The sequence below is a fragment of the Ammospiza caudacuta genome, chromosome 15 (assembly GCF_027887145.1).
Source record: "Ammospiza caudacuta isolate bAmmCau1 chromosome 15, bAmmCau1.pri, whole genome shotgun sequence".
NCBI classification, from domain to species: Eukaryota; Metazoa; Chordata; class Aves; order Passeriformes; family Passerellidae; genus Ammospiza; species Ammospiza caudacuta.
In genome coordinates, this window is record NC_080607.1 from 1815145 (window position 1) to 1884665 (window position 69521).

A 69521-nucleotide genomic window follows, 5' to 3' on the forward strand; every position below is an offset into this window, starting at 1 on the left:
GTTCTGGACGTTGTACGGAGGTCTGCCAAGTGTTTGAAAGAAACAAAGAAAAGTTGTCCAAAACAGCTTCCAATCGAATATTCTGTGATTGGAAACGTCAGGAAAGTGTAAGATACTGTTTTCTATCAGTTGGCAAGCTGCGCACACAATCCCAGTGTTGTACAGCTTCCTTCTTCACCTTTCCGATGCTGCCGCTCTCTCCGGCTCCCGTAGCCGAAGAAGCGGCTTCTTCGCGCAAAGACGATTGTACCGCTCACAGTGCTCTCTTAGCGCCGCTTCTGCCGAAAGAAGCCCGGGAGCGGTCCTTAGCTCCGGAGAGCCTCGTACCTTCGTCTTTAGCGTCTTTTGTGGTCTACATCCTAGCAGAAAGCTTTTCCACTCAGTCTGGCAAGGAAAACCTGCGCCAGCGCAGAAAACATCTCCCATCGTGTTCTGGACGTTGCACGGAGGTCTGCCAAGTGTTTGCATAAAGAAATGAAAAGTTGTCCAAAACAGCTTCCAATCGAATATTCCTGTGATTGGAAAAGTCAGGAAAGTGGTAAGGTACTGTTTTCTATCAGTTGGCAAGCTGCGCACACAATCCCAGTGTTGTACAGCTTCCTTCTTCACCTTTGCGATGCTGCCGCTCTCTCCGGCTCCCGGAGCCGAAGAAGCGGCTTCTTCGCGCAAAGACGATTGTACCGCTCACAGTGCTCTCTTAGCGCAGCTTCTGCCGAAAGAAGCCCGGGAGCGGCGCTTAACTCCGGAGAGCATCGTACCTTCTTCTTTAGCGTCTTTTGTGGTCTACATCCTAGCAGAAAGCTTTTCCACTCAGTCTGGCAAGGAAAACCTGCGCCAGCACAGAAAACATCTCCCATCGTGTTCTGGACGTTGCACGGAGGTCTGCCAAGTGTTTGAAAGAAACAAAGAAAAGTTGTCCAAAACAGCTTCCAATCGAATGTTCATGTGATTGGAAAAGTCAGGAAAGTGGTAAGGTACTGTTTTCTATCAGTTGGCAAGCTGCGCACACAATCCCAGTGTTGTACAGCTTCCTTCTTCACCTTTCCGATGCTGCCGCTCTCTCCGGCTCCCGGAGCCGAAGAAGCGGCTTCTTCGCGCAAAGACGATTGTACCGCTCACAGTGCTCTCTTAGCGCCGCTTCTGCCGAATGAAGCCCGGGAGCGGCGCTTAACTCCGGAGAGCCTCGTACCATCTTCTTTAGCGTCTTTTGTGGTCTACATCCTAGCAGAAAGCTTTTCCACTCTGTCTGGCAAGGAAAACCTGCGCCAGCGCAGAAAACATCTCCCATCGTGTTCTGGACGTTGCACGGAGGTCTGCCAAGTGTTTGCATAAAGAAATGAAAAGTTGTCCAAAATAACTTCCTATCGAATGTTCATGTGATTGGAAAGGTCAGGAAAGTGTAAGGTACTGTTTTCTATCAGTTGGCAAGCTGCGCACACAATCCCAGTGTTGTACAGCTTCCTTCTTCACCTTTCCGATGCTGCCGCTCTCTCCGGCTCCCGGAGCCGAAGAAGCGGCTTCTTCGCGCAAAGACGATTGTACCGCTCACAGTGCTCTCTTAGCGCCGCTTCTGCCGAAAGAAGCCCGGGAGCGGCGCTTAGCTCCGGAGAGCATCGTCCCTTCGTCTTTAGCGTCTTTTGTGGTCTACATCCTAGCAGAAAGCTTTTCCACTCTGTCTGGCAAGGAAAACCTGCGCCAGCACAGAAAACATCTCCCTTCGTGTTCTGGACGTTGTACGGAGGTCTGCCAAGTGTTTGAAAGAAACAAAGAAAAGTTGTCCAAAACAGCTTCCAATCGAATATTCTGTGATTGGAAACGTCAGGAAAGTGTAAGATACTGTTTTCTATCAGTTGGCAAGCTGCGCACACAATCCCAGTGTTGTACAGCTTCCTTCTTCACCTTTCCGATGCTGCCGCTCTCTCCGGCTCCCGTAGCCGAAGAAGCGGCTTCTTCGCGCAAAGACGATTGTACCGCTCACAGTGCTCTCTTAGCGCCGCTTCTGCCGAAAGAAGCCCGGGAGCGGTCCTTAGCTCCGGAGAGCCTCGTACCTTCGTCTTTAGCGTCTTTTGTGGTCTACATCCTAGCAGAAAGCTTTTCCACTCAGTCTGGCAAGGAAAACCTGCGCCAGTGCAGAAAACATCTCCCATCGTGTTCTGGACGTTGCACGGAGGTCTGCCAAGTGTTTGCATAAAGAAATGAAAAGTTGTCCAAAACAGCTTCCAATCGAATATTCCTGTGATTGGAAAAGTCAGGAAAGTGGTAAGGTACTGTTTTCTATCAGTTGGCAAGCTGCGCACACAATCCCAGTGTTGTACAGCTTCCTTCTTCACCTTTGCGATGCTGCCGCTCTCTCCGGCTCCCGGAGCCGAAGAAGCGGCTTCTTCGCGCAAAGACGATTGTACCGCTCACAGTGCTCTCTTAGCGCAGCTTCTGCCGAAAGAAGCCCGGGAGCGGCGCTTAACTCCGGAGAGCATCGTACCTTCTTCTTTAGCGTCTTTTGTGGTCTACATCCTAGCAGAAAGCTTTTCCACTCAGTCTGGCAAGGAAAACCTGCGCCAGCACAGAAAACATCTCCCATCGTGTTCTGGACGTTGCACGGAGGTCTGCCAAGTGTTTGAAAGAAACAAAGAAAAGTTGTCCAAAACAGCTTCCAATCGAATGTTCATGTGATTGGAAAAGTCAGGAAAGTGGTAAGGTACTGTTTTCTATCAGTTGGCAAGCTGCGCACACAATCCCAGTGTTGTACAGCTTCCTTCTTCACCTTTCCGATGCTGCCGCTCTCTCCGGCTCCCGGAGCCGAAGAAGCGGCTTCTTCGCGCAAAGACGATTGTACCGCTCACAGTGCTCTCTTAGCGCCGCTTCTGCCGAATGAAGCCCGGGAGCGGCGCTTAACTCCGGAGAGCCTCGTACCATCTTCTTTAGCGTCTTTTGTGGTCTACATCCTAGCAGAAAGCTTTTCCACTCTGTCTGGCAAGGAAAACCTGCGCCAGCGCAGAAAACATCTCCCATCGTGTTCTGGACGTTGCACGGAGGTCTGCCAAGTGTTTGCATAAAGAAATGAAAAGTTGTCCAAAATAACTTCCTATCGAATGTTCATGTGATTGGAAAGGTCAGGAAAGTGTAAGGTACTGTTTTCTATCAGTTGGCAAGCTGCGCACACAATCCCAGTGTTGTACAGCTTCCTTCTTCACCTTTCCGATGCTGCCGCTCTCTCCGGCTCCCGGAGCCGAAGAAGCGGCTTCTTCGCGCAAAGACGATTGTACCGCTCACAGTGCTCTCTTAGCGCCGCTTCTGCCGAAAGAAGCCCGGGAGCGGCGCTTAGCTCCGGAGAGCATCGTCCCTTCGTCTTTAGCGTCTTTTGTGGTCTACATCCTAGCAGAAAGCTTTTCCACTCTGTCTGGCAAGGAAAACCTGCGCCAGCACAGAAAACATCTCCCTTCGTGTTCTGGACGTTGTACGGAGGTCTGCCAAGTGTTTGAAAGAAACAAAGAAAAGTTGTCCAAAACAGCTTCCAATCGAATATTCTGTGATTGGAAACGTCAGGAAAGTGTAAGATACTGTTTTCTATCAGTTGGCAAGCTGCGCACACAATCCCAGTGTTGTACAGCTTCCTTCTTCACCTTTCCGATGCTGCCGCTCTCTCCGGCTCCCGGAGCCGAAGAAGCGGCTTCTTCACGCAAAGACGATTGTACCGCTCACAGTGCTCTCTTAGCGCCGCTTCTGCCGAAAGAAGCCCGGGAGCGGTCCTTAGCTCCGGAGAGCCTCGTACCTTCGTCTTTAGCGTCTTTTGTGGTCTACATCCTAGCAGAAAGCTTTTCCACTCAGTCTGGCAAGGAAAACCTGCGCCAGCGCAGAAAACATCTCCCATCGTGTTCTGGACGTTGCACGGAGGTCTGCCAAGTGTTTGCATAAAGAAATGAAAAGTTGTCCAAAACAGCTTCCAATCGAATATTCCTGTGATTGGAAAAGTCAGGAAAGTGGTAAGGTACTGTTTTCTATCAGTTGGCAAGCTGCGTACACAAGCCCAGTGTTGTACAGCTTCCTTCTTCACCTTTGCGATGCTGCCGCTCTCTCCGGCTCCCGGAGCCGAAGAAGCGGCTTCTTCGCGCAAAGACGATTGTACCGCTCACAGTGCTCTCTTAGCGCGGCTTCTGCCGAAAGAAGCCCGGGAGCGGCGCTTAGCTCCGGAGAGCATCGTACCTTCGTCTTTAGCGTCTTTTGTGGTCTACATCCTAGCAGAAAGCTTTTCCACTCTGTCTGGCAAGGAAAACATGCGCCAGCGCAGAAAACATCTCCCATCGTGTTCTGGACGTTGCACGGAGGTCTGCCAAGTGTTTGACAAGAAGAGAAGAAAAGTTGTCCAAAACAGCTTCCAATCGAATATTCATGTGATTGGAAAAGTCAGGAGAGTGGTAAGGTACTGTTTTCTATCAGTTGGCAAGCTGCGCACACAATGCCAGTGTTGTACAGCTTCCTTCTTCACCTTTGCGATGCTGCCGCTCTCTCCGGCTCCCGGAGCCGAAGAAGCGGCTTCTTCGCGCAAAGACGATTGTACCGCTCACAGTGCTCTCTTAGCGCCGCTTCTGCCGAAAGAAGCCCGGGAGCGGCGCTTAGCTCCGGAGAGCATCGTACCTTCGTCTTTAGCGTCTTTTGTGGTCTACATCCTAGCAGAAAGCTTTTCCACTCTGTCTGGCAAGGAAAACCTGCGCAAGCACAGAAAACATCTCCCATCGTGTTCTGGACGTTGCACGGATGTCTGCCTAGTGTTTGCATAAAGAAATGAAAAGTTGTCCAAAACAGCTTCCAATCGAATATTCCTGTGATTGGAAAAGTCAGGAAAGTGGTAAGGTACTGTTTTCTATCAGTTGGCAAGCTGCGCACACAAGCCCAGTGTTGTACAGCTTCCTTCTTCACCTTTCCGATGCTGCCGCTCTCTCCGGCTCCCGGAGCCGAAGAAGCGGCTTCTTCGCGCAAAGACGATTGTACCGCTCACAGTGCTCTCTTAGCGCCGCTTCTGCCGAAAGAAGCCCGGGAGCGGCGCTTAGCTCCGGAGAGCATCGTACCTTCGTCTTTAGCGTCTTTTGTGGTCTACATCCTAGCAGAAAGCTTTTCCACTCTGTCTGGCAAGGAAAACATGCGCCAGCACAGAAAACATCTCCCATCGTGTTCTGGACGTTGCACGGAGGTCTGCCAAGTGTTTGACAAGAAGAGAGGAAAAGTTGTCCAAAACAGCTTCCAATCGAATATTCATGTGATTGGAAACGTCAGGAAAGTGGTAAGGTACTGTTTTCTATCAGTTGGCAAGCTGGCGCACACAATCCCAGTGTTGTACAGCTTCCTTCTTCACCTTTCCGATGCTGCCGCTCTCTCCGGCTCCCGGAGCCGAAGAAGCGGCTTCTTCGCGCAAAGACGATTGTACCGCTCACAGTGCTCTCTTAACGCCGCTTCTGCCGAATGAAGCCCGGGAGCGGCGCTTAACTCCGGAGAGCCTCGTACCATCTTCTTTAGCGTCTTTTGTGGTCTACATCCTAGCAGAAAGCTTTTCCACTCTGTCTGGCAAGGAAAACCTGCGCCAGCACAGAAAACATCTCCCTTCGTTTTCTGGACGTTGTACGGAGGTCTGCCAAGTGTTTGAAAGAAACAAAGAAAAGTTGTCCAAAACAGCTTCCAATCGAAGATTCTGTGATTGGAAACGTCAGGAAAGTTTAAGGTACTGTTTTCTATCAGTTGGCAAGCTGCGCACACAATCCCAGTGTTGTACAGCTTCCTTCTTCACCTTTCCGATGCTGCCGCTCTCTCCGGCTCCCGGAGCCGAAGAAGCGGCTTCTTCGCGCAAAGACGATTGTACCGCTCACAGTGCTCTCTTAGCGCGGCTTCTGCCGAAAGAAGCCCGGGAGCGGTGCTTAGCTCCGGAGAGCATCGTACCTTCGTCTTTAGCGTCTTTTGTGGTCTACATCCTAGCAGAAAGCTTTTCCACTCAGTCTGGCAAGGAAAACCTGCGCCAGCGCAGAAAACATCTCCCATCGTGTTCTGGACGTTGCACGGAGGTCTGCCAAGTGTTTGCATAAAGAAATGAAAAGTTGTCCAAAACAGCTTCCAATCGAATATTCATGTGATTGGAAAAGTCAGGAGAGTGGTAAGGTACTGTTTTCTATCAGTTGGCAAGCTGCGCACACAAGCCCAGTGTTGTACAGCTTCCTTCTTCACCTTTCCGATGCTGCCGCTCTCTCCGGCTCCCGGAGCCGAAGAAGCGGCTTCTTCGCGCAAAGACGATTGTACCGCTCACAGTGCTCTCTTAGCGCGGCTTCTGCCGAAAGAAGCCCGGGAGCGGCGCTTAGCTCCGGAGAGCATCGTACCTTCGTCTTTAGCGTCTTTTGTGGTCTACATCCTAGCAGAAAGCTTTTCCACTCTGTCTGGCAAGGAAAACCTGCGCCAGCACAGAAAACATCTCCCTTCGTGTTCTGGACGTTGTACGGAGGTCTGCCAAGTGTTTGAAAGAAACAAAGAAAAGTTGTCCAAAACAGCTTCCAATCGAATATTCTGTGATTGGAAACGTCAGGAAAGTGTAAGGTACTGTTTTCTATCAGTTGGCAAGCTGCGCACACAATCCCAGTGTTGTACAGCTTCCTTCTTCACCTTTCCGATGCTGCCGCTCTCTCCGGCTCCCGGAGCCGAAGAAGCGGCTTCTTCGCGCAAAGACGATTGTACCGCTCACAGTGCTCTCTTAGCGCCGCTTCTGCCGAAAGAAGCCCGGGAGCGGTGCTTAGCTCCGGAGAGCATCGTACCTTCGTCTTTAGCGTCTTTTGTGGTCTACATCCTAGCAGAAAGCTTTTCCACTCAGTCTGGCAAGGAAAACCTGCGCCAGCGCAGAAAACATCTCCCATCGTGTTCTGGACGTTGCACGGAGGTCTGCCAAGTGTTTGACAAGAAGAGAAGCAAAGTTGTCCAAAACAGCTTCCAATCGAATATTCATGTGATTGGAAAAGTCAGGAGAGTGGTAAGGTACTGTTTTCTATCAGTTGGCAAGCTGCGCACACAATCCCAGTGTTGTACAGCTTCCTTCTTCACCTTTCCGATGCTGCCGCTCTCTCCGGCTCCCGGAGCCGAAGAAGCGGCTTCTTCGCGCAAAGGCGATTGTACCGCTCACAGTGCTCTCTTAGCGCGGCTTCTGCCGAAAGAAGCCCGGGAGCGGTGCTTACCTCCGGAGAGCATCGTACCTTCGTCTTTAGCGTCTTTGGTGGTCTACATCCTAGCAGAAAGCTTTTCCACTCTGTCTGGCAAGGATAACCTGCGCCAGCACAGAAAACATCTCCCATCGTGTTCTGGACGTTGTACGGAGGTCTGCCAAGTGTTTGCATAAAGAAATGAAAAGTTGTCCAAAATAACTTCCTATCGAATGTTCATGTGATTGGAAAAGTCAGGAAAGTGGTAAGGTACTGTTTTCTATCAGTTGGCAAGCTGCGCACACAATCCCAGTGTTGTACAGCTTCCTTCTTCACCTTTCCGATGCTGCCGCTCTCTCCGGCTCCCGGAGCCGAAGAAGCGGCTTCTTCGCGCAAAGACGATTGTACCGCTCACAGTGCTCTCTTAGCGCCGCTTCTGCCGAAAGAAGCCCGGGAGCGGCGCTTAGCTCCGGAGAGCCTCGTACCTTCGTCTTTAGCGTCTTTTGTGGTCTACATCCTAGCAGAAAGCTTTTCCACTCTGTCTGGCAAGGAAAACCTGCGCCAGCGCAGAAAACATCTCCCATCGTGTTCTGGACGTTGCACGGAGGTCTGCCAAGTTTTTGAAAGAAACAAAGAAAAGTTGTCCAAAACAGCTTCCAATCGAATGTTCATGTGATTGGAAAAGTCAGGAAAGTGGTAAGGTACTGTTTTCTATCAGTTGGCAAGCTGCGCACACAATCCCAGTGTTGTACAGCTTCCTTCTTCACCTTTCCGATGCTGCCGCTCTCTCCGGCTCCCGGAGCCGAAGAAGCGGCTTCTTCGCGCAAAGACGATTGTACCGCTCACAGTGCTCTCTTAGCGCCGCTTCTGCCGAAAGAAGCCCGGGAGCGGCGCTTAGCACCGGAGAGCATCGTACCTTCGTCTTTAGCGTCTTTTGTGGTCTACATCCTAGCAGAAAGCTTTTCCACTCTGTCTGGCAAGGAAAACCTGCGCCAGCACAGAAAACATCTCCCATCGTGTTCTGGACGTTGCACGGAGGTCTGCCAAGTGTTTGCATAAAGAAATGAAAAGTTGTCCAAAATAACTTCCTATCGAATGTTCATGTGATTGGAAAAGTCAGGAAAGTGGTAAGGTACTGTTTTCTATCAGTTGGCAAGCTGCGCACACAATCCCAGTGTTGTACAGCTTCCTTCTTCACCTTTGCGATGCTGCCGCTCTCTCCGGCTCCCGGAGCCGAAGAAGCGGCTTCTTCGCGCAAAGGCGATTGTACCGCTCACAGTGCTCTCTTAGCGCCGCTTCTGCCGAAAGAAGCCCGGGAGCGGTGCTTAGCTCCGGAGAGCCTCGTACCTTCGTCTTTAGCGTCTTTTGTGGTCTACATCCTAGCAGAAAGCTTTTCCACTCTGTCTGGCAAGGAAAACATGCGGAACACAGAAAACATCTCCCATCGTGTTCTGGACGTTGCACGGAGGTCTGCCAAGTGTTTGCATAAAGAAATGAAAAGTTGTCCAAAATAACTTCCTATCGAATATTCATGTGATTGGAAAAGTCAGGAAAGTGGTAAGGTACTGTTTTCTATCAGTTGGCAAGCTGCGCACACAATCCCAGTGTTGTACAGCTTCCTTCTTCACCTTTCCGATGCTGCCGCTCTCTCCGGCTCCCGGAGCCGAAGAAGCGGCTTCTTCGCGCAAAGACGATTGTACCGCTCACAGTGCTCTCTTAGCGCCGCTTCTGCCGAATGAAGCCCGGGAGCGGCGCTTAACTCCGGAGAGCCTCGTACCATCTTCTTTAGCGTCTTTTGTGGTCTACATCCTAGCAGAAAGCTTTTCCACTCTGTCTGGCAAGGAAAACCTGCGCCAGCGCAGAAAACATCTCCCATCGTGTTCTGGACGTTGCACGGAGGTCTGCCAAGTGTTTGCATAAAGAAATGAAAAGTTGTCCAAAATAACTTCCTATCGAATGTTCATGTGATTGGAAAGGTCAGGAAAGTGTAAGGTACTGTTTTCTATCAGTTGGCAAGCTGCGCACACAATCCCAGTGTTGTACAGCTTCCTTCTTCACCTTTGCGATGCTGCCGCTCTCTCCGGCTCCCGGAGCCGAAGAAGCGGCTTCTTCGCGCAAAGACGATTGTACCGCTCACAGTGCTCTCTTAGCGCCGCTTCTGCCGAAAGAAGCCCGGGAGCGGCGCTTAACTCCGGAGAGCATCGTACCTTCGTCTTTAGCGTCTTTTGTGGTCTACATCCTAGCAGAAAGCTTTTCCACTCTGTCTTGCAAGGAAAACCTGCGCCAGCACAGAAAACATCTCCCTTCGTGTTCTGGACGTTGTACGGAGGTCTGCCAAGTGTTTGAAAGAAACAAAGAAAAGTTGTCCAAAACAGCTTCCAATCGAATATTCTGTGATTGGAAACGTCAGGAAAGTGTAAGGTACTGTTTTCTATCAGTTGGCAAGCTGCGCACACAATCCCAGTGTTGTACAGCTTCCTTCTTCACCTTTCCGATGCTGCCGCTCTCTCCGGCTCCCGGAGCCGAAGAAGCGGCTTCTTCGCGCAAAGACGATTGTACCGCTCACAGTGCTCTCTTAGCGCCGCTTCTGCCGAAAGAAGCCCGGGAGCGGTGCTTAGCTCCGGAGAGCCTCGTACCTTCCTCTTTAGCGTCTTTTGTGGTCTACATCCTAGCAGAAAGCTTTTCCACTCAGTCTGGCAAGGAAAACCTGCGCCAGCGCAGAAAACATCTCCCATCGTGTTCTGGACGTTGCACGGAGGTCTGCCAAGTGTTTGCATAAAGAAATGAAAAGTTGTCCAAAATAACTTCCTATCGAATGTTCATGTGATTGGAAAAGTCAGGAAAGTGGTAAGGTACTGTTTTCTATCAGTTGGCAAGCTGCGCACACAATCCCAGTGTTGTACAGCTTCCTTCTTCACCTTTCCGATGCTGCCGCTCTCTCCGGCTCCCGGAGCCGAAGAAGCGGCTTCTTCGCGCAAAGACGATTGTACCGCTCACAGTGCTCTCTTAGCGCGGCTTCTGCCGAAAGAAGCCCGGGAGCGGTGCTTAGCTCCGGAGAGCCTCGTACCTTCGTCTTTAGCGTCTTTTGTGGTCTACATCCTAGCAGAAAGCTTTTCCACTCTGTCTGGCAAGGAAAACATGCGGAACACAGAAAACATCTCCCATCGTGTTCTGGACGTTGCACGGAGGTCTGCCAAGTGTTTGACAAGAAGAGAAGGAAAGTTGTCCAAAACAGCTTCCAATCGAATATTCATGTGATTGGAAAAGTCAGGAAAGTGGTAAGGTACTGTTTTCTATCAGTTGGCAAGCTGCGCACACAATCCCAGTGTTGTACAGCTTCCTTCTTCACCTTTCCGATGCTGCCGCTCTCTCCGGCTCCCGGAGCCGAAGAAGCGGCTTCTTCGCGCAAAGGCGATTGTACCGCTCACAGTGCTCTCTTAGCGCCGCTTCTGCCGAAAGAAGCCCGGGAGCGGCGCTTAGCTCCGGAGAGCATCGTACCTTCATCTTTAGCGTCTTTTGTGGTCTACATCCTAGCAGAAAGCTTTTCCACTCTGTCTGGCAAGGAAAACCTGCGCCAGCACAGAAAACATCTCCCATCGTGTTCTGGACGTTGCACGGAGGTCTGCCAAGTGTTTGCATAAAGAAATGAAAAGTTGTCCAAAATAACTTCCTATCGAATGTTCATGTGATTGGAAAAGTCAGGAAAGTGGTAAGGTACTGTTTTCTATCAGTTGGCAAGCTGCGCACACAATCCCAGTGTTGTACAGCTTCCTTCTTCACCTTTCCGATGCTGCCGCTCTCTCCGGCTCCCGGAGCCGAAGAAGCGGCTTCTTCGCGCAAAGGCGATTGTACCGCTCACAGTGCTCTCTTAGCGCCGCTTCTGCCGAAAGAAGCCCGGGAGCGGTGCTTAGCTCCGGAGAGCCTCGTACCTTCGTCTTTAGCGTCTTTTGTGGTCTACATCCTAGCAGAAAGCTTTTCCACTCTGTCTGGCAAGGAAAACATGCGGAACACAGAAAACATCTCCCATCGTGTTCTGGACGTTGCACGGAGGTCTGCCAAGTGTTTGCATAAAGAAATGAAAAGTTGTCCAAAATAACTTCCTATCGAATATTCATGTGATTGGAAAAGTCAGGAAAGTGGTAAGGTACTGTTTTCTATCAGTTGGCAAGCTGCGCACACAATCCCAGTGTTGTACAGCTTCCTTCTTCACCTTTCCGATGCTGCCGCTCTCTCCGGCTCCCGGAGCCGAAGAAGCGGCTTCTTCGCGCAAAGACGATTGTACCGCTCACAGTGCTCTCTTAGCGCCGCTTCTGCCGAATGAAGCCCGGGAGCGGCGCTTAACTCCGGAGAGCCTCGTATCATCTTCTTTAGCGTCTTTTGTGGTCTACATCCTAGCAGAAAGCTTTTCCACTCTGTCTGGCAAGGAAAACCTGCGCCAGCGCAGAAAACATCTCCCATCGTGTTCTGGACGTTGCACGGAGGTCTGCCAAGTGTTTGCATAAAGAAATGAAAAGTTGTCCAAATAACTTCCTATCGAATGTTCATGTGATTGGAAAGGTCAGGAAAGTGTAAGGTACTGTTTTCTATCAGTTGGCAAGCTGCGCACACAATCCCAGTGTTGTACAGCTTCCTTCTTCACCTTTCCGATGCTGCCGCTCTCTCCGGCTCCCGGAGCCGAAGAAGCGGCTTCTTCGCGCAAAGACGATTGTACCGCTCACAGTGCTCTCTTAGCGCCGCTTCTGCCGAAAGAAGCCCGGGAGCGGCGCTTAACTCCGGAGAGCATCGTCCCTTCGTCTTTAGCGTCTTTTGTGGTCTACATCCTAGCAGAAAGCTTTTCCACTCTGTCTGGCAAGGAAAACCTGCGCCAGCACAGAAAACATCTCCCTTTGTGTTCTGGACGTTGTACGGAGGTCTGCCAAGTGTTTGAAAGAAACAAAGAAAAGTTGTCCAAAACAGCTTCCAATCGAATATTCTGTGATTGGAAACGACAGGAAAGTGTAAGGTACTGTTTTCTATCAGTTGGTAAGCTGCGCACACAATCCCAGTGTTGTACAGCTTCCTTCTTCACCTTTCCGATGCTGCCGCTCTCTCCGGCTCCCGGAGCCGAAGAAGCGGCTTCTTCGCGCAAAGACGATTGTACCGCTCACAGTGCTCTCTTAGCGCCGCTTCTGCCGAAAGAAGCCCGGGAGCGGTGCTTAGCTCCGGAGAGCCTCGTACCTTCGTCTTTAGCGTCTTTTGTGGTCTACATCCTAGCAGAAAGCTTTTCCACTCAGTCTGGCAAGGAAAACCTGCGCCAGCGCAGAAAACATCTCCCATCGTGTTCTGGACGTTGCACGGAGGTCTGCCAAGTGTTTGCATAAAGAAATGAAAAGTTGTCCAAAATAACTTCCTATCGAATGTTCCTGTGATTGGAAACGTCAGGAAAGTTTAAGGTACTGTTTTCTATCAGTTGGCAAGCTGCGCACACAATCCCAGTGTTGTACAGCTTCCTTCTTCACCTTTCCGATGCTGCCGCTCTCTCCGGCTCCCGGAGCCGAAGAAGCGGCTTCTTCGCGCAAAGACGATTGTACCGCTCACAGTGCTCTCTTAGCGCGGCTTCTGCCGAAAGAAGCCCGGGAGCGGTGCTTAGCTCCGGAGAGCATCGTACCTTCGTCTTTAGCGTCTTTTGTGGTCTACATCCTAGCAGAAAGCTTTTCCACTCAGTCTGGCAAGGAAAACCTGCGCCAGCGCAGAAAACATCTCCCATCGTGTTCTGGACGTTGCACGGAGGTCTGCCAAGTGTTTGCATAAAGAAATGAAAAGTTGTCCAAAACAGCTTCCAATCGAATATTCATGTGATTGGAAAAGTCAGGAGAGTGGTAAGGTACTGTTTTCTATCAGTTGGCAAGCTGCGCACACAAGCCCAGTGTTGTACAGCTTCCTTCTTCACCTTTCCGATGCTGCCGCTCTCTCCGGCTCCCGGAGCCGAAGAAGCGGCTTCTTCGCGCAAAGACGATTGTACCGCTCACAGTGCTCTCTTAGCGCCGCTTCTGCCGAAAGAAGCCCGGGAGCGGCGCTTAGCTCCGGAGAGCATCGTACCTTCGTCTTTAGCGTCTTTTGTGGTCTACATCCTAGCAGAAAGCTTTTCCACTCTGTCTGGCAAGGAAAACCTGCGCCAGCACAGAAAACATCTCCCTTCGTGTTCTGGACGTTGTACGGAGGTCTGCCAAGTGTTTGAAAGAAACAAAGAAAAGTTGTCCAAAACAGCTTCCAATCGAATATTCTGTGATTGGAAACGTCAGGAAAGTGTAAGGTACTGTTTTCTATCAGTTGGCAAGCTGCGCACACAATCCCAGTGTTGTACAGCTTCCTTCTTCACCTTTCCGATGCTGCCGCTCTCTCCGGCTCCCGGAGCCGAAGAAGCGGCTTCTTCGCGCAAAGACGATTGTACCGCTCACAGTGCTCTCTTAGCGCCGCTTCTGCCGAAAGAAGCCCGGGAGCGGTGCTTAGCTCCGGAGAGCATCGTACCTTCGTCTTTAGCGTCTTTTGTGGTCTACATCCTAGCAGAAAGCTTTTCCACTCAGTCTGGCAAGGAATACCTGCGCCAGCGCAGAAAACATCTCCCATCGTGTTCTGGACGTTGCACGGAGGTCTGCCAAGTGTTTGACAAGAAGAGAAGCAAAGTTGTCCAAAACAGCTTCCAATCGAATATTCATGTGATTGGAAAAGTCAGGAGAGTGGTAAGGTACTGTTTTCTATCAGTTGGCAAGCTGCGCACACAATCCCAGTGTTGTACAGCTTCCTTCTTCACCTTTCCGATGCTGCCGCTCTCTCCGGCTCCCGGAGCCGAAGAAGCGGCTTCTTCGCGCAAAGGCGATTGTACCGCTCACAGTGCTCTCTTAGCGCGGCTTCTGCCGAAAGAAGCCCGGGAGCGGTGCTTACCTCCGGAGAGCATCGTACCTTCGTCTTTAGCGTCTTTGGTGGTCTACATCCTAGCAGAAAGCTTTTCCACTCTGTCTGGCAAGGATAACCTGCGCCAGCACAGAAAACATCTCCCATCGTGTTCTGGACGTTTTACGGAGGTCTGCCAAGTGTTTGCATAAAGAAATGAAAAGTTGTCCAAAATAACTTCCTATCGAATGTTCATGTGATTGGAAAAGTCAGGAAAGTGGTAAGGTACTGTTTTCTATCAGTTGGCAAGCTGCGCACACAATCCCAGTGTTGTACAGCTTCCTTCTTCACCTTTCCGATGCTGCCGCTCTCTCCGGCTCCCGGAGCCGAAGAAGCGGCTTCTTCGCGCAAAGACGATTGTACCGCTCACAGTGCTCTCTTAGCGCCGCTTCTGCCGAATGAAGCCCGGGAGCGGCGCTTAACTCCGGAGAGCCTCGTACCATCTTCTTTAGCGTCTTTTGTGGTCTACATCCTAGCAGAAAGCTTTTCCACTCTGTCTGGCAAGGAAAACCTGCGCAAGCACAGAAAACATCTCCCATCGTGTTCTGGACGTTGCACGGATGTCTGCCAAGTGTTTGAAAGAAACAAAGAAAAGTTGTCCAAAACAGCTTCCAATCGAATATTCATGTGATTGGAAAAGTCAGGAAAGTGGTAAGGTACTGTTTTCTATCAGTTGGCAAGCTGCGCACACAATCCCAGTGTTGTACAGCTTCCTTCTTCACCTTTCCGATGCTGCCGCTCTCTCCGGCTCCCGGAGCCGAAGAAGCGGCTTCTTCGCGCAAAGACGATTGTACCGCTCACAGTGCTCTCTTAGCACCGCTTCTGCCGAAAGAAGCCCGGGAGCGGTGCTTAGCTCCGGAGAGCCTCGTACCTTCGTCTTTAGCGTCTTTTGTGGTCTACATCCTAGCAGAAAGCTTTTCCACTCTGTCTGGCAAGGAAAACCTGCGCCAGCGCAGAAAACATCTCCCATCGTGTTCTGGACGTTGCACGGAGGTCTGCCAAGTGTTTGAAAGAAACAAAGAAAAGTTGTCCAAAACAGCTTCCAATCGAATGTTCATGTGATTGGAAAAGTCAGGAAAGTGGTAAGGTACTGTTTTCTATCAGTTGGCAAGCTGCGCACACAAGCCCAGTGTTGTACAGCTTCCTTCTTCACCTTTCCGATGCTGCCGCTCTCTCCGGCTCCCGGAGCCGAAGAAGCGGCTTCTTCGCGCAAAGACGATTGTACCGCTCACAGTGCTCTCTTAGCGCCGCTTCTGCCGAAAGAAGCCCGGGAGCGGCGCTTAGCACCGGAGAGCATCGTACCTTCGTCTTTAGCGTCTTTTGTGGTCTACATCCTAGCAGAAAGCTTTTCCACTCTGTCTGGCAAGGAAAACCTGCGCCAGCACAGAAAACATCTCCCATCGTGTTCTGGACGTTGCACGGAGGTCTGCCAAGTGTTTGCATAAAGAAATGAAAAGTTGTCCAAAATAACTTCCTATCGAATGTTCATGTGATTGGAAAAGTCAGGAAAGTGGTAAGGTACTGTTTTCTATCAGTTGGCAAGCTGCGCACACAATCCCAGTGTTGTACAGCTTCCTTCTTCACCTTTGCGATGCTGCCGCTCTCTCCGGCTCCCGGAGCCGAAGAAGCGGCTTCTTCGCGCAAAGGCGATTGTACCGCTCACAGTGCTCTCTTAGCGCCGCTTCTGCCGAAAGAAGCCCGGGAGCGGTGCTTAGCTCCGGAGAGCCTCGTACCTTCGTCTTTAGCGTCTTTTGTGGTCTACATCCTAGCAGAAAGCTTTTCCACTCTGTCTGGCAAGGAAAACATGCGGAACACAGAAAACATCTCCCATCGTGTTCTGGACGTTGCACGGAGGTCTGCCAAGTGTTTGCATAAAGAAATGAAAAGTTGTCCAAAATAACTTCCTATCGAATATTCATGTGATTGGAAAAGTCAGGAAAGTGGTAAGGTACTGTTTTCTATCAGTTGGCAAGCTGCGCACACAATCCCAGTGTTGTACAGCTTCCTTCTTCACCTTTCCGATGCTGCCGCTCTCTCCGGCTCCCGGAGCCGAAGAAGCGGCTTCTTCGCGCAAAGACGATTGTACCGCTCACAGTGCTCTCTTAGCGCCGCTTCTGCCGAATGAAGCCCGGGAGCGGCGCTTAACTCCGGAGAGCCTCGTACCATCTTCTTTAGCGTCTTTTGTGGTCTACATCCTAGCAGAAAGCTTTTCCACTCTGTCTGGCAAGGAAAACCTGCGCCAGCGCAGAAAACATCTCCCATCGTGTTCTGGACGTTGCACGGAGGTCTGCCAAGTGTTTGCATAAAGAAATGAAAAGTTGTCCAAAATAACTTCCTATCGAATGTTCATGTGATTGGAAAGGTCAGGAAAGTGTAAGGTACTGTTTTCTATCAGTTGGCAAGCTGCGCACACAATCCCAGTGTTGTACAGCTTCCTTCTTCACCTTTCCGATGCTGCCGCTCTCTCCGGCTCCCGGAGCCGAAGAAGCGGCTTCTTCGCGCAAAGACGATTGTACCGCTCACAGTGCTCTCTTAGCGCCGCTTCTGCCGAAAGAAGCCCGGGAGCGGCGCTTAACTCCGGAGAGCATCGTCCCTTCGTCTTTAGCGTCTTTTGTGGTCTACATCCTAGCAGAAAGCTTTTCCACTCTGTCTTGCAAGGAAAACCTGCGCCAGCACAGAAAACATCTCCCTTCGTGTTCTGGACGTTGTACGGAGGTCTGCCAAGTGTTTGAAAGAAACAAAGAAAAGTTGTCCAAAACAGCTTCCAATCGAATATTCTGTGATTGGAAACGTCAGGAAAGTGTAAGGTACTGTTTTCTATCAGTTGGCAAGCTGCGCACACAATCCCAGTGTTGTACAGCTTCCTTCTTCACCTTTCCGATGCTGCCGCTCTCTCCGGCTCCCGGAGCCGAAGAAGCGGCTTCTTCGCGCAAAGACGATTGTACCGCTCACAGTGCTCTCTTAGCGCCGCTTCTGCCGAAAGAAGCCCGGGAGCGGTGCTTAGCTCCGGAGAGCCTCGTACCTTCCTCTTTAGCGTCTTTTGTGGTCTACATCCTAGCAGAAAGCTTTTCCACTCAGTCTGGCAAGGAAAACCTGCGCCAGCGCAGAAAACATCTCCCATCGTGTTCTGGACGTTGCACGGAGGTCTGCCAAGTGTTTGCATAAAGAAATGAAAAGTTGTCCAAAATAACTTCCTATCGAATGTTCATGTGATTGGAAAAGTCAGGAAAGTGGTAAGGTACTGTTTTCTATCAGTTGGCAAGCTGCGCACACAATCCCAGTGTTGTACAGCTTCCTTCTTCACCTTTCCGATGCTGCCGCTCTCTCCGGCTCCCGGAGCCGAAGAAGCGGCTTCTTCGCGCAAAGACGATTGTACCGCTCACAGTGCTCTCTTAGCGCGGCTTCTGCCGAAAGAAGCCCGGGAGCGGTGCTTAGCTCCGGAGAGCCTCGTACCTTCGTCTTTAGCGTCTTTTGTGGTCTACATCCTAGCAGAAAGCTTTTCCACTCTGTCTGGCAAGGAAAACATGCGGAACACAGAAAACATCTCCCATCGTGTTCTGGACGTTGCACGGAGGTCTGCCAAGTGTTTGACAAGAAGAGAAGGAAAGTTGTCCAAAACAGCTTCCAATCGAATATTCATGTGATTGGAAAAGTCAGGAAAGTGGTAAGGTACTGTTTTCTATCAGTTGGCAAGCTGCGCACACAATCCCAGTGTTGTACAGCTTCCTTCTTCACCTTTCCGATGCTGCCGCTCTCTCCGGCTCCCGGAGCCGAAGAAGCGGCTTCTTCGCGCAAAGGCGATTGTACCGCTCACAGTGCTCTCTTAGCGCCGCTTCTGCCGAAAGAAGCCCGGGAGCGGCGCTTAGCTCCGGAGAGCATCGTACCTTCGTCTTTAGCGTCTTTTGTGGTCTACATCCTAGCAGAAAGCTTTTCCACTCTGTCTGGCAAGGAAAACCTGCGCCAGCACAGAAAACATCTCCCATCGTGTTCTGGACGTTGCACGGAGGTCTGCCAAGTGTTTGCATAAAGAAATGAAAAGTTGTCCAAAATAACTTCCTATCGAATGTTCATGTGATTGGAAAAGTCAGGAAAGTGGTAAGGTACTGTTTTCTATCAGTTGGCAAGCTGCGCACACAATCCCAGTGTTGTACAGCTTCCTTCTTCACCTTTGCGATGCTGCCGCTCTCTCCGGCTCCCGGAGCCGAAGAAGCGGCTTCTTCGCGCAAAGGCGATTGTACCGCTCACAGTGCTCTCTTAGCGCCGCTTCTGCCGAAAGAAGCCCGGGAGCGGTGCTTAGCTCCGGAGAGCCTCGTACCTTCGTCTTTAGCGTCTTTTGTGGTCTACATCCTAGCAGAAAGCTTTTCCACTCTGTCTGGCAAGGAAAACATGCGGAACACAGAAAACATCTCCCATCGTGTTCTGGACGTTGCACGGAGGTCTGCCAAGTGTTTGCATAAAGAAATGAAAAGTTGTCCAAAATAACTTCCTATCGAATATTCATGTGATTGGAAAAGTCAGGAAAGTGGTAAGGTACTGTTTTCTATCAGTTGGCAAGCTGCGCACACAATCCCAGTGTTGTACAGCTTCCTTCTTCACCTTTCCGATGCTGCCGCTCTCTCCGGCTCCCGGAGCCGAAGAAGCGGCTTCTTCGCGCAAAGACGATTGTACCGCTCACAGTGCTCTCTTAGCGCCGCTTCTGCCGAATGAAGCCCGGGAGCGGCGCTTAACTCCGGAGAGCCTCGTACCATCTTCTTTAGCGTCTTTTGTGGTCTACATCCTAGCAGAAAGCTTTTCCACTCTGTCTGGCAAGGAAAACCTGCGCCAGCGCAGAAAACATCTCCCATCGTGTTCTGGACGTTGCACGGAGGTCTGCCAAGTGTTTGCATAAAGAAATGAAAAGTTGTCCAAAATAACTTCCTATCGAATGTTCATGTGATTGGAAAGGTCAGGAAAGTGTAAGGTACTGTTTTCTATCAGTTGGCAAGCTGCGCACACAATCCCAGTGTTGTACAGCTTCCTTCTTCACCTTTCCGATGCTGCCGCTCTCTCCGGCTCCCGGAGCCGAAGAAGCGGCTTCTTCGCGCAAAGACGATTGTACCGCTCACAGTGCTCTCTTAGCGCCGCTTCTGCCGAAAGAAGCCCGGGAGCGGCGCTTAACTCCGGAGAGCATCGTCCCTTCGTCTTTAGCGTCTTTTGTGGTCTACATCCTAGCAGAAAGCTTTTCCACTCTGTCTGGCAAGGAAAACCTGCGCCAGCACAGAAAACATCTCCCTTCGTGTTCTGGACGTTGTACGGAGGTCTGCCAAGTGTTTGAAAGAAACAAAGAAAAGTTGTCCAAAACAGCTTCCAATCGAATATTCTGTGATTGGAAACGACAGGAAAGTGTAAGGTACTGTTTTCTATCAGTTGGTAAGCTGCGCACACAATCCCAGTGTTGTACAGCTTCCTTCTTCACCTTTCCGATGCTGCCGCTCTCTCCGGCTCCCGGAGCCGAAGAAGCGGCTTCTTCGCGCAAAGACGATTGTACCGCTCACAGTGCTCTCTTAGCGCCGCTTCTGCCGAAAGAAGCCCGGGAGCGGTGCTTAGCTCCGGAGAGCCTCGTACCTTCGTCTTTAGCGTCTTTTGTGGTCTACATCCTAGCAGAAAGCTTTTCCACTCAGTCTGGCAAGGAAAACCTGCGCCAGCGCAGAAAACATCTCCCATCGTGTTCTGGACGTTGCACGGAGGTCTGCCAAGTGTTTGACAAGAAGAGAGGAAAAGTTGTCCAAAACAGATTCCAATCGAATATTCATGTGATTGGAAACGTCAGGAAAGTGGTAAGGTACTGTTTTCTATCAGTTGGCAAGCTGGCGCACACAATCCCAGTGTTGTACAGCTTCCTTCTTCACCTTTCCGATGCTGCCGCTCTCTCCGGCTCCCGGAGCCGAAGAAGCGGCTTCTTCGCGCAAAGACGATTGTACCGCTCACAGTGCTCTCTTAACGCCGCTTCTGCCGAATGAAGCCCGGGAGCGGCGCTTAACTCCGGAGAGCCTCGTACCATCTTCTTTAGCGTCTTTTGTGGTCTACATCCTAGCAGAAAGCTTTTCCACTCAGTCTGGCAAGGAAAACCCGCGCCAGCACAGAAAACATCTCCCATCGTGTTCTGGACGTTGCACGGAGGTCTGCCAAGTGTTTGAAAGAAACAAAGAAAAGTTGTCCAAAACAGCTTCCAATCGAATGTTCATGTGATTGGAAAAGTCAGGAAAGTGGTAAGGTACTGTTTTCTATCAGTTGGCAAGCTGCGCACACAATCCCAGTGTTGTACAGCTTCCTTCTTCACCTTTCCGATGCTGCCGCTCTCTCCGGCTCCCGGAGCCGAAGAAGCGGCTTCTTCGCGCAAAGACGATTGTACCGCTCACAGTGCTCTCTTAGCGCCGCTTCTGCCGAAAGAAGCCCGGGAGCGGCGCTTAACTCCGGAGAGCATCGTCCCTTCGTCTTTAGCGTCTTTTGTGGTCTACATCCTAGCAGAAAGCTTTTCCACTCTGTCTGGCAAGGAAAACCTGCGCCAGCACAGAAAACATCTCCCTTCGTGTTCTGGACGTTGTACGGAGGTCTGCCAAGTGTTTGAAAGAAACAAAGAAAAGTTGTCCAAAACAGCTTCCAATCGAAGATTCTGTGATTGGAAACGTCAGGAAAGTTTAAGGTACTGTTTTCTATCAGTTGGCAAGCTGCGCACACAATCCCAGTGTTGTACAGCTTCCTTCTTCACCTTTCCGATGCTGCCGCTCTCTCCGGCTCCCGGAGCCGAAGAAGCGGCTTCTTCGCGCAAAGACGATTGTACCGCTCACAGTGCTCTCTTAGCGCGGCTTCTGCCGAAAGAAGCCCGGGAGCGGCGCTTAACTCCGGAGAGCATCGTCCCTTCGTCTTTAGCGTCTTTTGTGGTCTACATCCTAGCAGAAAGCTTTTCCACTCTGTCTGGCAAGGAAAACCTGCGCCAGCACAGAAAACATCTCCCTTCGTGTTCTGGACGTTGTACGGAGGTCTGCCAAGTGTTTGCATAAAGAAATGAAAAGTTGTCCAAAATAACTTCCTATCGAATGTTCATGTGATTGGAAAAGTCAGGAAAGTGGTAAGGTACTGTTTTCTATCAGTTGGCAAGCTGCGCACACAAGCCCAGTGTTGTACAGCTTCCTTCTTCACCTTTGCGATGCTGCCGCTCTCTCCGGCTCCCGGAGCCGAAGAAGCGGCTTCTTCGCGCAAAGACGATTGTACCGCTCACAGTGCTCTCTTAGCGCGGCTTCTGCCGAAAGAAGCCCGGGAGCGGCGCTTAGCTCCGGAGAGCATCGTACCTTCGTCTTTAGCGTCTTTTGTGGTCTACATCCTAGCAGAAAGCTTTTCCACTCTGTCTGGCAAGGAAAACCTGCGCCAGCACAGAAAACATCTCCCTTCGTGTTCTGGACGTTGTACGGAGGTCTGCCAAGTGTTTGAAAGAAACAAAGAAAAGTTGTCCAAAACAGCTTCCAATCGAATATTCTGTGATTGGAAACGTCAGGAAAGTGTAAGGTACTGTTTTCTATCAGTTGGCAAGCTGCGCACACAATCCCAGTGTTGTACAGCTTCCTTCTTCACCTTTCCGATGCTGCCGCTCTCTCCGGCTCCCGGAGCCGAAGAAGCGGCTTCTTCGCGCAAAGACGATTGTACCGCTCACAGTGCTCTCTTAGCGCCGCTTCTGCCGAAAGAAGCCCGGGAGCGGTGCTTAGCTCCGGAGAGCATCGTACCTTCGTCTTTAGCGTCTTTTGTGGTCTACATCCTAGCAGAAAGCTTTTCCACTCAGTCTGGCAAGGAAAACCTGCGCCAGCGCAGAAAACATCTCCCATCGTGTTCTGGACGTTGCACGGAGGTCTGCCAAGTGTTTGACAAGAAGAGAAGCAAAGTTGTCCAAAACAGCTTCCAATCGAATATTCATGTGATTGGAAAAGTCAGGAGAGTGGTAAGGTACTGTTTTCTATCAGTTGGCAAGCTGCGCACACAATCCCAGTGTTGTACAGCTTCCTTCTTCACCTTTCCGATGCTGCCGCTCTCTCCGGCTCCCGGAGCCGAAGAAGCGGCTTCTTCGCGCAAAGGCGATTGTACCGCTCACAGTGCTCTCTTAGCGCCGCTTCTGCCGAAAGAAGCCCGGGAGCGGTGCTTAGCTCCGGAGAGGCTCGTACCTTCGTCTTTAGCGTCTTTTGTGGTCTACATCCTAGCAGAAAGCTTTTCCACTCTGTCTGGCAAGGAAAACCTGCGCCAGCACAGAAAACATCTCCCATCGTGTTCTGGACGTTGTACGGAGGTCTGCCAAGTGTTTGCATAAAGAAATGGAAAGTTGTCCAAAATAACTTCCTGTCGAATGTTCATGTGATTGGAAAAGTCAGGAAAGTGGTAAGGTACTGTTTTCTATCAGTTGGCAAGCTGCGCACACAATCCCAGTGTTGTACAGCTTCCTTCTTCACCTTTCCGATGCTGCCGCTCTCTCCGGCTCCCGGAGCCGAAGAAGCGGCTTCTTCGCGCAAAGACGATTGTACCGCTCACAGTGCTCTCTTAGCGCCGCTTCTGCCGAAAGAAGCCCGGGAGCGGCGCTTAGCTCCGGAGAGCATCGTACCTTCGTCTTTAGCGTCTTTTGTGGTCTACATCCTAGCAGAAAGCTTTTCCACTCTGTCTGGCAAGGAAAACCTGTGCCAGCGCAGAAAACATCTCCCATCGTGTTCTGGACGTTGCACGGAGGTCTGCCAAGTGTTTGAAAGAAACAAAGAAAAGTTGTCCAAAACAGCTTCCAATCGAATGTTCATGTGATTGGAAAAGTCAGGAAAGTGGTAAGGTACTGTTTTCTATCAGTTGGCAAGCTGCGCACACAATCCCAGTGTTGTACAGCTTCCTTCTTCACCTTTCCGATGCTGCCGCTCTCTCCGGCTCCCGGAGCCGAAGAAGCGGCTTCTTCGCGCAAAGACGATTGTACCGCTCACAGTGCTCTCTTAGCGCGGCTTCTGCCGAAAGAAGCCCGGGAGCGGTGCTTAGCTCCGGAGAGCCTCGTACCTTCGTCTTTAGCGTCTTTTGTGGTCTACATCCTAGCAGAAAGCTTTTCCACTCTGTCTGGCAAGGAAAACATGCGGAACACAGAAAACATCTCCCATCGTGTTCTGGACGTTGCACGGAGGTCTGCCAAGTGTTTGACAAGAAGAGAAGAAAAGTTGTCCAAAACAGCTTCCAATCGAATATTCATGTGATTGGAAAAGTCAGGAAAGTGGTAAGGTACTGTTTTCTATCAGTTGGCAAGCTGCGCACACAATCCCAGTGTTGTACAGCTTCCTTCTTCACCTTTGCGATGCTGCCGCTCTCTCCGGCTCCCGGAGCCGAAGAAGCGGCTTCTTCGCGCAAAGACGATTGTACCGCTCACAGTGCTCTCTTAGCGCCGCTTCTGCCGAAAGAAGCCCGGGAGCGGCGCTTAGCACCGGAGAGCATCGTACCTTCGTCTTTAGCGTCTTTTGTGGTCTACATCCTAGCAGAAAGCTTTTCCACTCTGTCTGGCAAGGAAAACCTGCGCCAGCACAGAAAACATCTCCCATCGTGTTCTGGACGTTGCACGGAGGTCTGCCAAGTGTTTGCATAAAGAAATGAAAAGTTGTCCAAAATAACTTCCTATCGAATGTTCATGTGATTGGAAAAGTCAGGAAAGTGGTAAGGTACTGTTTTCTATCAGTTGGCAAGCTGCGCACACAATCCCAGTGTTGTACAGCTTCCTTCTTCACCTTTGCGATGCTGCCGCTCTCTCCGGCTCCCGGAGCCGAAGAAGCGGCTTCTTCGCGCAAAGACGATTGTACCGCTCACAGTGCTCTCTTAGCGCCGCTTCTGCCGAAAGAAGCCCGGGAGCGGTGCTTAGCTCCGGAGAGCCTCGTACCTTCGTCTTTAGCGTCTTTTGTGGTCTACATCCTAGCAGAAAGCTTTTCCACTCTGTCTGGCAAGGAAAACCTGCGCCAGCACAGAAAACATCTCCCTTCGTGTTCTGGACGTTGTACGGAGGTCTGCCAAGTGTTTGAAAGAAACAAAGAAAAGTTGTCCAAAACAGCTTCCAATCGAATATTCTGTGATTGGAAACGACAGGAAAGTGTAAGGTACTGTTTTCTATCAGTTGGTAAGCTGCGCACACAATCCCAGTGTTGTACAGCTTCCTTCTTCACCTTTCCGATGCTGCCGCTCTCTCCGGCTCCCGGAGCCGAAGAAGCGGCTTCTTCGCGCAAAGACGATTGTACCGCTCACAGTGCTCTCTTAGCGCCGCTTCTGCCGAAAGAAGCCCGGGAGCGGTGCTTAGCTCCGGAGAGCCTCGTACCTTCGTCTTTAGCGTCTTTTGTGGTCTACATCCTAGCAGAAAGCTTTTCCACTCAGTCTGGCAAGGAAAACCTGCGCCAGCGCAGAAAACATCTCCCATCGTGTTCTGGACGTTGCACGGAGGTCTGCCAAGTGTTTGACAAGAAGAGAGGAAAAGTTGTCCAAAACAGATTCCAATCGAATATTCATGTGATTGGAAACGTCAGGAAAGTGGTAAGGTACTGTTTTCTATCAGTTGGCAAGCTGGCGCACACAATCCCAGTGTTGTACAGCTTCCTTCTTCACCTTTCCGATGCTGCCGCTCTCTCCGGCTCCCGGAGCCGAAGAAGCGGCTTCTTCGCGCAAAGACGATTGTACCGCTCACAGTGCTCTCTTAACGCCGCTTCTGCCGAATGAAGCCCGGGAGCGGCGCTTAACTCCGGAGAGCCTCGTACCATCTTCTTTAGCGTCTTTTGTGGTCTACATCCTAGCAGAAAGCTTTTCCACTCAGTCTGGCAAGGAAAACCCGCGCCAGCACAGAAAACATCTCCCATCGTGTTCTGGACGTTGCACGGAGGTCTGCCAAGTGTTTGAAAGAAACAAAGAAAAGTTGTCCAAAACAGCTTCCAATCGAATGTTCATGTGATTGGAAAAGTCAGGAAAGTGGTAAGGTACTGTTTTCTATCAGTTGGCAAGCTGCGCACACAATCCCAGTGTTGTACAGCTTCCTTCTTCACCTTTCCGATGCTGCCGCTCTCTCCGGCTCCCGGAGCCGAAGAAGCGGCTTCTTCGCGCAAAGACGATTGTACCGCTCACAGTGCTCTCTTAGCGCCGCTTCTGCCGAAAGAAGCCCGGGAGCGGCGCTTAACTCCGGAGAGCATCGTCCCTTCGTCTTTAGCGTCTTTTGTGGTCTACATCCTAGCAGAAAGCTTTTCCACTCTGTCTGGCAAGGAAAACCTGCGCCAGCACAGAAAACATCTCCCTTCGTGTTCTGGACGTTGTACGGAGGTCTGCCAAGTGTTTGAAAGAAACAAAGAAAAGTTGTCCAAAACAGCTTCCAATCGAAGATTCTGTGATTGGAAACGTCAGGAAAGTTTAAGGTACTGTTTTCTATCAGTTGGCAAGCTGCGCACACAATCCCAGTGTTGTACAGCTTCCTTCTTCACCTTTCCGATGCTGCCGCTCTCTCCGGCTCCCGGAGCCGAAGAAGCGGCTTCTTCGCGCAAAGACGATTGTACCGCTCACAGTGCTCTCTTAGCGCGGCTTCTGCCGAAAGAAGCCCGGGAGCGGCGCTTAACTCCGGAGAGCATCGTCCCTTCGTCTTTAGCGTCTTTTGTGGTCTACATCCTAGCAGAAAGCTTTTCCACTCTGTCTGGCAAGGAAAACCTGCGCCAGCACAGAAAACATCTCCCTTCGTGTTCTGGACGTTGTACGGAGGTCTGCCAAGTGTTTGCATAAAGAAATGAAAAGTTGTCCAAAATAACTTCCTATCGAATGTTCATGTGATTGGAAAAGTCAGGAAAGTGGTAAGGTACTGTTTTCTATCAGTTGGCAAGCTGCGCACACAAGCCCAGTGTTGTACAGCTTCCTTCTTCACCTTTGCGATGCTGCCGCTCTCTCCGGCTCCCGGAGCCGAAGAAGCGGCTTCTTCGCGCAAAGACGATTGTACCGCTCACAGTGCTCTCTTAGCGCGGCTTCTGCCGAAAGAAGCCCGGGAGCGGCGCTTAGCTCCGGAGAGCATCGTACCTTCGTCTTTAGCGTCTTTTGTGGTCTACATCCTAGCAGAAAGCTTTTCCACTCTGTCTGGCAAGGAAAACCTGCGCCAGCACAGAAAACATCTCCCTTCGTGTTCTGGACGTTGTACGGAGGTCTGCCAAGTGTTTGAAAGAAACAAAGAAAAGTTGTCCAAAACAGCTTCCAATCGAATATTCTGTGATTGGAAACGTCAGGAAAGTGTAAGGTACTGTTTTCTATCAGTTGGCAAGCTGCGCACACAATCCCAGTGTTGTACAGCTTCCTTCTTCACCTTTCCGATGCTGCCGCTCTCTCCGGCTCCCGGAGCCGAAGAAGCGGCTTCTTCGCGCAAAGACGATTGTACCGCTCACAGTGCTCTCTTAGCGCCGCTTCTGCCGAAAGAAGCCCGGGAGCGGTGCTTAGCTCCGGAGAGCATCGTACCTTCGTCTTTAGCGTCTTTTGTGGTCTACATCCTAGCAGAAAGCTTTTCCACTCAGTCTGGCAAGGAAAACCTGCGCCAGCGCAGAAAACATCTCCCATCGTGTTCTGGACGTTGCACGGAGGTCTGCCAAGTGTTTGACAAGAAGAGAAGCAAAGTTGTCCAAAACAGCTTCCAATCGAATATTCATGTGATTGGAAAAGTCAGGAGAGTGGTAAGGTACTGTTTTCTATCAGTTGGCAAGCTGCGCACACAATCCCAGTGTTGTACAGCTTCCTTCTTCACCTTTCCGATGCTGCCGCTCTCTCCGGCTCCCGGAGCCGAAGAAGCGGCTTCTTCGCGCAAAGGCGATTGTACCGCTCACAGTGCTCTCTTAGCGCCGCTTCTGCCGAAAGAAGCCCGGGAGCGGTGCTTAGCTCCGGAGAGGCTCGTACCTTCGTCTTTAGCGTCTTTTGTGGTCTACATCCTAGCAGAAAGCTTTTCCACTCTGTCTGGCAAGGAAAACCTGCGCCAGCACAGAAAACATCTCCCATCGTGTTCTGGACGTTGTACGGAGGTCTGCCAAGTGTTTGCATAAAGAAATGGAAAGTTGTCCAAAATAACTTCCTGTCGAATGTTCATGTGATTGGAAAAGTCAGGAAAGTGGTAAGGTACTGTTTTCTATCAGTTGGCAAGCTGCGCACACAATCCCAGTGTTGTACAGCTTCCTTCTTCACCTTTCCGATGCTGCCGCTCTCTCCGGCTCCCGGAGCCGAAGAAGCGGCTTCTTCGCGCAAAGACGATTGTACCGCTCACAGTGCTCTCTTAGCGCCGCTTCTGCCGAAAGAAGCCCGGGAGCGGCGCTTAGCTCCGGAGAGCATCGTACCTTCGTCTTTAGCGTCTTTTGTGGTCTACATCCTAGCAGAAAGCTTTTCCACTCTGTCTGGCAAGGAAAACCTGTGCCAGCGCAGAAAACATCTCCCATCGTGTTCTGGACGTTGCACGGAGGTCTGCCAAGTGTTTGAAAGAAACAAAGAAAAGTTGTCCAAAACAGCTTCCAATCGAATGTTCATGTGATTGGAAAAGTCAGGAAAGTGGTAAGGTACTGTTTTCTATCAGTTGGCAAGCTGCGCACACAATCCCAGTGTTGTACAGCTTCCTTCTTCACCTTTCCGATGCTGCCGCTCTCTCCGGCTCCCGGAGCCGAAGAAGCGGCTTCTTCGCGCAAAGACGATTGTACCGCTCACAGTGCTCTCTTAGCGCGGCTTCTGCCGAAAGAAGCCCGGGAGCGGTGCTTAGCTCCGGAGAGCCTCGTACCTTCGTCTTTAGCGTCTTTTGTGGTCTACATCCTAGCAGAAAGCTTTTCCACTCTGTCTGGCAAGGAAAACATGCGGAACACAGAAAACATCTCCCATCGTGTTCTGGACGTTGCACGGAGGTCTGCCAAGTGTTTGACAAGAAGAGAAGAAAAGTTGTCCAAAACAGCTTCCAATCGAATATTCATGTGATTGGAAAAGTCAGGAAAGTGGTAAGGTACTGTTTTCTATCAGTTGGCAAGCTGCGCACACAATCCCAGTGTTGTACAGCTTCCTTCTTCACCTTTGCGATGCTGCCGCTCTCTCCGGCTCCCGGAGCCGAAGAAGCGGCTTCTTCGCGCAAAGACGATTGTACCGCTCACAGTGCTCTCTTAGCGCCGCTTCTGCCGAAAGAAGCCCGGGAGCGGCGCTTAGCACCGGAGAGCATCGTACCTTCGTCTTTAGCGTCTTTTGTGGTCTACATCCTAGCAGAAAGCTTTTCCACTCTGTCTGGCAAGGAAAACCTGCGCCAGCACAGAAAACATCTCCCATCGTGTTCTGGACGTTGCACGGAGGTCTGCCAAGTGTTTGCATAAAGAAATGAAAAGTTGTCCAAAATAACTTCCTATCGAATGTTCATGTGATTGGAAAAGTCAGGAAAGTGGTAAGGTACTGTTTTCTATCAGTTGGCAAGCTGCGCACACAATCCCAGTGTTGTACAGCTTCCTTCTTCACCTTTGCGATGCTGCCGCTCTCTCCGGCTCCCGGAGCCGAAGAAGCGGCTTCTTCGCGCAAAGACGATTGTACCGCTCACAGTGCTCTCTTAGCGCGGTTTCTGCCGAAAGAAGCCCGGGAGCGGTGCTTAGCTCCGGAGAGCCTCGTACCTTCGTCTTTAGCGTCTTTTGTGGTCTACATCCTAGCAGAAAGCTTTTCCACTCTGTCTGGCAAGGAAAACATGCGGAACACAGAAAACATCTCCCATCGTGTTCTGGACGTTGCACGGAGGTCTGCCAAGTGTTTGCATAAAGAAATGAAAAGTTCTCCAAAATAACTTCCTATCGAATATTCATGTGATTGGAAAAGTCAGGAAAGTGGTAAGGTACTGTTTTCTATCAGTTGGCAAGCTGCGCACACAATCCCAGTGTTGTACAGCTTCCTTCTTCACCTTTCCGATGCTGCCGCTCTCTCCGGCTCCCGGAGCCGAAGAAGCGGCTTCTTCGCGCAAAGACGATTGTACCGCTCACAGTGCTCTCTTAGCGCCGCTTCTGCCGAATGAAGCCCGGGAGCGGCGCTTAACTCCGGAGAGCCTCGTACCATCTTCTTTAGCGTCTTTTGTGGTCTACATCCTAGCAGAAAGCTTTTCCACTCTGTCTGGCAAGGAAAACCTGCGCCAGCGCAGAAAACATCTCCCATCGTGTTCTGGACGTTGCACGGAGGTCTGCCAAGTGTTTGCATAAAGAAATGAAAAGTTGTCCAAAATAACTTCCTATCGAATGTTCATGTGATTGGAAAGGTCAGGAAAGTGTAAGGTACTGTTTTCTATCAGTTGGCAAGCTGCGCACACAATCCCAGTGTTGTACAGCTTCCTTCTTCACCTTTCCGATGCTGCCGCTCTCTCCGGCTCCCGGAGCCGAAGAAGCGGCTTCTTCGCGCAAAGACGATTGTACCGCTCACAGTGCTCTCTTAGCGCCGCTTCTGCCGAAAGAAGCCCGGGAGCGGCGCTTAACTCCGGAGAGCATCGTCCCTTCGTCTTTAGCGTCTTTTGTGGTCTACATCCTAGCAGAAAGCTTTTCCACTCTGTCTGGCAAGGAAAACCTGCGCCAGCACAGAAAACATCTCCCTTCGTGTTCTGGACGTTGTACGGAGGTCTGCCAAGTGTTTGAAAGAAACAAAGAAAAGTTGTCCAAAACAGCTTCCAATCGAATATTCTGTGATTGGAAACGTCAGGAAAGTGTAAGGTACTGTTTTCTATCAGTTGGTAAGCTGCGCACACAATCCCAGTGTTGTACAGCTTCCTTCTTCACCTTTCCGATGCTGCCGCTCTCTCCGGCTCCCGGAGCCGAAGAAGCGGCTTCTTCGCGCAAAGACGATTGTACCGCTCACAGTGCTCTCTTAGCGCCGCTTCTGCCGAAAGAAGCCCGGGAGCGGTGCTTAGCTCCGGAGAGCCTCGTACCTTCGTCTTTAGCGTCTTTTGTGGTCTACATCCTAGCAGAAAGCTTTTCCACTCAGTCTGGCAAGGAAAACCTGCGCCAGCGCAGAAAACATCTCCCATCGTGTTCTGGACGTTGCACGGAGGTCTGCCAAGTGTTTGCATAAAGAAATGAAAAGTTGTCCAAAATAACTTCCTATCGAATGTTCATGTGATTGGAAAAGTCAGGAAAGTGGTAAGGTACTGTTTTCTATCAGTTGGCAAGCTGCGCACACAATCCCAGTGTTGTACAGCTTCCTTCTTCACCTTTCCGATGCTGCCGCTCTCTCCGGCTCCCGGAGCCGAAGAAGCGGCTTCTTCGCGCAAAGACGATTGTACCGCTCACTGTGCTCTCTTAGCGCTGCTTCTGCCGAAAGAAGCCCGGGAGCGGTGCTTAGCTCCGGAGAGCATCGTACCTTCGTCTTTAGCGTCTTTTGTGGTCTACATCCTAGCAGAAAGCTTTTCCACTCTGTCTGGCAAGGAAAACCTGCGCAAGCACAGAAAACATCTCCCATCGTGTTCTGGACGTTGCACGGATGTCTGCCAAGTGTTTGAAAGAAACAAAGAAAAGTTGTCCAAAACAGCTTCCAATCGAATATTCATGTTATTGGAAAAGTCAGGAGAGTGGTAAGGTACTGTTTTCTATCAGTTGGCAAGCTGCGCACACAAGCCCAGTGTTGTACAGCTTCCTTCTTCACCTTTCCGATGCTGCCGCTCTCTCCGGCTCCCGGAGCCGAAGAAGCGGCTTCTTCGCGCAAAGGCGATTGTACCGCTCACAGTGCTCTCTTAGCGCCACTTCTGCCGAAAGAAGCCCGGGAGCGGTGCTTAGCTCCGGAGAGCCTCGTACCTTCGTCTTTAGCGTCTTTTGTGGTCTACATCCTAGCAGAAAGCTTTTCCACTCTGTCTGGCAAGGAAAACCTGCGCCAGCGCAGAAAACATCTCCCATCGTGTTCTGGACGTTGCACGGAGGTCTGCCAAGTGTTTGCATAAAGAAATGAAAAGTTGTCCAAAATAACTTCCTATCGATTGTTCATGTGATTGGAAAAGTCAGGAAAGTGGTAAGGTACTGTTTTCTATCAGTTGGCAAGCTGCGCACACAATCCCAGTGTTGTACAGCTTCCTTCTTCACCTTTGCGATGCTGCCGCTCTCTCCGGCTCCCGGAGCCGAAGAAGCGGCTTCTTCGCGCAAAGGCGATTGTACCGCTCACAGTGCTCTCTTAGCGCCGCTTCTGCCGAAAGAAGCCCGGGAGCGGTGCTTAGCTTCGGAGAGCCTCGTACCTTCGTCTTTAGCGTCTTTTGTGGTCTACATCCTAGCAGAAAGCTTTTCCACTCTTTCTGGCAAGGAAAACATGCGGAACACAGAAAACATCTCCCATCGTGTTCTGGACGTTGCACGGAGGTCTGCCAAGTGTTTGCATAAAGAAATGAAAAGTTGTCCAAAATAACTTCCTATCGAATGTTCATGTGATTGGAAAAGTCAGGAAAGTGGTAAGGTACTGTTTTCTATCAGGTGGCAAGCTGCGCACACAAGCCCAGTGTTGTACAGCTTCCTTCTTCACCTTTCCGATGCTGCCGCTCTCTCCGGCTCCCGGAGCCGAAGAAGCGGCTTCTTCGCGCAAAGACGATTGTACCGCTCACAGTGCTCTCTTAGCGCGGCTTCTGCCGAAAGAAGCCCGGGAGCGGCGCTTAGCTCCGGAGAGCATCGTACCTTCGTCTTTAGCGTCTTTTGTGGTCTACATCCTAGCAGAAAGCTTTTCCACTCTGTCTGGCAAGGAAAACATGCGCCAGCGCAGAAAACATCTCCCATCGTGTTCTGGACGTTGCACGGAGGTCTGCCAAGTGTTTGACAAGAAGAGAAGAAAAGTTGTCCAAAACAGCTTCCAATCGAATATTCATGTGATTGGAAAAGTCAGGAGAGTGGTAAGGTACTGTTTTCTATCAGTTGGCAAGCTGCGCACACAATCCCAGTGTTGTACAGCTTCCTTCTTCACCTTTCCGATGCTGCCGCTCTCTCCGGCTCCCGGAGCCGAAGAAGCGGCTTCTTCGCGCAAAGACGATTGTACCGCTCACAGTGCTCTCTTAGCGCCGCTTCTGCCGAAAGAAGCCCGGGAGCGGCGCTTAGCTCCGGAGAGCATCGTACCTTCGTCTTTAGCGTCTTTTGTGGTCTACATCCTAGCAGAAAGCTTTTCCACTCTGTCTGGCAAGGAAAACCTGCGCAAGCACAGAAAACATCTCCCATCGTGTTCTGGACGTTGCACGGATGTCTGCCTAGTGTTTGCATAAAGAAATGAAAAGTTGTCCAAAACAGCTTCCAATCGAATATTCCTGTGATTGGAAAAGTCAGGAAAGTGGTAAGGTACTGTTTTCTATCAGTTGGCAAGCTGCGCACACAAGCCCAGTGTTGTACAGCTTCCTTCTTCACCTTTCCGATGCTGCCGCTCTCTCCGGCTCCCGGAGCCGAAGAAGCGGCTTCTTCGCGCAATGACGATTGTACCGCTCACAGTGCTCTCTTAGCGCCGCTTATGCCGAAAGAAGCCCGGGAGCGGCGCTTAGCTCCGGAGAGCATCGTACCTTCGTCTTTAGCGTCTTTTGTGGTCTACATCCTAGCAGAAAGCTTTTCCACTCTGTCTGGCAAGGAAAACATGCGCCAGCACAGAAAACATCTCCCATCGTGTTCTGGACGTTGCACGGAGGTCTGCCAAGTGTTTGACAAGAAGAGAGGAAAAGTTGTCCAAAACAGCTTCCAATCGAATATTCATGTGATTGGAAACGTCAGGAAAGTGGTAAGGTACTGTTTTCTATCAGTTGGCAAGCTGGCGCACACAATCCCAGTGTTGTACAGCTTCCTTCTTCACCTTTCCGATGCTGCCGCTCTCTCCGGCTCCCGGAGCCGAAGAAGCGGCTTCTTCGCGCAAAGACTATTGTACCGCTCACAGTGCTCTCTTAACGCCGCTTCTGCCGAATGAAGCCCGGGAGCGGCGCTTAACTCCGGAGAGCCTCGTACCATCTTCTTTAGCGTCTTTTGTGGTCTACATCCTAGCAGAAAGCTTTTCCACTCAGTCTGGCAAGGAAAACCTGCGCCAGCACAGAAAACATCTCCCATCGTGTTCTGGACGTTGCACGGAGGTCTGCCAAGTGTTTGAAAGAAACAAAGAAAAGTTGTCCAAAACAGCTTCCAATCGAATGTTCATGTGATTGGAAAAGTCAGGAAAGTGGTAAGGTACTGTTTTCTATCAGTTGGCAAGCTGCGCACACAATCCCAGTGTTGTACAGCTTCCTTCTTCACCTTTCCGATGCTGCCGCTCTCTCCGGCTCCCGGAGCCGAAGAAGCGGCTTCTTCGCGCAAAGACGATTGTACCGCTCACAGTGCTCTCTTAGCGCCGCTTCTGCCGAAAGAAGCCCGGGAGCGGCGCTTAACTCCGGAGAGCATCGTCCCTTCGTCTTTAGCGTCTTTTGTGGTCTACATCCTAGCAGAAAGCTTTTCCACTCAGTCTGGCAAGGAAAACCTGCGCCAGCGCAGAAAACATCTCCCATCGTGTTCTGGACGTTGCACGGAGGTCTGCCAAGTGTTTGCATAAAGAAATGAAAAGTTGTCCAAAACAGCTTCCAATCGAATATTCCTGTGATTGGAAAAGTCAGGAAAGTGGTAAGGTACTGTTTTCTATCAGTTGGCAAGCTGCGCACACAAGCCCAGTGTTGTACAGCTTCCTTCTTCACCTTTCCGATGCTGCCGCTCTCTCCGGCTCCCGGAGCCGAAGAAGCGGCTTCTTCGCGCAAAGACGATTGTACCGCTCACAGTGCTCTCTTAGCGCCGCTTCTGCCGAAAGAAGCCCGGGAGCGGCGCTTAGCTCCGGAGAGCATCGTACCTTCGTCTTTAGCGTCTTTTGTGGTCTACATCCTAGCAGAAAGCTTTTCCACTCTGTCTGGCAAGGAAAACCTGCGCCAGCACAGAAAACATCTCCCATCGTGTTCTGGACGTTGCACGGAGGTCTGCCAAGTGTTTGACAAGAAGAGAGGAAAAGTTGTCCAAAACAGCTTCCAATCGAATATTCATGTGATTGGAAACGTCAGGAAAGTGGTAAGGTACTGTTTTCTATCAGTTGGCAAGCTGGCGCACACAATCCCAGTGTTGTACAGCTTCCTTCTTCACCTTTCCGATGCTGCCGCTCTCTCCGGCTCCCGGAGCCGAAGAAGCGGCTTCTTCGCGCAAAGACGATTGTACCGCTCACAGTGCTCTCTTAGCGCCGCTTCTGCCGAAAGAAGCCCGGGAGCGGCGCTTAACTCCGGAGAGCATCGTCCCTTCGTCTTTAGCGTCTTTTGTGGTCTACATCCTAGCAGAAAGCTTTTCCACTCTGTCTGGCAAGGAAAACCTGCGCCAGCACAGAAAACATCTCCCTTCGTGTTCTGGACGTTGTACGGAGGTCTGCCAAGTGTTTGAAAGAAACAAAGAAAAGTTGTCCAAAACAGCTTCCAATCGAAGATTCTGTGATTGGAAACGTCAGGAAAGTGTAAGGTACTGTTTTCTATCAGTTGGCAAGCTGCGCACACAATCCCAGTGTTGTACAGCTTCCTTCTTCACCTTTCCGATGCTGCCGCTCTCTCCGGCTCCCGGAGCCGAAGAAGCGGCTTCTTCGCGCAAAGACGATTGTACCGCTCACAGTGCTCTCTTAGCGCGGCTTCTGCCGAAAGAAGCCCGGGAGCGGTGCTTAGCTCCGGAGAGCATCGTACCTTCGTCTTTAGCGTCTTTTGTGGTCTACATCCTAGCAGAAAGCTTTTCCACTCAGTCTGGCAAGGAAAACCTGCGCCAGCGCAGAAAACATCTCCCATCGTGTTCTGGACGTTGCACGGAGGTCTGCCAAGTGTTTGCATAAAGAAATGAAAAGTTGTCCAAAACAGCTTCCAATCGAATATTCCTGTGATTGGAAAAGTCAGGAAAGTGGTAAGGTACTGTTTTCTATCAGTTGGCAAGCTGCGCACACAAGCCCAGTGTTGTACAGCTTCCTTCTTCACCTTTCCGATGCTGCCGCTCTCTCCGGCTCCCGGAGCCGAAGAAGCGGCTTCTTCGCGCAAAGACGATTGTACCGCTCACAGTGCTCTCTTAGCGCGGCTTCTGCCGAAAGAAGCCCGGGAGCGGCGCTTAGCTCCGGAGAGCATCGTACCTTCGTCTTTAGCGTCTTTTGTGGTCTACATCCTAGCAGAAAGCTTTTCCACTCTGTCTGGCAAGGAAAACCTGCGCCAGCACAGAAAACATCTCCCTTCGTGTTCTGGACGTTGCACGGAGGTCTGCCAAGTGTTTGAAAGAAACAAAGAAAAGTTGTCCAAAACAGCTTCCAATCGAATGTTCATGTGATTGGAAAAGTCAGGAAAGTGGTAAGGTACTGTTTTCTATCAGTTGGCAAGCTGCGCACACAATCCCAGTGTTGTACAGCTTCCTTCTTCACCTTTCCGATGCTGCCGCTCTCTCCGGCTCCCGGAGCCGAAGAAGCGGCTTCTTCGCGCAAAGACGATTGTACCGCTCACAGTGCTCTCTTAGCGCCGCTTCTGCCGAAAGAAGCCCGGGAGCGGCGCTTAGCTCCGGAGAGCATCGTACCTTCGTCTTTAGCGTCTTTTGTGGTCTACATCCTAGCAGAAAGCTTTTCCACTCTGTCTGGCAAGGAAAACCTGCGCCAGCACAGAAAACATCTCCCATCGTGTTCTGGACGTTGCACGGAGGTCTGCCAAGTGTTTGCATAAAGAAATGAAAAGTTGTCCAAAATAACTTCCTATCGAATGTTCATGTGATTGGAAAAGTCAGGAAAGTGGTAAGGTACTGTTTTCTATCAGTTGGCAAGCTGCGCACACAATCCCAGTGTTGTACAGCTTCCTTCTTCACCTTTGCGATGCTGCCGCTCTCTCCGGCTCCCGGAGCCGAAGAAGCGGCTTCTTCGCGCAAAGGCGATTGTACCGCTCACAGTGCTCTCTTAGCGCCGCTTCTGCCGAAAGAAGCCCGGGAGCGGCGCTTAGCTCCGGAGAGCCTCGTACCTTCGTCTTTAGCGTCTTTTGGGGTCTACATCCTAGCAGAAAGCTTTTCCACTCTGTCTGGCAAGGAAAACATGCGGAACACAGAAAACATCTCCCATCGTGTTCTGGACGTTGCACGGAGGTCTGCCAAGTGTTTGCATAAAGAAATGAAAAGTTGTCCAAAATAACTTCCTATCGAATATTCATGTGATTGGAAAAGTCAGGAAAGTGGTAAGGTACTCTTTTCTATCAGTTGGCAAGCTGCGCACACAATCCCAGTGTTGTACAGCTTCCTTCTTCACCTTTCCGATGCTGCCGCTCTCTCCGGCTCCCGGAGCCGAAGAAGCGGCTTCTTCGCGCAAAGACGATTGTACCGCTCACAGTGCTCTCTTAGCGCCGCTTCTGCCGAATGAAGCCCGGGAGCGGTGCTTAGCTCCGGAGAGCCTCGTACCTTCGTCTTTAGCGTCTTTTGTGTTCTACATCCTAGCAGAAAGCTTTTCCACTCAGTCTGGCAAGGAAAACCTGCGCCAGCACAGAAAACATCTCCCATCGTGTTCTGGACGTTGCACGGAGGTCTGCCAAGTGTTTGCATAAAGAAATGAAAAGTTGTCCAAAATAAATTCCTATCGAATGTTCATGTGATTGGAAAAGTCAGGAAAGTGGTAAGGTACTGTTTTCTATCAGTTGGCAAGCTGCGCACACAATCCCAGTGTTGTACAGCTTCCTTCTTCACCTTTCCGATGCTGCCGCTCTCTCCGGCTCCCGGAGCCGAAGAAGCGGCTTCTTCGCGCAAAGACGATTGTACCGCTCACAGTGCTCTCTTACCGCCGCTTCTGCCGAAAGAAGCCCGGGAGCGGTGCTTAGCTCCGGAGAGCATCGTACCTTCGTCTTTAGCGTCTTTTGTGGTCTACATCCTAGCAGAAAGCTTTTCCACTCTGTCTGGCAAGGAAAACCTGCGCAAGCACAGAAAACATCTCCCATCGTGTTCTGGACGTTGCACGGATGTCTGCCAAGTGTTTGAAAGAAACAAAGAAAAGTTGTCCAAAACAGCTTCCAATCGAATATTCATGTGATTGGAAAAGTCAGGAGAGTGGTAAGGTACTGTTTTCTATCAGTTGGCAAGCTGCGCACACAATCCCAGTGTTGTACAGCTTCCTTCTTCACCTTTCCGATGCTGCCGCTCTCTCCGGCTCCCGGAGCCGAAGAAGCGGCTTCTTCGCGCAAAGGCGAAGGTACCGCTCACAGTGCTCTCTTAGCGCCACTTCTGCCGAAAGAAGCCCGGGAGCGGTGCTTAGCTCCGGAGAGCCTCGTACCTTCGTCTTTAGCGTCTTTTGTGGTCTACATCCTAGCAGAAAGCTTTTCCACTCTGTCTGGCAAGGAAAACCTGCGCCAGCGCAGAAAACATCTCCCATCGTGTTCTGGACGTTGCACGGAGGTCTGCCAAGTGTTTGCATAAAGAAATGAAAAGTTGTCCAAAATAACTTCCTATCGATTGTTCATGTGATTGGAAAAGTCAGGAAAGTGGTAAGGTACTGTTTTCTATCAGTTGGCAAGCTGCGCACACAATCCCAGTGTTGTACAGCTTCCTTCTTCACCTTTCCGATGCTGCCGCTCTCTCCGGCTCCCGGAGCCGAAGAAGCGGCTTCTTCGCGCAAAGGCGATTGTACCGCTCACAGTGCTCTCTTAGCGCCGCTTCTGCCGAAAGAAGCCCGGGAGCGGTGCTTAGCTCCGGAGAGCCTCGTACCTTCGTCTTTAGCGTCTTTTGTGGTCTACATCCTAGCAGAAAGCTTTTCCACTCTGTCTGGCAAGGAAAACATGCGGAACACAGAAAACATCTCCCATCGTGTTCTGGACGTTGCACGGAGGTCTGCCAAGTGTTTGCATAAAGAAATGAAAAGTTGTCCAAAATAACTTCCTATCGAATGTTCATGTGATTGGAAAGGTCAGGAAAGTGGTAAGGTACTGTTTTCTATCAGGTGGCAAGCTGCGCACACAAGCCCAGTGTTGTACAGCTTCCTTCTTCACCTTTGCGATGCTGCCGCTCTCTCCGGCTCCCGGAGCCGAAGAAGCGGCTTCTTCGCGCAAAGACGATTGTACCGCTCACAGTGCTCTCTTAGCGCGGCTTCTGCCGAAAGAAGCCCGGGAGCGGCGCTTAGCTCCGGAGAGCATCGTACCTTCGTCTTTAGCGTCTTTTGTGGTCTACATCCTAGCAGAAAGCTTTTCCACTCTGTCTGGCAAGGAAAACATGCGCCAGCGCAGAAAACATCTCCCATCGTGTTCTGGATGTTGCACGGAGGTCTGCCAAGTGTTTGACAAGAAGAGAAGAAAAGTTGTCCAAAACAGCTTCCAATCGAATATTCATGTGATTGGAAAAGTCAGGAGAGTGGTAAGGTACTGTTTTCTATCAGTTGGCAAGCTGCGCACACAATCCCAGTGTTGTACAGCTTCCTTCTTCACCTTTCCGATGCTGCCGCTCTCTCCGGCTCCCGGAGCCGAAGAAGCGGCTTCTTCGCGCAAAGACGATTGTACCGCTCACAGTGCTCTCTTAGCGCGGCTTCTGCCGAAAGAAGCCCGGGAGCGGTGCTTAGCTCCGGAGAGCATCGTACCTTCGTCTTTAGCGTCTTTTGTGGTCTACATCCTAGCAGAAAGCTTTTCCACTCTGTCTGGCAAGGAAAACCTGCGCCAGCGCAGAAAACATCTCCCATCGTGTTCTGGACGTTGCACGGATGTCTGCCAAGTGTTTGAAAGAAACAAAGAAAAGTTGTCCAAAACAGCTTCCAATCGAATATTCATGTGATTGGAAAAGTCAGGAAAGTGGTAAGGTACTGTTTTCTATCAGTTGGCAAGCTGCGCACACAATCCCAGTGTTGTACAGCTTCCTTCTTCACCTTTCCGATGCTGCCGCTCTCTCCGGCTCCCGGAGCCGAAGAAGCGGCTTCTTCGCGCAAAGGCGATAGTACCGCTCACAGTGCTCTCTTAGCGCCGCTTCTGCCGAAAGAAGCCCGGGAGCGGTGCTTAGCTCCGGAGAGCCTCGTACCTTCGTCTTTAGCGTCTTTTGTGGTCTACATCCTAGCAGAAAGCTTTTCCACTCTGTCTGGCAAGGAAAACCTGCGCCAGCGCAGAAAACATCTCCCATCGTGTTCTGGACGTTGCACGGAGGTCTGCCAAGTGTTTGCATAAAGAAATGAAAAGTTGTCCAAAATAACTTCCAATCGAATATTCCTGTGATTGGAAAAGTCAGGAAAGTGGTAAGGTACTGTTTTCTATCAGTTGGCAAGCTGCGCACACAAGCCCAGTGTTGTACAGCTTCCTTCTTCACCTTTCCGATGCTGCCGCTCTCTCCGGCTCCCGGAGCCGAAGAAGCGGCTTCTTCGCGCAAAGACGATTGTACCGCTCACAGTGCTCTCTTAGCGCCGCTTCTGCCGAAAGAAGCCCGGGAGCGGCGCTTAGCTCCGGAGAGCATCGTACCTTCGTCTTTAGCGTCTTTTGTGGTCTACATCCTAGCAGAAAGCTTTTCCACTCTGTCTGGCAAGGAAAACCTGCGCCAGCACAGAAAACATCTCCCATCGTGTTCTGGACGTTGCACGGAGGTCTGCCAAGTGTTTGAAAGAAACAAAGAAAAGTTGTCCAAAACAGCTTCCAATCGAATGTTCATGTGATTGGAAAAGTCAGGAAAGTGGTAAGGTACTGTTTTCTATCAGTTGGCAAGCTGCGCACACAATCCCAGTGTTGTACAGCTTCCTTCTTCACCTTTCCGATGCTGCCGCTCTCTCCGGCTCCCGGAGCCGAAGAAGCGGCTTCTTCGCGCAAAGACGATTGTACCGCTCACAGTGCTCTCTTAGCGCCGCTTCTGCCGAAAGAAGCCCGGGAGCGGTGCTTAGCTCCGGAGAGCATCGTACCTTCGTCTTTAGCGTCTTTTGTGGTCTACATCCTAGCAGAAAGCTTTTCCACTCTGTCTGGCAAGGAAAACCTGCGCCAGCGCAGAAAACATCTCCCATCGTGTTCTGGACGTTGCACGGAGGTCTGCCAAGTGTTTGCATAAAGAAATGAAAAGTTGTCCAAAACAGCTTCCAATCGAATATTCCTGTGATTGGAAAAGTCAGGAAAGTGGTAAGGTACTGTTTTCTATCAGTTGGCAAGCTGCGCACACAATCCCAGTGTTGTACAGCTTCCTTCTTCACCTTTCCGATGCTGCCGCTCTCTCCGGCTCCCGGAGCCGAAGAAGCGGCTTCTTCGCGCAAAGACGATTGTACCGCTCACAGTGCTCTCTTAGCGCCGCTTCTGCCGAAAGAAGCCCGGGAGCGGCCCTTAACTCCGGAGAGCATCGTACCTTCGTCTTTAGCGTCTTTTGTGGTCTACATCCTAGCAGAAAGCTTTTCCACTCTGTCTGGCAAGGAAAACCTGCGCCAGCACAGAAAACATCTCCCTTCGTGTTCTGGACGTTGTACGGAGGTCTGCCAAGTGTTTGAAAGAAACAAAGAAAAGTTGTCCAAAACAGCTTCCAATCGAATATTCTGTGATTGGAAACGTCAGGAAAGTGTAAGGTACTGTTTTCTATCAGTTGGCAAGCTGCGCACACAATCCCAGTGTTGTACAGCTTCCTTCTTCACCTTTCCGATGCTGCCGCTCTCTCCGGCTCCCGGAGCCGAAGAAGCGGCTTCTTCGCGCAAAGACGATTGTACCGCTCACAGTGCTCTCTTAGCGCCGCTTCTGCCGAAAGAAGCCCGGGAGCGGTGCTTAGCTCCGGAGAGCCTCGTACCTTCGTCTTTAGCGTCTTTTGTGGTCTACATCCTAGCAGAAAGCTTTTCCACTCAGTCTGGCAAGGAAAACCTGCGCCAGCGCAGAAAACATCTCCCATCGTGTTCTGGACGTTGCACGGAGGTCTGCCAAGTGTTTGACAAGAAGAGAGGAAAAGTTGTCCAAACAGCTTCCAATCGAATATTCCTGTGATTGGAAAAGTCAGGAAAGTGGTAAGGTACTGTTTTCTATCAGTTGGCAAGCTGCGCACACAATCCCAGTGTTGTACAGCTTCCTTCTTCACCTTTCCGATGCTGCCGCTCTCTCCGGCTCCCGGAGCCGAAGAAGCGGCTTCTTCGCGCAAAGACGATTGTACCGCTCACAGTGCTCTCTTAGCGCCGCTTCTGCCGAAAGAAGCCCGGGAGCGGCGCTTAGCACCGGAGAGCATCGTACCTTCGTCTTTAGCGTCTTTTGTGGTCTACATCCTAGCAGAAAGTTTTTCCACTCTGTCTGGCAAGGAAAACCTGCGCCAGCACAGAAAACATCTCCCATCGTGTTCTGGACGTTGCACGGAGGTCTGCCAAGTGTTTGCATAAAGAAATGAAAAGTTGTCCAAAATAACTTCCTATCGAATGTTCATGTGATTGGAAAAGTCAGGAAAGTGGTAAGGTACTGTTTTCTATCAGTTGGCAAGCTGCGCACACAATCCCAGTGTTGTACAGCTTCCTTCTTCACCTTTGCGATGCTGCCGCTCTCTCCGGCTCCCGGAGCCGAAGAAGCGGCTTCTTCGCGCAAAGACGATTGTACCGCTCACAGTGCTCTCTTAGCGCCGCTTCTGCCGAAAGAAGCCCGGGAGCGGCGCTTAGCTCCGGAGAGCATCGTACCTTCGTCTTTAGCGTCTTTTGTGGTCTACATCCTAGCAGAAAGCTTTTCCACTCTGTCTGGCAAGGAAAACCTGCGCAAGCACAGAAAACATCTCCCATCGTGTTCTGGACGTTGCACGGATGTCTGCCTAGTGTTTGCATAAAGAAATGAAAAGTTGTCCAAAACAGCTTCCAATCGAATATTCCTGTGATTGGAAAAGTCAGGAAAGTGGTAAGGTACTGTTTTCTATCAGTTGGCAAGCTGCGCACACAAGCCCAGTGTTGTACAGCTTCCTTCTTCACCTTTCCGATGCTGCCGCTCTCTCCGGCTCCCGGAGCCGAAGAAGCGGCTTCTTCGCGCAAAGACGATTGTACCGCTCACAGTGCTCTCTTAACGCCGCTTCTGCCGAATGAAGCCCGGGAGCGGCGCTTAACTCCGGAGAGCCTCGTACCATCTTCTTTAGCGTCTTTTGTGGTCTACATCCTAGCAGAAAGCTTTTCCACTCAGTCTGGCAAGGAAAACCTGCGCCAGCACAGAAAACATCTCCCATCGTGTTCTGGACGTTGCACGGAGGTCTGCCAAGTGTTTGAAAGAAACAAAGAAAAGTTGTCCAAAACAGCTTCCAATCGAATGTTCATGTGATTGGAAAAGTCAGGAAAGTGGTAAGGTACTGTTTTCTATCAGTTGGCAAGCTGCGCACACAATCCCAGTGTTGTACAGCTTCCTTCTTCACCTTTCCGATGCTGCCGCTCTCTCCGGCTCCCGGAGCCGAAGAAGCGGCTTCTTTGCGCAAAGACGATTGTACCGCTCACAGTGCTCTCTTAGCGCCGCTTCTGCCGAAAGAAGCCCGGGAGCGGCGCTTAACTCCGGAGAGCATCGTCCCTTCGTCTTTAGCGTCTTTTGTGGTCTACATCCTAGCAGAAAGCTTTTCCACTCTGTCTGGCAAGGAAAACCTGCGCCAGCACAGAAAACATCTCCCTTCGTGTTCTGGACGTTGTACGGAGGTCTGCCAAGTGTTTGAAAGAAACAAAGAAAAGTTGTCCAAAACAGCTTCCAATCGAAGATTCTGTGATTGGAAACGTCAGGAAAGTTTAAGGTACTGTTTTCTATCAGTTGGCAAGCTGCGCACACAATCCCAGTGTTGTACAGCTTCCTTCTTCACCTTTCCGATGCTGCCGCTCTCTCCGGCTCCCGGAGCCGAAGAAGCGGCTTCTTCGCGCAAAGACGATTGTACCGCTCACAGTGCTCTCTTAGCGTGGCTTCTGCCGAAAGAAGCCCGGGAGCGGTGCTTAGCTCCGGAGAGCATCGTAGCTTCGTCTTTAGCGTCTTTTGTGGTCTACATCCTAGCAGAAAGCTTTTCCACTCAGTCTGGCAAGGAAAACCTGCGCCAGCGCAGAAAACATCTCACATCGTGTTCTGGACGTTGCACGGAGGTCTGCCAAGTGTTTGCATAAAGAAATGAAAAGTTGTCCAAAACAGCTTCCAATCGAATATTCCTGTGATTGGAAAAGTCAGGAAAGTGGTAAGTTACTGTTTTCTATCAGTTGGCAAGCTGCGCACACAAGCCCAGTGTTGTACAGCTTCCTTCTTCACCTTTCCGATGCTGCCGCTCTCTCCGGCTCCCGGAGCCGAAGAAGCGGCTTCTTCGCGCAAAGACGATTGTACCGCTCACAGTGCTCTCTTAGCGCCGCTTCTGCCGAAAGAAGCCCGGGAGCGGCGCTTAGCTCCGGAGAGCATCGTACCTTCGTCTTTAGCGTCTTTTGTGGTCTACATCCTAGCAGAAAGCTTTTCCACTCTGTCTGGCAAGGAAAACCTGCGCCAGCACAGAAAACATCTCCCATCGTGTTCTGGACGTTGCACGGAGGTCTGCCAAGTGTTTGAAAGAAACAAAGAAAAGTTGTCCAAAACAGCTTCCAATCGAATGTTCATGTGATTGGAAAAGTCAGGAAAGTGGTAAGGTACTGTTTTCTATCAGTTGGCAAGCTGCGCACACAATCCCAGTGTTGTACAGCTTCCTTCTTCACCTTTCCGATGCTGCCGCTCTCTCCGGCTCCCGGAGCCGAAGAAGCGGCTTCTTCGCGCAAAGACGATTGTACCGCTCACAGTGCTCTCTTAGCGCCGCTTCTGCCGAAAGAAGCCCGGGAGCGGCGCTTAACTCCGGAGAGCATCGTCCCTTCGTCTTTAGCGTCTTTTGTGGTCTACATCCTAGCAGAAAGCTTTTCCACTCTGTCTGGCAAGGAAAACCTGCGCCAGCACAGAAAACATCTCCCTTCGTGTTCTGGACGTTGTACGGAGGTCTGCCAAGTGTTTGAAAGAAACAAAGAAAAGTTGTCCAAAACAGCTTCCAATCGAAGATTCTGTGATTGGAAACGTCAGGAAAGTGTAAGGTACTGTTTTCTATCAGTTGGCAAGCTGCGCACACAATCCCAGTGTTGTACAGCTTCCTTCTTCACCTTTCCGATGCTGCCGCTCTCTCCGGCTCCCGGAGCCGAAGAAGCGGCTTCTTCGCGCAAAGACGATTGTACCGCTCACAGTGCTCTCTTAGCGCGGCTTCTGCCGAAAGAAGCCCGGGAGCGGTGCTTAGCTCCGGAGGGCATCGTACCTTCGTCTTTAGCGTCTTTTGTGGTCTACATCCTAGCAGAAAGCTTTTCCACTCAGTCTGGCAAGGAAAACCTGCGCCAGCGCAGAAAACATCTCCCATCGTGTTCTGGACGTTGCACGGAGGTCTGCCAAGTGTTTGCATAAAGAAATGAAAAGTTGTCCAAAACAGCTTCCAATCGAATATTCCTGTGATTGGAAAAGTCAGGAAAGTGGTAAGGTACTGTTTTCTATCAGTTGGCAAGCTGCGCACACAAGCCCAGTGTTGTACAGCTTCCTTCTTCACCTTTCCGATGCTGCCGCTCTCTCCGGCTCCCGGAGCCGAAGAAGCGGCTTCTTCGCGCAAAGACGATTGTACCGCTCACAGTGCTCTCTTAGCGCGGCTTCTGCCGAAAGAAGCCCGGGAGCGGCGCTTAGCTCCGGAGAGCATCGTACCTTCGTCTTTAGCGTCTTTTGTGGTCTACATCCTAGCAGAAAGCTTTTCCACTCTGTCTGGCAAGGAAAACCTGCGCCAGCACAGAAAACATCTCCCTTCGTGTTCTGGACGTTGTACGGAGGTCTGCCAAGTGTTTGAAAGAAACAAAGAAAAGTTGTCCAAAACAGCTTCCAATCGAATATTCTGTGATTGGAAACGTCAGGAAAGTGTAAGGTACTGTTTTCTATCAGTTGGCAAGCTGCGCACACAATCCCAGTGTTGTACAGCTTCCTTCTTCACCTTTCCGATGCTGCCGCTCTCTCCGGCTCCCGGAGCCGAAGAAGCGGCTTCTTCGCGCAAAGACGATTGTACCGCTCACAGTGCTCTCTTAGCGCGGCTTCTGCCGAAAGAAGCCCGGGAGCGGTGCTTAGCTCCGGAGAGCATCGTAGCTTCGTCTTTAGCGTCTTTTGTGGTCTACATCCTAGCAGAAAGCTTTTCCACTCAGTCTGGCAAGGAAAACCTGCGCCAGCGCAGAAAACATCTCCCATCGTGTTCTGGACGTTGCACGGAGGTCTGCCAAGTGTTTGACAAGAAGAGAAGCAAAGTTGTCCAAAACAGCTTCCAATCGAATATTCATGTGATTGGAAAAGTCAGGAGAGTGGTAAGGTACTGTTTTCTATCAGTTGGCAAGCTGCGCACACAATCCCAGTGTTGTACAGCTTCCTTCTTCACCTTTCCGATGCTGCCGTTCTCTCCGGCTCCCGGAGCCGAAGAAGCGGCTTCTTCGCGCAAAGGCGATTGTACCGCTCACAGTGCTCTCTTAGCGCGGCTTCTGCCGAAAGAAGCCCGGGAGCGGCGCTTAGCTCCGGAGAGGCTCGTACCTTCGTCTTTAGCGTCTTTTGTGGTCTACATCCTAGCAGAAAGCTTTTCCACTCTGTCTGGCAAGGAAAACCTGCGCCAGCACAGAAAACATCTCCCATCGTGTTCTGGACGTTGTACGGAGGTCTGCCAAGTGTTTGCATAAAGAAATGGAAAGTTGTCCAAAATAACTTCCTATCGAATGTTCATGTGATTGGAAAAGTCAGGAAAGTGGTAAGGTACTGTTTTCTATCAGTTGGCAAGCTGCGCACACAATCCCAGTGTTGTACAGCTTCCTTCTTCACCTTTCCGATGCTGCCGCTCTCTCCGGCTCCCGGAGCCGAAGAAGCGGCTTCTTCGCGCAAAGACGATTGTACCGCTCACAGTGCTCTCTTAGCACCGCTTCTGCCGAATGAAGCCCGGGAGCGGCGCTTAACTCCGGAGAGCCTCGTACCATCTTCTTTAGCGTCTTTTGTGGTCTACATCCTAGCAGAAAGCTTTTCCACTCTGTCTGGCAAGGAAAACCTGCGCCAGCGCAGAAAACATCTCCCATCGTGTTCTGGACGTTGCACGGAGGTCTGCCAAGTGTTTGCATAAAGAAATGAAAAGTTGTCCAAAATAATTTCCTATCGAATGTTCATGTGATTGGAAAGGTCAGGAAAGTGTAAGGCACTGTTTTTTATCAGTTGGCAAGCTGCGCACACAATCCCAGTGTTGTACAGCTTCCTTCTTCACCTTTCCGATGCTGCCGCTCTCTCCTGCTCCCGGAGCCGAAGAAGCGGCTTCTTCGCGCAAAGACGATTGTACCGCTCACAGTGCTCTCTTAGCGCCGCTTCTGCCGAAAGAAGCCCAGGAGCGGCGCTTAGCTCCGGAGAGCATCGTACCTTCGTCTTTAGCGTCTTTTGTGGTCTACATCCTAGCAGAAAGCTTTTCCACTCTGTCTGGCAAGGAAAACCTGCGCCAGCACAGAAAACATCTCCCATCGTGTTCTGGACGTTGCACGGAGGTCTGCCAAGTGTTTGCATAAAGAAATGAAAAGTTGTCCAAAATAACTTCCTATCGAATGTTCATGTGATTGGAAAAGTCAGGAAAGTGGTAAGGTACTGTTTTCTATCAGTTGGCAAGCTGCGCACACAATCCCAGTGTTGTACAGCTTCCTTCTTCACCTTTGCGATGCTGCCGCTCTCTCCGGCTCCCGGAGCCGAAGAAGCGGCTTCTTCGCGCAAAGGCGATTGTACCGCTCACAGTGCTCTCTTAGCGCCGCTTCTGCCGAAAGAAGCCCGGGAGCGGCGCTTAGCTCCGGAGAGCCTCGTACCTTCGTCTTTAGCGTCTTTTGTGGTCTCCATCCTAGCAGAAAGCTTTTCCACTCTGTCTGGCAAGGAAAACATGCGGAACACAGAAAACATCTCCCATCGTGTTCTGGACGTTGCACGGAGGTCTGCCAAGTGTTTGCATAAAGAAATGAAAAGTTGTCCAAAATAACTTCCTATCGAATATTCATGTGATTGGAAAAGTCAGGAAAGTGGTAAGGTACTGTTTTCTATCAGTTGGCAAGCTGCGCACACAATCCCAGTGTTGTACAGCTTCCTTCTTCACCTTTCCGATGCTGCCGCTCTCTCCGGCTCCCGGAGCCGAAGAAGCGGCTTCTTCGCGCAAAGACGATTGTACCGCTCACAGTGCTCTCTTAGCGCCGCTTCTGCCGAATGAAGCCCGGGAGCGGTGCTTAGCTCCGGAGAGCCTCGTACCTTCGTCTTTAGCGTCTTTTGTGGTCTACATCCTAGCAGAAAGCTTTTCCACTCAGTCTGGCAAGGAAAACCTGCGCCAGCACAGAAAACATCTCCCATCGTGTTCTGGACGTTGCACGGAAGTCTGCCAAGTGTTTGCATAAAGAAATGAAAAGTTGTCCAAAATAACTTCCTATCGAATGTTCATGTGATTGGAAAAGTCAGGAAAGTGGTAAGGTACTGTTTTCTATCAGTTGGCAAGCTGCGCACACAATCCCAGTGTTGTACAGCTTCCTTCTTCACCTTTCCGATGCTGCCGCTCTCTCCGGCTCCCGGAGCCGAAGAAGCGGCTTCTTCGCGCAAAGACGATTGTACCGGTCACAGTGCTCTCTTAGCGCGGCTTCTGCCGAAAGAAGCCCGGGAGCGGCGCTTAGCACCGGAGAGCATCGTACCTTCGTCTTTAGCGTCTTTTGTGGTCTACATCCTAGCAGAAAGCTTTTCCACTCTGTCTGGCAAGGAAAACCTGCGCCAGCACAGAAAACATCTCCCATCGTGTTCTGGACGTTGCACGGAGGTCTGCCAAGTGTTTGCATAAAGAAATGAAAAGTTGTCCAAAATAACTTCCTATCGAATGTTCATGTGATTGGAAAAGTCAGGAAAGTGGTAAGGTACTGTTTTCTATCAGTTGGCAAGCTGCGCACACAATCCCAGTGTTGTACAGCTTCCTTCTTCACCTTTGCGATGCTGCCGCTCTCTCCGGCTCCCGGAGCCGAAGAAGCGGCTTCTTCGCGCAAAGACGATTGTACCGCTCACAGTGCTCTCTTAGCGCCGCTTCTGCCGAAAGAAGCCCGGGAGCGGTGCTTAGCTCCGGAGAGCCTCGTACCTTCGTCTTTAGCGTCTTTTGTGGTCTACATCCTAGCAGAAAGCTTTTCCACTCTGTCTGGCAAGGAAAACATGCGGAACACAGAAAACATCTCCCATCGTGTTCTGGACGTTGCACGGAGGTCTGCCAAGTGTTTGCATAAAGAAATGAAAAGTTGTCCAAAATAACTTCCTATCGAATATTCATGTGATTGGAAAAGTCAGGAAAGTGGTAAGGTACTGTTTTCTATCAGTTGGCAAGCTGCGCACACAATCCCAGTGTTGTACAGCTTCCTTCTTCACCTTTCCGATGCTGCCGCTCTCTCCGGCTCCCGGAGCCGAAGAAGCGGCTTCTTCGCGCAAAGACGATTGTACCGCTCACAGTGCTCTCTTAGCGCCGCTTCTGCCGAATGAAGCCCGGGAGCGGCGCTTAACTCCGGAGAGCCTCGTACCATCTTCTTTAGCGTCTTTTGTGGTCTACATCCTAGCAGAAAGCTTTTCCACTCTGTCTGGCAAGGAAAACCTGCGCCAGCACAGAAAACATCTCCCATCGTGTTCTGGACGTTGCACGGAGGTCTGCCAAGTGTTTGAAAGAAACAAAGAAAAGTTGTCCAAAACAGCTTCCAATCGAATGTTCCTGCGATTGGAAAGGTCAGGAAATTGTAAGGTACTGTTTTCTATCAGTTGGCAAGCTGCGCACACAATCCCAGTGTTGTACAGCTTCCTTCTTCACCTTTCCGATGCTGCCGCTCTCTCCGGCTCCCGGAGCCGAAGAAGCGGCTTCTTCGCGCAAAGACGATTGTACCGCTCACAGTGCTCTCTTAGCGCCGCTTCTGCCGAAAGAAGCCCGGGAGCGGCGCTTAGCTCCGGAGAGCATCGTCCCTTCGTCTTTAGCATCTTTTGTGGTCTACATCCTAGCAGAAAGCTTTTCCACTCTGTCTGGCAAGGAAAACCTGCGCCAGCGCAGAAAACATCTCCCATCGTGTTCTGGACGTTGCACGGAGGTCTGCCAAGTGTTTGCATAAAGAAATGAAAAGTTGTCCAAAATAACTTCCTATCGAATGTTCCTGTGATTGGAAAGGTCAGGAAAGTGTAAGGTACTGTTTTCTATCAGTTGGCAAGCTGCGCACACAATCCCAGTGTTGTACAGCTTCCTTCTTCACCTTTCCGATGCTGCCGCTCTCTCCGGCTCCCGGAGCCGAAGAAGCGGCTTCTTCGCGCAAAGACGATTGTACCGCTCACAGTGCTCTCTTAGCGCCGCTTCTGCCGAAAGAAGCCCGGGAGCGGCGCTTAACTCCGGAGAGCATCGTACCTTCGTCTTTAGCGTCTTTTGTGGTCTACATCCTAGCAGAAAGCTTTTCCACTCTGTCTGGCAAGGAAAACCTGCGCCAGCACAGAAAACATCTCCCTTCGTGTTCTGGACGTTGTACGGAGGTCTGCCAAGTGTTTGAAAGAAACAAAGAAAAGTTGTCCAAAACAGCTTCCAATCGAAGATTCTGTGATTGGAAACGTCAGGAAAGTGTAAGGTACTGTTTTCTATCAGTTGGCAAGCTGCGCACACAATCCCAGTGTTGTACAGCTTCCTTCTTCACCTTTCCGATGCTGCCGCTCTCTCCGGCTCCCGGAGCCGAAGAAGCGGCTTCTTTGCGCAAAGACGATTGTACCGCTCACAGTGCTCTCTTAGCGCCGCTTCTGCCGAAAGAAGCCCGGGAGCGGTGCTTAGCTCCGGAGAGCATCGTACCTTCGTCTTTAGCGTCTTTTGGGGTCTACATCCTAGCAGAAAGCTTTTCCACTCTGTCTGGCAAGGAAAACCTGCGCAAGCACAGAAAACATCTCCCATCGTGTTCCTGACGTTGCACGGATGTCTGCCAAGTGTTTGAAAGAAACAAAGAAAAGTTGTCCAAAACAGCTTCCAATCGAATATTCATGTGATTGGAAAAGTCAGGAGAGTGGTAAGGTACTGTTTTCTATCAGTTGGCAAGCTGCGCACACAATCCCAGTGTTGTACAGCTTCCTTCTTCACCTTTCCGATGCTGCCGCTCTCTCCGGCTCCCGGAGCCGAAGAAGCGGCTTCTTCGCGCAAAGGCGATTGTACCGCTCACAGTGCTCTCTTAGCGCCGCTTCTGCCGAAAGAAGCCCGGGAGCGGTGCTTAGCTCCGGAGAGCCTCGTACCTTCGTCTTTAGCGTCTTTTGTGGTCTACATCCTAGCAGAAAGCTTTTCCACTCTGTCTGGCAAGGAAAACCTGCGCCAGCGCAGAAAACATCTCCCATCGTGTTCTGGACGTTGCACGGAGGTCTGCCAAGTGTTTGCATAAAGAAATGAAAAGTTGTCCAAAATAACTTCCTATCGATTGTTCATGTGATTGGAAAAGTCAGGAAAGTGGTAAGGTACTGTTTTCTATCAGTTGGCAAGCTGCGCACACAATCCCAGTGTTGTACAGCTTCCTTCTTCACCTTTCCGATGCTGCCGCTCTCTCCGGCTCCCGGAGCCGAAGAAGCGGCTTCTTCGCGCAAAGGCGATTGTACCGCTCACAGTGCTCTCTTAGCGTGGCTTCTGCCGAAAGAAGCCCGGGAGCGGTGCTTAGCTCCGGAGAGCCTCGTACCTTCGTCTTTAGCGTCTTTTGTGGTCTACATCCTAGCAGAAAGCTTTTCCACTCTGTCTGGCAAGGAAAACATGCGGAACACAGAAAACATCTCCCATCGTGTTCTGGACGTTGCACGGAGGTCTGCCAAGTGTTTGCATAAAGAAATGAAAAGTTGTCCAAAATAACTTCCTATCGAATGTTCATGTGATTGGAAAAGTCAGGAAAGTGGTAAGGTACTGTTTTCTATCAGGTGGCAAGCTGCGCACACAAGCCCAGTGTTGTACAGCTTCCTTCTTCACCTTTCCGATGCTGCCGCTCTCTCCGGCTCCCGGAGCCGAAGAAGCGGCTTCTTCGCGCAAAGACGATTGTACCGCTCACAGTGCTCTCTTAGCGCGGCTTCTGCCGAAAGAAGCCCGGGAGCGGCGCTTAGCTCCGGAGAGCATCGTACCTTCGTCTTTAGCGTCTTTTGTGGTCTACATCCTAGCAGAAAGCTTTTCCACTCTGTCTGGCAAGGAAAACATGCGCCAGCGCAGAAAACATCTCCCATCGTGTTCTGGACGTTGCACGGAGGTCTGCCAAGTGTTTGACAAGAAGAGAAGAAAAGTTGTCCAAAACAGCTTCCAATCGAATATTCATGTGATTGGAAAAGTCAGGAGAGTGGTAAGGTACTGTTTTCTATCAGTTGGCAAGCTGCGCACACAATCCCAGTGTTGTACAGCTTCCTTCTTCACCTTTCCGATGCTGCCGCTCTCTCCGGCTCCCGGAGCCGAAGAAGCGGCTTCTTCGCGCAAAGACGATTGTACCGCTCACAGTGCTCTCTTAGCGCGGCTTCTGCCGAAAGAAGCCCGGGAGCGGTGCTTAGCTCCGGAGAGCATCGTACCTTCGTCTTTAGCGTCTTTTGTGGTCTACATCCTAGCAGAAAGCTTTTCCACTCTGTCTGGCAAGGATAACCTGCGCCAGAACAGAAAACATCTCCCATCGTGTTTTGGACGTTGTACGGAGGTCTGCCAAGTGTTTGCATAAAGAAATGAAAAGTTGTCCAAAATAACTTCCTATCGAATGTTCATGTGATTGGAAAAGTCAGGAAAGTGGTAAGGTACTGTTTTCTATCAGTTGGCAAGCTGCGCACACAATCCCAGTGTTGTACAGCTTCCTTCTTCACCTTTCCGATGCTGCCGCTCTCTCCGGCTCCCGGAGCCGAAGAAGCGGCTTCTTCGCGCAAAGGCGATTGTACCGCTCACAGTGCTCTCTTAGCGCCGCTTCTGCCGAAAGAAGCCCGGGAGCGGCGCTTAGCTCCGGAGAGCCTCGTACCTTCGTCTTTAGCGTCTTTTGTGGTCTCCATCCTAGCAGAAAGCTTTTCCACTCTGTCTGGCAAGGAAAACATGCGGAACACAGAAAACATCTCCCATCGTGTTCTGGACGTTGCACGGAGGTCTGCCAAGTGTTTGCATAAAGAAATGAAAAGTTGTCCAAAATAACTTCCTATCGAATATTCATGTGATTGGAAAAGTCAGGAAAGTGGTAAGGTACTGTTTTCTATCAGTTGGCAAGCTGCGCACACAATCCCAGTGTTGTACAGCTTCCTTCTTCACCTTTCCGATGCTGCCGCTCTCTCCGGCTCCCGGAGCCGAAGAAGCGGCTTCTTCGCGCAAAGACGATTGTACCGCTCACAGTGCTCTCTTAGCGCCGCTTCTGCCGAATGAAGCCCGGGAGCGGTGCTTAGCTCCGGAGAGCCTCGTACCTTCGTCTTTAGCGTCTTTTGTGGTCTACATCCTAGCAGAAAGCTTTTCCACTCAGTCTGGCAAGGAAAACCTGCGCCAGCACAGAAAACATCTCCCATCGTGTTCTGGACGTTGCACGGAAGTCTGCCAAGTGTTTGCATAAAGAAATGAAAAGTTGTCCAAAATAAATTCCTATCGAATGTTCATGTGATTGGAAAAGTCAGGAAAGTGGTAAGGTACTGTTTTCTATCAGTTGGCAAGCTGCGCACACAATCCCAGTGTTGTACAGCTTCCTTCTTCACCTTTCCGATGCTGCCGCTCTCTCCGGCTCCCGGAGCCGAAGAAGCGGCTTCTTCGCGCAAAGACGATTGTACCGGTCACAGTGCTCTCTTAGCGCGGCTTCTGCCGAAAGAAGCCCGGGAGCGGCGCTTAGCACCGGAGAGCATCGTACCTTCGTCTTTAGCGTCTTTTGTGGTCTACATCCTAGCAGAAAGCTTTTCCACTCTGTCTGGCAAGGAAAACCTGCGCCAGCACAGAAAACATCTCCCATCGTGTTCTGGACGTTGCACGGAGGTCTGCCAAGTGTTTGCATAAAGAAATGAAAAGTTGTCCAAAATAACTTCCTATCGAATGTTCATGTGATTGGAAAAGTCAGGAAAGTGGTAAGGTACTGTTTTCTATCAGTTGGCAAGCTGCGCACACAATCCCAGTGTTGTACAGCTTCCTTCTTCACCTTTGCGATGCTGCCGCTCTCTCCGGCTCCCGGAGCCGAAGAAGCGGCTTCTTCGCGCAAAGACGATTGTACCGCTCACAGTGCTCTCTTAGCGCCGCTTCTGCCGAAAGAAGCCCGGGAGCGGTGCTTAGCTCCGGAGAGCCTCGTACCTTCGTCTTTAGCGTCTTTTGTGGTCTACATCCTAGCAGAAAGCTTTTCCACTCTGTCTGGCAAGGAAAACATGCGGAACACAGAAAACATCTCCCATCGTGTTCTGGACGTTGCACGGAGGTCTGCCAAGTGTTTGCATAAAGAAATGAAAAGTTGTCCAAAATAACTTCCTATCGAATATTCATGTGATTGGAAAAGTCAGGAAAGTGGTAAGGTACTGTTTTCTATCAGTTGGCAAGCTGCGCACACAATCCCAGTGTTGTACAGCTTCCTTCTTCACCTTTCCGATGCTGCCGCTCTCTCCGGCTCCCGGAGCCGAAGAAGCGGCTTCTTCGCGCAAAGACGATTGTACCGCTCACAGTGCTCTCTTAGCGCCGCTTCTGCCGAATGAAGCCCGGGAGCGGCGCTTAACTCCGGAGAGCCTCGTACCATCTTCTTTAGCGTCTTTTGTGGTCTACATCCTAGCAGAAAGCTTTTCCACTCTGTCTGGCAAGGAAAACCTGCGCCAGCACAGAAAACATCTCCCATCGTGTTCTGGACGTTGCACGGAGGTCTGCCAAGTGTTTGAAAGAAACAAAGAAAAGTTGTCCAAAACAGCTTCCAATCGAATGTTCCTGCGATTGGAAAGGTCAGGAAATTGTAAGGTACTGTTTTCTATCAGTTGGCAAGCTGCGCACACAATCCCAGTGTTGTACAGCTTCCTTCTTCACCTTTCCGATGCTGCCGCTCTCTCCGGCTCCCGGAGCCGAAGAAGCGGCTTCTTCGCGCAAAGACGATTGTACCGCTCACAGTGCTCTCTTAGCGCCGCTTCTGCCGAAAGAAGCCCGGGAGCGGCGCTTAGCTCCGGAGAGCATCGTCCCTTCGTCTTTAGCATCTTTTGTGGTCTACATCCTAGCAGAAAGCTTTTCCACTCTGTCTGGCAAGGAAAACCTGCGCCAGCGCAGAAAACATCTCCCATCGTGTTCTGGACGTTGCACGGAGGTCTGCCAAGTGTTTGCATAAAGAAATGAAAAGTTGTCCAAAATAACTTCCTATCGAATGTTCCTGTGATTGGAAAGGTCAGGAAAGTGTAAGGTACTGTTTTCTATCAGTTGGCAAGCTGCGCACACAATCCCAGTGTTGTACAGCTTCCTTCTTCACCTTTCCGATGCTGCCGCTCTCTCCGGCTCCCGGAGCCGAAGAAGCGGCTTCTTCGCGCAAAGACGATTGTACCGCTCACAGTGCTCTCTTAGCGCCGCTTCTGCCGAAAGAAGCCCGGGAGCGGCGCTTAACTCCGGAGAGCATCGTACCTTCGTCTTTAGCGTCTTTTGTGGTCTACATCCTAGCAGAAAGCTTTTCCACTCTGTCTGGCAAGGAAAACCTGCGCCAGCACAGAAAACATCTCCCTTCGTGTTCTGGACGTTGTACGGAGGTCTGCCAAGTGTTTGAAAGAAACAAAGAAAAGTTGTCCAAAACAGCTTCCAATCGAAGATTCTGTGATTGGAAACGTCAGGAAAGTGTAAGGTACTGTTTTCTATCAGTTGGCAAGCTGCGCACACAATCCCAGTGTTGTACAGCTTCCTTCTTCACCTTTCCGATGCTGCCGCTCTCTCCGGCTCCCGGAGCCGAAGAAGCGGCTTCTTTGCGCAAAGACGATTGTACCGCTCACAGTGCTCTCTTAGCGCCGCTTCTGCCGAAAGAAGCCCGGGAGCGGTGCTTAGCTCCGGAGAGCATCGTACCTTCGTCTTTAGCGTCTTTTGGGGTCTACATCCTAGCAGAAAGCTTTTCCACTCTGTCTGGCAAGGAAAACCTGCGCAAGCACAGAAAACATCTCCCATCGTGTTCCTGACGTTGCACGGATGTCTGCCAAGTGTTTGAAAGAAACAAAGAAAAGTTGTCCAAAACAGCTTCCAATCGAATATTCATGTGATTGGAAAAGTCAGGAGAGTGGTAAGGTACTGTTTTCTATCAGTTGGCAAGCTGCGCACACAATCCCAGTGTTGTACAGCTTCCTTCTTCACCTTTCCGATGCTGCCGCTCTCTCCGGCTCCCGGAGCCGAAGAAGCGGCTTCTTCGCGCAAAGACGATTGTACCGCTCACAGTGCTCTCTTAGCGCCGCTTCTGCCGAAAGAAGCCCGGGAGCGGTGCTTAGCTCCGGAGAGCCTCGTACCTTCGTCTTTAGCGTCTTTTGTGGTCTACATCCTAGCAGAAAGCTTTTCCACTCTGTCTGGCAAGGAAAACCTGCGCCAGCGCAGAAAACATCTCCCATCGTGTTCTGGACGTTGCACGGAGGTCTGCCAAGTGTTTGCATAAAGAAATGAAAAGTTGTCCAAAATAACTTCCTATCGATTGTTCATGTGATTGGAAAAGTCAGGAAAGTGGTAAGGTACTGTTTTCTATCAGTTGGCAAGCTGCGCACACAATCCCAGTGTTGTACAGCTTCCTTCTTCACCTTTCCGATGCTGCCGCTCTCTCCGGCTCCCGGAGCCGAAGAAGCGGCTTCTTCGCGCAAAGGCGATTGTACCGCTCACAGTGCTCTCTTAGCGTGGCTTCTGCCGAAAGAAGCCCGGGAGCGGTGCTTAGCTCCGGAGAGCCTCGTACCTTCGTCTTTAGCGTCTTTTGTGGTCTACATCCTAGCAGAAAGCTTTTCCACTCTGTCTGGCAAGGAAAACATGCGGAACACAGAAAACATCTCCCATCGTGTTCTGGACGTTGCACGGAGGTCTGCCAAGTGTTTGCATAAAGAAATGAAAAGTTGTCCAAAATAACTTCCTATCGAATGTTCATGTGATTGGAAAAGTCAGGAAAGTGGTAAGGTACTGTTTTCTATCAGGTGGCAAGCTGCGCACACAAGCCCAGTGTTGTACAGCTTCCTTCTTCACCTTTCCGATGCTGCCGCTCTCTCCGGCTCCCGGAGCCGAAGAAGCGGCTTCTTCGCGCAAAGACGATTGTACCGCTCACAGTGCTCTCTTAGCGCGGCTTCTGCCGAAAGAAGCCCGGGAGCGGCGCTTAGCTCCGGAGAGCATCGTACCTTCGTCTTTAGCGTCTTTTGTGGTCTACATCCTAGCAGAAAGCTTTTCCACTCTGTCTGGCAAGGAAAACATGCGCCAGCGCAGAAAACATCTCCCATCGTGTTCTGGACGTTGCACGGAGGTCTGCCAAGTGTTTGACAAGAAGAGAAGAAAAGTTGTCCAAAACAGCTTCCAATCGAATATTCATGTGATTGGAAAAGTCAGGAGAGTGGTAAGGTACTGTTTTCTATCAGTTGGCAAGCTGCGCACACAATCCCAGTGTTGTACAGCTTCCTTCTTCACCTTTCCGATGCTGCCGCTCTCTCCGGCTCCCGGAGCCGAAGAAGCGGCTTCTTCGCGCAAAGGCGATTGTACCGCTCACAGTGCTCTCTTAGCGCGGCTTCTGCCGAAAGAAGCCCGGGAGCGGTGCTTAGCTCCGGAGAGCATCGTACCTTCGTCTTTAGCGTCTTTTGTGGTCTACATCCTAGCAGAAAGCTTTTCCACTCTGTCTGGCAAGGATAACCTGCGCCAGAACAGAAAACATCTCCCATCGTGTTTTGGACGTTGTACGGAGGTCTGCCAAGTGTTTGCATAAAGAAATGAAAAGTTGTCCAAAATAACTTCCTATCGAATGTTCATGTGATTGGAAAAGTCAGGAAAGTGGTAAGGTACTGTTTTCTATCAGTTGGCAAGCTGCGCACACAATCCCAGTGTTGTACAGCTTCCTTCTTCACCTTTGCGATGCTGCCGCTCTCTCCGGCTCCCGGAGCCGAAGAAGCGGCTTCTTCGCGCAAAGACGATTGTACCGCTCACAGTGCTCTCTTAGCGCCGCTTCTGCCGAAAGAAGCCCGGGAGCGGCGCTTAGCTCCGGAGAGCCTCGTACCTTCGTCTTTAGCGTCTTTTGTGGTCTACATCCTAGCAGAAAGCTTTTCCACTCTGTCTGGCAAGGAAAACCTGCGCAAGCACAGAAAACATCTCCCATCGTGTTCTGGACGTTGCACGGATGTCTGCCAAGTGTTTGAAAGAAACAAAGAAAAGTTGTCCAAAACAGCTTCCAATCGAAAATTCATGTGATTGGAAAAGTCAGGAAAGTGGTAAGGTACTGTTTTCTATCAGTTGGCAAGCTGCGCACACAATCCCAGTGTTGTACAGCTTCCTTCTTCACCTTTCCGATGCTGCCGCTCTCTCCGGCTCCCGGAGCCGAAGAAGCGGCTTCTTCGCGCAAAGGCGATTGTACCGCTCACAGTGCTCTCTTAGCGCCACTTCTGCCGAAAGAAGCCCGGGAGCGGTGCTTAGCTCCGGAGAGCCTCGTACCTTCGTCTTTAGCGTCTTTTGTGGTCTACATCCTAGCAGAAAGCTTTTCCACTCTGTCTGGCAAGGAAAACCTGCGCCAGCGCAGAAAACATCTCCCATCGTGTTCTGGACGTTGCACGGAGGTCTGCCAAGTGTTTGCATAAAGAAATGAAAAGTTGTCCAAAATAACTTCCAATCGAATATTCCTGTGATTGGAAAAGTCAGGAAAGTGGTAAGGTACTGTTTTCTATCAGTTGGCAAGCTGCGCACACAAGCCCAGTGTTGTACAGCTTCCTTCTTCACCTTTCCGATGCTGCCGCTCTCTCCGGCTCCCGGAGCCGAAGAAGCGGCTTCTTCGCGCAAAGACGATTGTACCGCTCACAGTGCTCTCTTAGCGCCGCTTCTGCCGAAAGAAGCCCGGGAGCGGTGCTTAGCTCCGGAGAGCATCGTACCTTCGTCTTTAGCGTCTTTTGTGGTCTACATCCTAGCAGAAAGCTTTTCCACTCTGTCTGGCAAGGAAAACATGCGCCAGCACAGAAAACATCTCCCATCGTGTTCTGGACGTTGCACGGAGGTCTGACAAGTGTTTGACAAGAAGAGAGGAAAAGTTGTCCAAAACAGCTTCCAATCGAATATTCATGTGATTGGAAACGTCAGGAAAGTGGTAAGGTACTGTTTTCTATCAGTTGGCAAGCTGGCGCACACAATCCCAGTGTTGTACAGCTTCCTTCTTCACCTTTCCGATGCTGCCGCTCTCTCCGGCTCCCGGAGCCGAAGAAGCGGCTTCTTCGCGCAAAGACGATTGTACCGCTCACAGTGCTCTCTTAGCGCCGCTTCTGCCGAATGAAGCCCGGGAGCGGCGCTTAACTCCGGAGAGCCTCGTATCATCTTCTTTAGCGTCTTTTGTGGTCTACATCCTAGCAGAAAGCTTTTCCACTCTGTCTGGCAAGGAAAACATGCGCCAGCACAGAAAACATCTCCCATCGTGTTCTGGACGTTGCACGGAGGTCTGCCAAGTGTTTGAAAGAAACAAAGAAAAGTTGTCCAAAACAGCTTCCAATCGAATGTTCATGTGATTGGAAAAGTCAGGAAAGTGGTAAGGTACTGTTTTCTATCAGTTGGCAAGCTGCGCACACAATGCCAGTGTTGTACAGCTTCCTTCTTCACCTTTGCGATGCTGCCGCTCTCTCCGGCTCCCGGAGCCGAAGAAGCGGCTTCTTCGCGCAAAGACGATTGTACCGCTCACAGTGCTCTCTTAGCGCCGCTTCTGCCGAAAGAAGCCCGGGAGCGGTGCTTAGCTCCGGAGAGCATCGTACCTTCGTCTTTAGCGTCTTTTGTGGTCTACATCCTAGCAGAAAGCTTTTCCACTCAGTCTGGCAAGGAAAACCTGCGCCAGCGCAGAAAACATCTCCCATCGTGTTCTGGACGTTGCACGGAGGTCTGCCAAGTGTTTGCATAAAGAAATGAAAAGTTGTCCAAAACAGCTTCCAATCGAATTTTCCTGTGATTGGAAAAGTCAGGAAAGTGGTAAGGTACTGTTTTCTATCAGTTGGCAAGCTGCGCACACAAGCCCAGTGTTGTACAGCTTCCTTCTTCACCTTTCCGATGCTGCCGCTCTCTCCGGCTCCCGGAGCCGAAGAAGCGGCTTCTTCGCGCAAAGACGATTGTACCGCTCACAGTGCTCTCTTAGCGCGGCTTCTGCCGAAAGAAGCCCGGGAGCGGCGCTTAGCTCCGTAGAGCATCGTACCTTCGTCTTTAGCGTCTTTTGTGGTCTACATCCTAGCAGAAAGCTTTTCCACTATGTCTGGCAAGGAAAACCTGCGCCAGCACAGAAAACATCTCCCTTCGTGTTCTGGACGTTGTACGGAGGTCTGCCAAGTGTTTGAAAGAAACAAAGAAAAGTTGTCCGAAACAGCTTCCAATCGAATATTCTGTGATTGGAAACGTCAGGAAAGTGTAAGGTACTGTTTTCTATCAGTTGTCAAGCTGCGCACACAATCCCAGTGTTGTACAGCTTCCTTCTTCACCTTTCCGATGCTGCCGCTCTCTCCGGCTCCCGGAGCCGAAGAAGCGGCTTCTTCGCGCAAAGACGATTGTACCGCTCACAGTGCTCTCTTAGCGCCGCTTCTGCCGAAAGAAGCCCGGGAGCGGTGCTTAGCTCCGGAGAGCATCGTACCTTCGTCTTTAGCGTCTTTTGTGGTCTACATCCTAGCAGAAAGCTTTTCCACTCAGTCTGGCAAGGAAAACCTGCGCCAGCGCAGAAAACATCTCCCATCGTGTTCTGGACGTTGCACGGAGGTCTGCCAAGTGTTTGACAAGAAGAGAAGCAAAGTTGTCCAAAACAGCTTCCAATCGAATATTCATGTGATTGGAAAAGTCAGGAGAGTGGTAAGGTACTGTTTTCTATCAGTTGGCAAGCTGCGCACACAATCCCAGTGTTGTACAGCTTCCTTCTTCACCTTTCCGATGCTGCCGCTCTCTCCGGCTCCCGGAGCCGAAGAAGCGGCTTCTTCGCGCAAAGGCGATTGTACCGCTCACAGTGCTCTCTTAGCGCGGCTTCTGCCGAAAGAAGCCCGGGAGCGGTGCTTAGCTCCGGAGAGGCTCGTACCTTCGTCTTTAGCGTCTTTTGTGGTCTACATCCTAGCAGAAATCTTTTCCACTCTGTCTGGCAAGGATAACCTGCGCCAGCACAGAAAACATCTCCCATCGTGTTCTGGACGTTGTACGGAGGTCTGCCAAGTGTTTGCATAAAGAAATGAAAAGTTGTCCAAAATAACTTCCTATCGAATGTTCATGTGATTGGAAAAGTCAGGAAAGTGGTAAGGTACTGTTTTCTATCAGTTGGCAAGCTGCGCACACAATCCCAGTGTTGTACAGCTTCCTTCTTCACCTTTCCGATGCTGCCGCTCTCTCCGGCTCCCGGAGCCGAAGAAGCGGCTTCTTCGCGCAAAGACGATTGTACCGCTCACAGTGCTCTCTTAGCGCCGCTTCTGCCGAAGGAAGCCCGGGAGCGGCGCTTAGCTCCGGAGAGCCTCGTACCTTCGTCTTTAGCGTCTTTTGTGGTCTACATCCTAGCAGAAAGCTTTTCCACTCTGTCTGGCAAGGAAAACCTGCGCCAGCGCAGAAAACATCTCCCATCGTGTTCTGGACGTTGCACGGAGGTCTGCCAAGTGTTTGCATAAAGAAATGAAAAGTTGTCCAAAATAACTTCCTATCGATTGTTCATGTGATTGGAAAAGTCAGGAAAGTGGTAAGGTACTTTTTTCTATCAGTTGGCAAGCTGCGCACACAATCCCAGTGTTGTACAGCTTCCTTCTTCACCTTTCCGATGCTGCCGCTCTCTCCGGCTCCCGGAGCCGAAGAAGCGGCTTCTTCGCGCAAAGACGATTGTACCGCTCACAGTGCTCTCTTAGCGCCGCTTCTGCCGAAAGAAGCCCGGGAGCGGCGCTTAGCTCCGGAGAGCATCGTTCCTTCGTCTTTAGCGTCTTTTGTGGTCTACATCCTAGCAGAAAGCTTTTCCACTCTGTCTGGCAAGGAAAACCTGCGCCAGCACAGAAAACATCTCCCATCGTGTTCTGGATGTTGTACGGAGGTCTGCCAAGTGTTTGACAAGAAGAGAAGAAAAGTTGTCCAAAACAGCTTCCAATCGAATATTCATGTGATTGGAAAAGTCAGGAAAGTTGTAAGGTACTGTTTTCTATCAGTTGGCAAGCTGCGCACACAATCCCAGTGTTGTACAGCTTCCTTCTTCACCTTTCCGATGCTGCCGCTCTCTCCGGCTCCCGGAGCCGAAGAAGTGGCTTCTTCGCGCAAAGACGATTGTACCGCTCACAGTGCTCTCTTAGCGCCGCTTCTGCCGAAAGAAGCCCGGGAGCGGCGCTTAGCTCCGGAGAGGCTCGTACCTTCGTCTTTAGCGTCTTTTGTGGTCTACATCCTAGCAGAAAGCTTTTCCACTCTGTCTGGCAAGGAAAACATGCGCCAGCACAGAAAACATCTCCCATCGTGTTCTGGACGTTGTACGGAGGTCTGCCAAGTGTTTGACAAGAAGAGAGGAAAAGTTGTCCAAAACAGCTTCCAATCGAATATTCATGTGATTGGAAACGTCAGGAAAGTGGTAAGGTACTGTTTTCTATCAGTTGGCAAGCTGGCGCACACAATCCCAGTGTTGTACAGCTTCCTTCTTCACCTTTCCGATGCTGCCGCTCTCTCCGGCTCCCGGAGCCGAAGAAGCGGCTTCTTCGCGCAAAGACGATTGTACCGCTCACAGTGCTCTCTTAGCGCCGCTTCTGCCGAATGAAGCCCGGGAGCGGCGCTTAACTCCGGAGAGCCTCGTACCATCTTCTTTAGCGTCTTTTGTGGTCTACATCCTAGCAGAAAGCTTTTCCACTCTGTCTGGCAAGGAAAACCTGCGCCAGCGCAGAAAACATCTCCCATCGTGTTCTGGACGTTGCACGGAGGTCTGCCAAGTGTTTGCATAAAGAAATGAAAAGTTGTCCAAAATAACTTCCTATCGAATGTTCATGTGATTGGAAAGGTCAGGAAAGTGGTAAGGTACTGTTTTCTATCAGTTGGCAAGCTGCGCACACAATCCCAGTGTTGTACAGCTTCCTTCTTCACCTTTCCGATGCTGCCGCTCTCTCCGGCTCCCGGAGCCGAAGAAGCGGCTTCTTCGCGCAAAGACGATTGTACCGCTCACAGTGCTCTCTTAGCGCGGCTTCTGCCGAAAGAAGCCCGGGAGCGGCGCTTAGCTCCGGAGAGCATCGTACCTTCCTCTTTAGCGTCTTTTGTGGTCTACATCCTAGCAGAAAGCTTTTCCACTCTGTCTGGCAAGGATAACCTGCGCCAGCACAGAAAACATCTCCCATCGTGTTCTGGACGTTGTACGGAGGTCTGCCAAGTGTTTGAAAGAAACAAAGAAAAGTTGTCCAAAACAGCTTCCAATCGAATATTCATGTGATTGGAAAAGTCAGGAGAGTGGTAAGGTACTGTTTTCTATCAGTTGGCAAGCTGCGCACACAATCCCAGTGTTGTACAGCTTCCTTCGTCACCTTTCCGATGCTGTCGCTCTCTCCGGCTCCCGGAGCCGAAGAAGCGGCTTCTTCGCGCAAAGGCGATTGTACCGCTCACAGTGCTCTCTTAGCGCCGCTTCTGCCGAAAGAAGCCCGGGAGCGGTGCTTAGCTCCGGAGAGCCTCGTACCTTCGTCTTTAGCGTCTTTTGTGGTCTACATCCTAGCAGAAAGCTTTTCCACTCTGTCTGGCAAGGAAAACCTGCGCCAGCGCAGAAAACATCTCCCATCGTGTTCTGGACGTTGCACGGATGTCTGCCAAGTGTTTGCATAAAGAAATGAAAAGTTGTCCAAAATAACTTCCTATCGATTGTTCATGTGATTGGAAAAGTCAGGAAAGTGGTAAGGTACTGTTTTCTATCAGTTGGCAAGCTGCGCACACAATCCCAGTGTTGTACAGCTTCCTTCTTCACCTTTCCGATGCTGCCGCTCTCTCCGGCTCCCGGAGCCGAAGAAGCGGCTTCTTCGCGCAAAGGCGATTGTACCGCTCACAGTGCTCTCTTAGCGCCGCTTCTGCCGAAAGAAGCCCGGGAGCGGTGCTTAGCTCCGGAGAGCCTCGTACCTTCGTCTTTAGCGTCTTTTGTGGTCTACATCCTAGCAGAAAGCTTTTCCACTCTGTCTGGCAAGGAAAACATGCGGAACACAGAAAACATCTGCCATCGTGTTCTGGACATTGTACGGAGGTCTGCCAAGTGTTTGCATAAAGAAATGAAAAGTTGTCCAAAATAACTTCCTATCGAATGTTCATGTGATTGGAAAAGTCAGGAAAGTGGTAAGGTACTGTTTTCTATCAGGTGGCAAGCTGCGCACACAAGCCCAGTGTTGTACAGCTTCCTTCTTCACCTTTCCGATGCTGCCGCTCTCTCCGGCTCCCGGAGCCGAAGAAGCGGCTTCTTCGCGCAAAGACGATTGTACCGCTCACAGTGCTCTCTTAGCGCGGCTTCTGCCGAAAGAAGCCAGGGAGCGGCGCTTAGCTCCGGAGAGCATCGTACCTTCGTCTTTAGCGTCTTTTGTGGTCTACATCCTAGCAGAAAGCTTTTCCACTCTGTCTGGCAAGGAAAACATGCGCCAGCGCAGAAAACATCTCCCATCGTGTTCTGGACGTTGCACGGAGGTCTGCCAAGTGTTTGACAAGAAGAGAAGAAAAGTTGTCCAAAACAGCTCCCAATCGAATATTCATGTGATTGGAAACGTCAGGAAAGTGGTAAGGTACTGTTTTCTATCAGTTGGCAAGCTGGCGCACACAATCCCAGTGTTGTACAGCTTCCTTCTTCACCTTTCCGATGCTGCCGCTCTCTCCGGCTCCCGGAGCCGAAGAAGCGGCTTCTTCGCGCAAAGACGATTGTACCGCTCACAGTGCTCTCTTAGCGCCGCTTCTGCCGAAAGAAGCCCGGGAGCGGCGCTTAACTCCGGAGAGCCTCGTACCATCTTCTTTAGCGTCTTTTGTGGTCTACATCCTAGCAGAAAGCTTTTCCACTCAGTCTGGCAAGGAAAACCTGCGCCAGCGCAGAAAACATCTCCCATCGTGTTCTGGACGTTGCACGGAGGTCTGCCAAGTGTTTGCATAAAGAAATGAAAAGTTGTCCAAAATAACTTCCTATCTAATGTTCATGTGATTGGAAAGGTCAGGAAAGTGGTAAGGTACTGTTTTCTATCAGTTGGCAAGCTGCGCACACAATCCCAGTGTTGTACAGCTTCCTTCTTCACCTTTCCGATGCTGCCGCTCTCTCCGGCTCCCGGAGCCGAAGAAGCGGCTTCTTCGCGCAAAGACGATTGTACCGCTCACAGTGCTCTCTTAGCGCCGCTTCTGCCGAAAGAAGCCCGGGAGCGGCGCTTAGCTCCGGAGAGCATCGTACCTTCGTCTTTAGCGTCTTTTGTGGTCTACATCCTAGCAGAAAGCTTTTCCACTCTGTCTGGCAAGGAAAACATGCGCCAGCACAGAAAACATCTCCCATCGTGTTCTGGACGTTGCACGGAGGTCTGCCAAGTGTTTGACAAGAAGAGAGGAAAAGTTGTCCAAAACAGCTTCCAATCGAATATTCATGTGATTGGAAACGTCAGGAAAGTGGTAAGGTACTGTTTTCTATCAGTTGGCAAGCTGGCGCACACAATCCCAGTGTTGTACAGCTTCCTTCTTCACCTTTCCGATGCTGCCGCTCTCTCCGGCTCCCGGAGCCGAAGAAGCGGCTTCTTCGCGCAAAGACGATTGTACCGCTCACAGTGCTCTCTTAACGCCGCTTCTGCCGAATGAAGCCCGGGAGCGGCGCTTAACTCCGGAGAGCCTCGTACCATCTTCTTTAGCGTCTTTTGTGGTCTACATCCTAGCAGAAAGCTTTTCCACTCTGTCTGGCAAGGAAAACCTGCGCCAGCACAGAAAACATCTCCCATCGTGTTCTGGACGTTGCACGGAGGTCTGCCAAGTGTTTGAAAGAAACAAAGAAAAGTTGTCCAAAACAGCTTCCAATCGAATGTTCATGTGATTGGAAAAGTCAGGAAAGTGGTAAGGTACTGTTTTCTATCAGTTGGCAAGCTGCGCACACAATCCCAGTGTTGTACAGCTTCCTTCTTCACCTTTCCGATGCTGCCGCTCTCTCCGGCTCCCGGAGCCGAAGAAGCGGCTTCTTCGCGCAAAGACGATTGTACCGCTCACAGTGCTCTCTTAGCGCGGCTTCTGCCGAAAGAAGCCCGGGAGCGGTGCTTAGCTCCGGAGAGCATCGTACCTTCGTCTTTAGCGTCTTTTGTGGTCTACATCCTAGCAGAAAGCTTTTCCACTCAGTCTGGCAAGGAAAACCTGCGCCAGCGCAGAAAACATCTCCCATCGTGTTCTGGACGTTGCACGGAGGTCTGCCAAGTGTTTGCATAAAGAAATGAAAAGTTGTCCAAAACAGCTTCCAATCGAATATTCCTGTGATTGGAAAAGTCAGGAGAGTGGTAAGGTACTGTTTTCTATCAGTTGGCAAGCTGCGCACACAAGCCCAGTGTTGTACAGCTTCCTTCTTCACCTTTCCGATGCTGCCGCTCTCTCCGGCTCCCGGAGCCGAAGAAGCGGCTTCTTCGCGCAAAGACGATTGTACCGCTCACAGTGCTCTCTTAGCGCGGCTTCTGCCGAAAGAAGCCCGGGAGCGGCGCTTAGCTCCGGAGAGCATCGTACCTTCGTCTTTAGCGTCTTTTGTGGTCTACATCCTAGCAGAAAGCTTTTCCACTCTGTCTGGCAAGGAAAACCTGCGCCAGCACAGAAAACATCTCCCTTCGTGTTCTGGACGTTGTACGGAGGTCTGCCAAGTGTTTGAAAGAAACAAAGAAAAGTTGTCCAAAACAGCTTCCAATCGAATATTCTGTGATTGGAAAAGTCAGGAAAGTGGTAAGGTACTGTTTTCTATCAGTTGGCAAGCTGCGCACACAATCCCAGTGTTGTACAGCTTCCTTCTTCACCTTTCCGATGCTGCCGCTCTCTCCGGCTCCCGGAGCCGAAGAAGCGGCTTCTTCGCGCAAAGACGATTGTACCGCTCACAGTGCTCTCTTAGCGCCGCTTCTGCCGAAAGAAGCCCGGGAGCGGCGCTTAGCTCCGGAGAGCCTCGTACCTTCGTCTTTAGCGTCTTTTGTGGTCTACATCCTAGCAGAAAGCTTTTCCACTCAGTCTGGCAAGGAAAACCTGCGCCAGCGCAGAAAACATCTCCCATCGTGTTCTGGACGTTGCACGGAGGTCTGCCAAGTGTTTGAAAGAAACAAAGAAAAGTTGTCCAAAACAGCTTCCAATCGAATGTTCATGTGATTGGAAAAGTCAGGAAAGTGGTAAGGTACTGTTTTCTATCAGTTGGCAAGCTGCGCACACAATCCCAGTGTTGTACAGCTTCCTTCTTCACCTTTCCGATGCTGCCGCTCTCTCCGGCTCCCGGAGCCGAAGAAGCGGCTTCTTCGCGCAAAGACGATTGTACCGCTCACAGTGCTCTCTTAGCGCCGCTTCTGCCGAAAGAAGCCCGGGAGCGGCGCTTAGCACCGGAGAGCATCGTACCTTCGTCTTTAGCGTCTTTTGTGGTCTACATCCTAGCAGAAAGCTTTTCCACTCTGTCTGGCAAGGAAAACCTGCGCCAGCACAGAAAACATCTCCCATCGTGTTCTGGACGTTGCACGGAGGTCTGCCAAGTGTTTGCATAAAGAAATGAAAAGTTGTCCAAAATAACTTCCTATCGAATGTTCATGTGATTGGAAAAGTCAGGAAAGTGGTAAGGTACTGTTTTCTATCAGTTGGCAAGCTGCGCACACAATCCCAGTGTTGTACAGCTTCCTTCTTCACCTTTGCGATGCTGCCGCTCTCTCCGGCTCCCGGAGCCGAAGAAGCGGCTTCTTCGCGCAAAGGCGATTGTACCGCTCACAGTGCTCTCTTAGCGCCGCTTCTGCCGAAAGAAGCCCGGGAGCGGCGCTTAGCTCCGGAGAGCCTCGTACCTTCGTCTTTAGCGTCTTTTGTGGTCTACATCCTAGCAGAAAGCTTTTCCACTCTGTCTGGCAAGGAAAACATGCGGAACACAGAAAACATTTCCCATCGTGTTCTGGACGTTGCACGGAGGTCTGCCAAGTGTTTGCATAAAGAAATGAAAAGTTGTCCAAAATAACTTCCTATCGAATATTCATGTGATTGGAAAAGTCAGGAAAGTGGTAAGGTACTGTTTTCTATCAGTTGGCAAGCTGCACACACAATCCCAGTGTTGTACAGCTTCCTTCTTCACCTTTGCGATGCTGCCGCTCTCTCCGGCTCCCGGAGCCGAAGAAGCGGCTTCTTCGCGCAAAGACGATTGTACCGCTCACAGTGCTCTCTTAGCGCCGCTTCTGCCGAATGAAGCCCGGGAGCGGCGCTTAACTCCGGAGAGCCTCGTACCATCTTCTTTAGCGTCTTTTGTGGTCTACAACCTAGCAGAAAGCTTTTCCACTCTGTCTGGCAAGGAAAACCTGCGCCAGCGCAGAAAACATCTCCCATCGTGTTCTGGACGTTGCACGGAGGTCTGCCAAGTGTTTGCATAAAGAAATGAAAAGTTGTCCAAAATAACTTCCTATCGAATGTTCATGTGATTGGAAAGGTCAGGAAAGTGTAAGGTACTGTTTTCTATCAGTTGGCAAGCTGCGCACACAATCCCAGTGTTGTACAGCTTCCTTCTTCACCTTTCCGATGCTGCCGCTCTCTCCGGCTCCCGGAGCCGAAGAAGCGGCTTCTTCGCGCAAAGACGATTGTACCGCTCACAGTGCTCTCTTAGCGCCGCTTCTGCCGAAAGAAGCCCGGGAGCGGCGCTTAACTCCGGAGAGCATCGTCCCTTCGTCTTTAGCGTCTTTTGTGGTCTACATCCTAGCAGAAAGCTTTTCCACTCTGTCTTGCAAGGAAAACCTGCGCCAGCACAGAAAACATCTCCCTTCGTGTTCTGGACGTTGTACGGAGGTCTGCCAAGTGTTTGAAAGAAACAAAGAAAAGTTGTCCAAAACAGCTTCCAATCGAATATTCTGTGATTGGAAACGTCAGGAAAGTGTAAGGTACTGTTTTCTATCAGTTGGTAAGCTGCGCACACAATCCCAGTGTTGTACAGCTTCCTTCTTCACCTTTCCGATGCTGCCGCTCTCTCCGGCTCCCGGAGCCGAAGAAGCGGCTTCTTCGCGCAAAGACGATTGTACCGCTCACAGTGCTCTCTTAGCGCCGCTTCTGCCGAAAGAAGCCCGGGAGCGGTGCTTAGCTCCGGAGAGCCTCGTACCTTCCTCTTTAGCGTCTTTTGTGGTCTACATCCTAGCAGAAAGCTTTTCCACTCAGTCTGGCAAGGAAAACCTGCGCCAGCGCAGAAAACATCTCCCATCGTGTTCTGGACGTTGCACGGAGGTCTGCCAAGTGTTTGCATAAAGAAATGAAAAGTTGTCCAAAATAACTTCCTATCGAATGTTCATGTGATTGGAAAAGTCAGGAAAGTGGTAAGGTACTGTTTTCTATCAGTTGGCAAGCTGCGCACACAATCCCAGTGTTGTACAGCTTCCTTCTTCACCTTTCCGATGCTGCCGCTCTCTCCGGCTCCCGGAGCCGAAGAAGCGGCTTCTTCGCGCAAAGACGATTGTACCGCTCACAGTGCTCTCTTAGCGCGGCTTCTGCCGAAAGAAGCCCGGGAGCGGTGCTTAGCTCCGGAGAGCCTCGTACCTTCGTCTTTAGCGTCTTTTGTGGTCTACATCCTAGCAGAAAGCTTTTCCACTCTGTCTGGCAAGGAAAACATGCGGAACACAGAAAACATCTCCCATCGTGTTCTGGACGTTGCACGGAGGTCTGCCAAGTGTTTGCATAAAGAAATGAAAAGTTGTCCAAAATAACTTCCTATCGAATATTCATGTGATTGGAAAAGTCAGGAAAGTGGTAAGGTACTGTTTTCTATCAGTTGGCAAGCTGCGCACACAATCCCAGTGTTGTACAGCTTCCTTCTTCACCTTTCCGATGCTGCCGCTCTCTCCGGCTCCCGGAGCCGAAGAAGCGGCTTCTTCGCGCAAAGACGATTGTACCGCTCACAGTGCTCTCTTAGCGCCGCTTCTGCCGAATGAAGCCCGGGAGCGGCGCTTAACTCCGGAGAGCCTCGTACCATCTTCTTTAGCGTCTTTTGTGTTCTACATCCTAGCAGAAAGCTTTTCCACTCTGTCTGGCAAGGAAAACCTGCGCCAGCGCAGAAAACATCTCCCATCGTGTTCTGGACGTTGCACGGAGGTCTGCCAAGTGTTTGCATAAAGAAATGAAAAGTTGTCCAAAATAACTTCCTATCGAATGTTCATGTGATTGGAAAGGTCAGGAAAGTGTAAGGTACTGTTTTCTATCAGTTGGCAAGCTGCGCACACAATCCCAGTGTTGTACAGCTTCCTTCTTCACCTTT